This window comes from Nicotiana tabacum, chromosome 9 (genome assembly GCF_000715075.1).
Source record: "Nicotiana tabacum cultivar K326 chromosome 9, ASM71507v2, whole genome shotgun sequence".
In the NCBI taxonomy this organism is placed as follows: Eukaryota; Viridiplantae; Streptophyta; class Magnoliopsida; order Solanales; family Solanaceae; genus Nicotiana; species Nicotiana tabacum.
The window spans coordinates 39,359,393-39,431,481 of NC_134088.1; the positions used below are offsets into that span (position 1 = coordinate 39,359,393).

A 72,089-nucleotide genomic window follows, 5' to 3' on the forward strand; every position below is an offset into this window, starting at 1 on the left:
AACATATTACAAATGAGATAAATGGGAAATAAATGACAAAATAACTGAACTCTTATACAACAACCCAAGGACTGGTAGTACAAGTCATGAGCTTCTAAGACTTAGAATTTACAAAGCTGGTATGAAATAAATACATCATCTATTCGAATTCTACATAAACAAATAGAACAAGAGGCAACTATAACTAGATTGCAGGTATATCTTCAATGCCCACTCCCACCATACATAGCAACATCAGCTCCAAAATCTGCATGCAAGGTGCAGAAGTGTAGTATGAGTACAACTGAACCCATGTACTCAATAAGTAACAAACCTAACCTTAGCTTGAAAGTAGTGACGGGCTCGGAGAAGGTCAATGTCCAACACTAATAGCCAATAACAATTCATGACAGTAAAGGTTTAACTCAAGAAATGAAATGTTCAGGTCGTTCACAGATACGGATAAGTAGACATGCCTTTCAAGTATAACAGTCCAAGTCTTAATCTTACCAATGAAATCAATTAAACATGAGTTTATCAAGAGAACTGTGTTTTCCCATTTACAATATCAGATAAGACTTTTTGTTTATCAATTAGCATGAGGAAAGTACATCTTTATGCATATATGTCAATATGCATGCCAAGTCATCAATTATCATATACCGCCTAGCATGAGTAATATACATCTTTATGCTTACATGTCAAATATACATGTCAAATCATAAATGTCACATTACTGCCTGGCATGAGGAAAAGTGCATCCCTATGCCTATATGCCAAGTATGCATGTTATATGAAAGATTTCACGGTGATATTCCTAGGTACTCTCCCACTCAACATACTCAAGTTGGCTGCTTGAATTGCCCACTTCATCACACACACTATCACTCAGCACTGTACGAGTGCCTGGTACATAAGCCCCTCACCAAAGCACGTGTATCTATATCAACGTGCCTGCGCTTCATTGATGGTATGTCAGACTCCGGAGGGGCGGATCCTGCCCAAGCGCTAATCAAAAGACTATAAGGCCTGTTGTGGCGTGCAGCCCGATCCAAAATAATAAATAAGCCAATAAGGCCTGCTACAGCATGCAGTCTGAGCCGCAATACTAAGAACAGTCACAAGCCAATATGGCCTGCTGCAAGGTGCAACCCGATCCACAATAACACTCACAACAATGTTCTCAGTCCCACCTTAGTCATCAATCTCCAAGTCTAAAGGGCTCACAATCTTGTACCACTTCGCCCAAACAATGATAACATGTCATGTAATAGTGAATGATAAATAGAGACTGAGATATGATATACAAATTATGAGCCATGACAGAGCATACAATTGCAGTTAAAGCAAATAACTCAAAACAACAAAAATAACCTCATTAGGTCTCAACCGAATAAGAACATAGCCTAAACATTACTTCAAGCATGAATCACAACTCAATTACTCTAACAAGTAGGAATTTCATAGATAAAAACAAGACTGGATAGCAACTCAGTACAGAAATCAACCCGGTTCATGTTTACCACGGTGCACGCCCACACGCCCGTCACCTAACATGTGCGTCACCCCAACACAATACAAACAACACGTTTCATAGGGATAAATACCCTCAATTCCAAGTTTAGAAGTGTTAATTACCTCGACCAAGCCAAATCCAACACCGAGCAAGCCAAACAATACTGTAGAAATGCCATCATGCGCGTAGAAATCTCTGAACGGCTCGAAACTAGCAAAAAGCAACTCAAACGCATCAAATAATGCCTAAGAAAACATTCCCAAATGATAAATGTCGAAGCTTTACATATTTACTCAAAGTCAACCAAAAAGTCAATCCCGGGCTCGCACCTCGGAACCCGACAAAACATACAAAATCTAACAACCCATTCAAATCCGACTCTGAATCGACGTTCAAAACTCAAAATTTCAATTTAGGAAAGTTTAGACAAAAACTCCCAATTGTTCTTTTGAAATCTTCAATCAAATGCCAAAAACGAAGATGGAATTATGGGATATAATCAAAACCGAGTAGAAAATACTTACCCCAATCCATGTGGTGAAAATCACCTCCAAAATCTCCCAAATCTGAGCTCCATAGCTCAAAATATGATAAAATGTCTTAAATCTTCGAAAATAGAGTACTTATAATCACTAGACAACAATACCCATCGCAATCAAGGAACTTCCTTCATGATCGCGAAGAACAAAAGCCACTACCACCAAAATGCACTACGCGTTCGCGATGCTGGCCACATGAACACGATGAGCACAAACGTCAAAGTTCCATGAACGCCCTTCTTACGCAAACGCGTTGAAGAATTCTCCAGCTCCTAGCTGCCCAGTCTCAACACTACGCGACTGCGACTATTCATTCGCGAACTCGATGCTCAAGTTCCCACAACTACGCGAACGCGGTCTTCCTGCCGTGAACGTGATGAAGAAAGTGACCAGCTCCAGATTTTACCTTACGCGATGAGAGGCCTTATCTCTTCACTTGTTGCTTTCTTTGCTGCTTTTAGGGTATTTGGAAATCAAGTCCCCATCTTTGCTATCGCGAAGAACAATTGAGGCATCAGAAACCAGCAGAAACTAGCAATGCAATCATGAAGAACATTGGTCTGATATCGATTCGAAACACGCCCGAGCCTTACAGAACCCCGTCCGAACATACCAACATGTCCCAAAACATCACACGGACCTACTCGAGGCCTAAAATCACATATAACAACATCCAAATCATGAATCGCATATCAAATCAAACTTTTGAACTTTCAACTTTCAAAACTCGTGCCGAACCATATCAAATAAACTCGAAATGGCCTCAAATTTTACACATAAGTCCCAAATGACATAACGAAGCTATTCCAATTCCCGGAATAACAATCCAAGCCTGATATCATCAAGGTCAACTCCTGGTCAAACTTATGAACATTCCAAATCTTCAAATTGTCAACTTTAGCAGAATAGTGTCGAAACCTTCTAGAAATATCCAAATGCAAATTCGGGCTTACGCACAAGTCCAAAATTACCATCCGGACCTAACAAAATCATCAAAACTCTTATCCGAGATCAAATAATCTAAAGTCAAACTTGATCAACTCTTCCAACTTAAAGCTTCCTAGTTGAGAATCATTCTTCCGAATCACCTGAAAACCAAAACCGGCGATTCACACAAGTCATAATACATCATATGAAGCTACTCAAGACTTCAAATAGATGAAAGGAATGCAAATGCTCAAAAGGACCGACTAGGTCATTACATTCTCCCTCTTTTAAACATATGTTCGTCCTCGAACGTGCCAAGAGCCATTCCAAAGCTGTCAAATCACTGTGTAACCATACCATGCACATACTCGGGGGTGATCCCACGTCATCCCACTCCATATAAGTCCATCAACTCAACATAACCGAAGATTCTTCCTTCAACTTTAGTCCATAAACCTTGGAACCCAATTTCCAACATTCGGGATTTATTACAAGACCCGAATCTCGCATCTACATGCTGTATAAGTCTGAAAAAATTGTATCAAGCCATAAACATAACCCAATATGTAATCACATGATATACCACATAACTCGCATACTCGTAGCAGTAGTTCTAGATCATAGTAGCTGCTAAAAAAAACAAACCTGGTACCAGTAACAAATCGCGTATCAATTAAAACTCTATTATAAACCTTCGTACACTTCCAATGATGAAAGAAACACATAGAGACTCATAACCACCCATCAAATCAACAAGTTGGTGGGCTCTCTCGCCAAACAAGAACCATAGCCAAATTCTAAGTTGACTTGTGAGATCATCACATCACCAAACATACCTTACTCAATCCTGATAGTGCTCATTCTAGGTTCAATAACCTCATCTCACTTAGTACAAGTTGCTCGACCAACATGCCACACCAATAACACCTAGAACCACATACCATGCAATCCGTGCACAAATAAGCAACAACTCAAATGCACCCAAACATGGAAAATGACTCAAATGAGAGGACCGCCTTGCAAGCTCAACACGTACCACCACAAACGCAATGTCATGAACCCATCATACATAATAGAACCAAGACACACGAATCTATCACAAAGGATCATATCCTAATATACCCTGCTGCAATGTGTGACCCATCCAAATGTCGGTCCATATGAAATACCTCAAGCCACAATGCTCAAAATCAACAACCATATGCAATTCAACATCAAGTACACGAAGTGCATGACCATAACCATGGAGAAGTGATTAACATAATATGCCACCAACCGGAAAGACCATAACCAAGGTGCAGTCAGTCATTCAACACCCTAATAACCATCTCGCTCGAATTTCGCTGCAAGGCCCAAACAGAAACGCATCAAATGTGCAAATAACCAATATATCATAACCCATTGTAGCATAGAAGAGTAACCAATAGAACATATCGGAATACGAACAAGTTCAACTCAACTGAATGACACACCCCTCAACAATAACAATGCTGAGTCAACAAATCTGACCCGGTGTAGAATACACATCCCCATTAGGCCTACCAATGGGCCCCCAAATCAACTTTTGTCATCCACAAATAGATAAATAACCCTCCAAAAGTCCATAATGACCTAACCATAACACATACTATTAGCTTTCTAACTTTTTTTATGCCTTCTTAGTCTGCAACCAAGGAACAATTTGCCTTTGAGAACTCCCAGTCTCCAAATCCCTAGAATACCGGAATCACCGTACCCGATCCCAACTCGACCACTCAAGTGACTGACACATACTTCATACGCAATCATTCCACGAGAAATACTTCCAAAATTCTTCTGTGCCACATAGCAAAAATCTGAACATTAATAGTCGATCAACCAGGCGAGTATCGCAATACCAATGAAGCATTCGTAAGTCAAAATATAGTGTGCCTTCTAAAATGCGCATCATTCTCATGTAATACCCAATAGTAATAGCATCCATATAAACATCTGAGGCCTTCCCTTTAAAACTGAATCGCAACCCTATACTTGCAAACCTCAATCCCACACGACGCACCGCATCTATATCTGAGTCACAAGCAGGAGTACATACTCAATCAGCCAAAAACCTATCACTTGACTCCCATTCAAGAGAAAATTACAACATGCAACATACCCCTCATACTTGTAGATAATATCCATCTCAACCCGTGGCAGAAACCATCGAGAACATTTTGAAACCTATTTGACATTAACCAAGCCATCAGAACTGAATCCCTCTAACTCAACCAAGCCATGCCGGTCTCCAAACCCAAGAGTATTGCCCTCAAAACACTGGTAAAGTCTCACGACATTTTAAGAACCCAAAGAACCGATCATATCCATATCCATGCTAATCCAACCTACCACCAAGCTATTCTACTTCTCTGAGTTCCTTTTGAGTTGCCTTCAATTAACACTTTTCCTTGCCAAAACACCACGATCCTTACCCAAAGCTCACCATAAGGGATCCTAGCATGAAATCACGTCGTCTTAAAACCCATAAGCCACTGTATTCCCTCTTAAGCACCCAAAATGATGCATCCGAGTTACCCACTCCGAAGAGACCTTATGTGAATCTGACATTATTCCTTTAACCTCTCTAATAGTGAAATATATAATCCATAATGATACAGAAATACCACGAGTACCGACACCTTCCAATGCAAATCTCAAATCTTAGCCATATACAAATCCAAAAAATTCTCAAATGCCACATATGAATCTTGAACTCTTTAGAACATTCTCGAGTGTTATCCACCCCATTCCAATCTCAAATGCACCACCCAAAATGAGCCGAACGACCTGTGCCCCATTATCACACCAACGCCTCAAAGAAGTAATCCATACCTCTAAGCGACCGAGTAAATCCCTTTTTCTTAGTACATTACATCCATCACGAACAACAAACCTAAACCATTCCAAGACTTCCATATATCCATAAGGTGTATAACATCATGAACCCAGAAATTTCCTTGCTTAAGTCATCCTTAAAACACACCTCTACAAGTCATAACCAGCCCATAATTATGCCTCAAACCGAAACCAATACAACATATAACCATGCAATCGAATCACCGATAGCAGACTCCCCCACTTGGCCCAAATCCATAGAACAAAATATCCGATAACTCACAATACCCACACTCTATTACTGCCATAATCCTGAACTGAGATTCAACTAAATCCTTCATAAACTCATGCAACACAAATCATAAAATGCTTCAAATCATCTGCTAAGCTCGCATTCATCCTCGTGACAGTCAAGTCAACTTTCTCAATCGACCCAAACTCAATTCGCAACACATATAACCCAGTGGTAGAAAGAACTCACCACACAACATCATAAGGATCATACATCCGTAGACCACCTCGCAGGAGATAACCCACGTACCTAGCCTCAAATTGGAATTTCACTATTCCCTACCATGGCCATAACCATCATGCAATCACTTAATCTCCTCGAGTCTACACACTCAACAAGACAGACGAATCCACTCAAACCCATAACTGGACAACATGAAAGATCCCTCAACACGATCATAACTCGAGACTGTACAACATATCAAGACAAAAATCGAGCATCCAATAGTCCTTTTCACATCCCAAGCAATCCTTCTCGTCACATCAAAGCCATTTGAACACATCCTGCAGTCACCTCATATTCATCATATAGTTATCTAACCACTCACCGAGCCATAAATCTCGCTCCTAAGGATACTACCGGACATATAAGCCCAAAAGCACATGATTACCCAACTGGAACCATCGAGCCCAAGCTACGGTCCAACCCTGGCCTCAAGTCCTCCAGACTGGCCCATCACCAAGACACAGAAAACACGTCTCGCACCTCATCTATGGAATCACAAGCCATCGATGCACAGCTGATGTCGGTCGCTCACATAACATACGAGTGAGTAGAAAGAATTCAAATATGAGTTTATCAAGAAAACTGTGTTTTCCAATTTACAATAGCAGATAAGACTTTTCATTTATCAATTAGCATGAGGAAAGTATATCTCTATGCCTATATGTCAATATGCATGCCAAGTCATCAATTATCATATACCGCCTAGCACGAGGAATATACATCTCTATGCTTACATGTCAAATATACATGTCAAATCGTAAATGTTACATTACCGCCTAGCATGAGGAAAGCTGCATCTCTATGCCTACATGCCAAGTATGCATATCATCTGAATGATTTCATGGTGATATTCCCAAGTACTCTCCCCCTCAGCATACTCAAGTTGGTTGCCTCAATTGCCCACTTTATCACACACACACAATCACTCAGCACTGTACGTGTGCCTGGCTCATAAGCCCTTCACCAAAGCACATATATATTATCACCGTGTCTGTGCTCACTGCTGGCATGTTAGACTTCGGAGGGGCGGATCCTACCCAAGCGCTAATCAAAAGCCTATAAGGCCTATTGTGGCATGTAGCCCGATCCACAATAATAAATAAGCTAATAAGGCCTGTTGTGCCATGCAGCCCGATCGCAATACTAACAACAGTCACAAGACAATATGGCCGGCTGCGGCGTGCAACTCCATCCACAATAACACTCATAACATGGCTCTCAGGCCCACCTCATTCATCAATATCTCAAGTCTCAAGGGCTCACAATCTCGTACCAGACACCCCATAAATCCTTACATTCGAGGACGAATGTTCCTAAGGGGGAGAGGGTGTTACAACCCAAATTCGCATACCATAGATCACGCCGTAAGTTAGTCGACGTAAATCCAAGAAGAGATTATCTTTGAGATGATAAGAAGTTAATCCTATTGGTCTTAAACGATACAAGGGTGTATAAGAGTGGTTAACAAGTATTAGAAGTTAAACGAATCAAGGATGTTGTAACCCGTATTTTCGGGTAACACTAGAGGTGATTAACTGTCCCAAGAGGTCTTGTTTTAATGTATTTGAATCATATAATATCCGCATCATAAGTCTTGAAGTCAAGCGAGTTATGAAACAAAAGTCGATAAAAGTTGTCGCAACTTAGGTTTATAATTTTACTTAAACTTTAGGTCAAATGTTACTGCATTTTTCTCCCAATATGCTTGGAATTATGGGGTGATCTACCTATCAAATTGAAGATCTATGAGTCTAGTTTCCAACTCATTAAACCGTTTGTCGATACGATCTTGGAATAGAGATATATTCGCATTTTCGCGAGAGTGCGCCAAGCTGCTCTCTATGGGGGCCACAAAGGCGGTTTAAGACATATGGACATATATAAGATACCTCAACGCCGTTTTAAGTCATTATTTTTCATTATATTCAGACCTTATAACCCTAAAAACAGTCTCTCAAGGTTCTCTCATGATCCAAGACCCAAACAAAGGGCAAACAACACAAATCAAATGTCAGGAATCCCGTGGCGCTAGTAAGTTTTTTGTTCTTCTTGTTGTTGCTGATTTTTGTGTTGTTCCAGCTCGTGTGGGAGGTTGTTTTAAGTGTTTTATGTTCTGTAAATACACCTTCAAGTTTTTAATATCAACCCTAGGTGATTTCAAGTCTTCTAAAGTAATTCTAGTGCCGAAAAACCCGAATTAATTACTAGTTTCACTTCCTTGTTCTTGTGGCAGAATTGAAGGGTTATTTCGTGGAAAATTAAGGTCAAATTGGAGTTGTTCTTTCTATTTAAAGGTAAGGAACCTCTTACTCTATATATATTTAAGATTATCCAAGTTGCAGCTAAGTCGTTGAATCTAGAACTTGTGAAATATATATCGAAAGGCTTGGTAGTAATGTTGTTGGTTGGTGGACTGTTTTGGAGGCTCAATATGATTATTAATGATGTTGTTTGGGCTGTTTGGTGATTGTATTGACTTGTGGGAAGTTATATAAATAGGGGAGGTGCTGTCCGTTTCATCGTAAAATAGGTTGCGGTCGATACATAATAGTTACGACGCTTAAATGATAATGATAGTGTCATTTGTCTTATTGTAGACTAAGGAGTCGTGACATTTGCATAGCTTGAGGTTGGGCAGTATATACAAGGTATGTGAGGCTATCCCCTTCATTCTTTTGCACGACTCCGATTGTACATAATGTATTGAACGAGCTCCCAAAGATACTCTACTCTTGGAAGCTAGCAGTACTTACATTGCTGCCCTTCTTATGAAACGATTGAGATTGATGTTACTTCTCTTATTCTTATATTATCAATGTTGTTGGTAGTTCCTGATTCTTATAAGATTCTTGATGAAGAGTTAATCCTAATAACGTGTACGAAGGATACCGACTTTATGTCACTCCGACCTTACGTCACTCCGAAAGGTTCAAAATGTGATTCCAATGAGTCCAGCATGCATCATATATATGTATCTATTTTACTCTACCGAGCCGCGCTATAGTCGGCCGGGTATGGCACCTATTGTGCAACCACTGATCAGTTGGGTTTTACCGAGCTCCACGTGGCCGGGTACGATTATACCGAGCCCTATGATGGCCGGGTACGTTTTACCGAGCCTATTACGGCCGGGTACGATATGATGATGGTGATGCCCACAAAGGCGTATGTTTTAAAAGTTTATGTATATATATGTATGTATCATGTATTTCATGTCAGTAGCCCTCAGAGGTACCCAGATGTCACAGGTTGTATATTCTCTATCCCTGTTTACATTACTGTTCTCACTTATGCTTTCCTGCCTCACATACTCAGTACTTTATTTGTACTGACGTCCTTTTTATTTGTGGACGCTGCATGTCGTGCTGCAGGTCCTGATAGACAGGTAGATGCAGCTCCCCCACCACAGTAGGCTGTCCAGTTCAGCGGTTATTGGCGAGATCCCTTCTCCGGATTTGCCGTGGTCTTGGTATGCATTTTTGTTATAGATATTATGGGTATGTCGGGGCCCTGTTCCGGTAATGTTGTAGCACTTATGTTCTTTTAGAGGCTCATAGACAGGTGTCGACTCATGTATGGTTTGGAATGCCTTGTCGGCTGATTTTTGTTGTATAGTCTTTCATGGCAGCATGGTAGCTCGTACCTTATATATAGTTTCTTGTCAGTCTTGTCGTCCCATGTTATGTATGTTCATGACATTATCTTTCATTATTGGATGTTCATGATCCATGTCTACTATTTATATTGATCTTGTCGGCCCTTAAAGATAATAAGGAAGGTTAGATAAAATGTACGTTGGTGCTCGGCAAGTATGGCCTAGGTGCTAGTCATGACCCTCCAGTTGGGTCGTGACAAACTTGGTATCAGAGCAAGTCTGTCCTAGGGGTTGTCTATGAGCCGTGTCTAGTAGAGTTTTGATTATGGATGTGTAGCGCGCCACATTTATAATCAGGAGGCTACATGACATCTAGGGTTGTTACCTTCTTCCTAAATCTAGATCGTGCGTAGAGTTGAGTCGTAAGTGTTCATATCTAATAATCACCTTGTTTTCTTTTAGCGATGCCTGCGACTAGGAAGCAAGCGATTAGTAAACGGCTTGATACAACTGTGGGAGAGGGTAACATTCAGGTGCCTCCAGCCAGAGCAGGCCAAAGTGAGGCTCAGAGTGAGATGCCATCTCATACCTCTCAGTCTCCTCTAGAGGATATTAGGAGGCACCCAGTACATCCAGTTCCTCCATCTGGCACTACAGACCACGATATGCGTAGTGCGGTGCAATTGTTGACTAGCTTGGTAGCTGCTCAGGCTCAGAAGCAGAATACCAGTGCTGCTGATAAATTGGTTAGTGTGAGAGTATGAGATTTTATTAATCTAGACCCTCCAGTGTTTACCGGATCAGACCCCAAGGAGGACCCACAAACATTTATTGATCAGGTTCATCGTACATTGCGGGTTATGCATGCTAGTGATACGGAGGCAGTAGAGTTGGCTTCTTATCGGTTACGGGATTTAGCGGTTTTCTGGTATGATAGTTGGGAGAGATCTAGGGGTCCGAACGCTCCTCCAGCCGTGTGGAAGGAATTTTCTGAGGCCTTTCTTCGTCACTACTTGCCAGTTGAGATACGACGAGCTAGAGCTGATAAGTTCTTGAACCTTCGATAGGGTAATATGAGTGTACGAGAGTATAGTATACAGTTTGATTCTTTAGCAAGGTATGCTCCCCATATGGTGGCCGAGATGAGTGATAGGGTGCATCTGTTCGTGAACGGGTTGGGACCACATCTGATAAATGAGTGCACAACAGCCTCCTTGGTAGAGGGCATGGATATTTCCCGTATTCAGGCTTATGCCCAGACCCTAGAGGATCGTAAGCACCAGCAAAGGGCAGATAGGGAGCAGGATAGGGGCCAGCATAAGAGGGCGAGATTTGCAGGGTATTCTGATGAGTTCAGAGGCAGTATCAGGCCCCAATCTTCGAGGAGTTCGGCGCCACCTATAGCTAGTGCTCCTCCACAGTTTCAGAGGCCTCGGTATGATCGATTTACCTATTCTGGTTCAGGTCAGAGTTCGAGGGCATCAGGCTCACAATTTCATAGAGATACTAGTCAGACGAGACCCCCAACACCTCGTTGTGATCAATGCGGCAAGGCCCACTTTGGACTGTGTCGTCGAGGTTCCGATGCATGCTATTCTTGTGGACAGCAAGGCCATATGATGCGGGATTATCCTAATAGAGGAGGTGGTGGTATGGCTCAGCCGACTGGATCTGTGTCTGGTTCTTCCTCATCAGTTCGACCTCCAGCACAAGGTTTTCAACAGTCGACAGGTCGTGGTAGAGGTAGAGGTTCAGTGTCGAGTTCGAGTGGTGCTCAAAATCGAACCTATGCTCTAGTAGGTCGACAAGATCTCGAGTCATCTCCGGATGTTGTTACAGGTATATTGTCTGTGTTTTCTTATGATGTATATGAGCTAATTGATCCAGGATCTACCTTATCATATGTTACACCCTTTGTGGCTAATAAGTTTGGCATTGAACCTGAATTGATAAGTAAACCACTTGCGGTATCCACTCCGATAGGAGATTCTGTGATTGCTAGAAGGGTATATAAAGGTTGCACTGTGATGATTTGTAGTCGTCAAACCTCGGCAAATTTATTTGAGTTAGAAATGGTTGATTTCGATATGATAATGGGAATGGACTGGTTGGCCTCATGCTATGCAAATGTTGACTGTCGTACGAAGATGGTTAGGTTTCAGTTTCCTGGTGAACCCGCCATTGAATGGAAGGGGAACATTGCTACGCCGAAAGGTAGGTTTATTTCCTATCTTAAGGCAAGGAAGATGATCTCAAAAGGTTACATTTATCATCTTGTTCGCGTTAGGGATGCGGAGGCAAAGCCGCCTACTCTACAATTAATCCCCGTGGTCAATGAATTTCCAGATGTTTTCCCAGATGAACTTCCAGGCCTTCCTCCTGAAAGGGAGATTGAGTTTAGCATTGATGCATTGCCTGACACTCAAGAGATCTCTATCCCTCTATACAGGATGGCCCCGACAGAGTTGCGAGAGTTGAAGGCGCAGTTGAAGGACTTGCTGGATAAGGGTTTCATTAGGCCTAGCACTTCACCTTGGGGTGCGCCAGTCTTGTTCATGCGGAAGAAAGATGGGTCGTTAAGGATATGTATCGATTATCGACAGTTGAATAAGTTTACAATAAAGAACAAGTATCCACTTCCAAGAATTGATGACCTGTTTGACCAACTCCAGGGTGCCAAGTATTTCTCCAAGATTGACTTGCGTTCAAGGTATCATCAGGTGAGGGTTAAGGAGAAGGATATTCCAAAGACGGCCTTCCGGACAAGATATGGGCATTTTGAGTTCTTGGTGATGTCGTTCGGGCTAACAAATGCCCCAGCAGCTTTTATGGATCTTATGAATAGTGTATTCAGGCCCTATCTTGATGTGTTCGTGATCGTATTCATTGATGACATTCTGGTGTATTCTCGTTCGGAGGCGGAACATGCGGGCCACTTGCGGATAGTATTACAGACCCTTCAGGATCATAAGTTATATGCTAAGCTATCTAAATGTGAATTCTGGCTGAACTCAGTAGCATTCCTTGGCCATGTGATATCTGATGAGGGTATTAGTGTCGACACTCAGAAGATCGATGCAGTGAAGAATTGGCCGAGACCTACAACACCGTCAGAAGTCTGCAGCTTCCTGGGGCTAGCAGGATATTATAGGCGGTTTGTAGAAGGGTTTTCCTCTATATCAGCACCATTGACTAAGTTAACACAGAAAGCTACCAAGTTCCAGTGGTCTGATACTTGTGAACATAGTTTTCAGGAGCTAAAGAATCGATTGACATCTGCGCCAGTGCTCACTCTCCCAGAAGGAACAGAAGGTTATGTGGTATATTATGATGCCTCAGGTATAGGTTTGGGGTGCGTATTGATGCAACGTGGGAAGGTGATTGCTTATGCATCAAGACAATTGAAGAAGCATGAAAAGAATTACCCGACTCATGATTTGGAATTGGCTGCAGTAATATATGCTTTGAAGATATGGCAGCACTACTTATACGGCGTCCATGTTGACATCTACACAGATCACAAGAGTTTACAATACATCTTCAAGCAGAAGGAGTTGAATTTGAGGCAGCATAGGTGGCTTGAATTACTGAAAGACTACGATGTCGAGATATTGTACCATCCCGGTAAAGCCAATGTTGTGGCAGACGCTCTCAGCCGTAAGTCAATGGGAAGCTTAATACATATTGAGGCAGGTAGACAAGGGTTGACCAAAGAGCTTCACCAGCTGGCCAATATGAGAATCAGATTGTTGGACTCTGATGACGGAGGTGTTACTGTACAGAATACAGTAGAATCATCTTTGGTAGCCGAGGTAAAAGCACGGCAATATGAAGATCCTACCTTAGTAAGATTGAGAGAGGGAATTCAGCAGTGTAAGATTACAGCTTTCAAGATCGGAGGAGATGGGACACTGAGATACCAGGGCCGATTATGTGTGCCTAGTGTGGCAGGGTTGTGAGAGAAGATTATGATTGAGATTCATCAGTCCCGATATTCTATCCATCCTGGCTCGACAAAGATGTATCATGACGTTAAGGAGCAGTATTGGTGGGATAACATGAAGAAGTCTATTGCGGAATTTGTAGCCCGGTGTCCTAATTGTCAACAAGTAAAGATCGAGCATCAGAAACCTAGTGTATTGATTCAGAATATAGAGATTCCGACCTGGAAATGGGAGGTGATTAATATGGACTTCATTATTGGATTACCTCGCTCTTATCATAAGTTTGACTCCATCTGGGTGATAGTTGATCGACTTACAAAATCTGCCCATTTTCTACCAGTTAAGACAACTTACACGGCTGAAGATTATGCGAAGTTGTATATCAAGGAGATTGTTAGGCTTCATGGTGTGCCGGTATCTATTATATCAGACCGAGGAGCTCAATTTACGGCTAACTTTTGGAGGTCTTTTCAGAAGGGTTTAGGCACACAAGTAAATCTCAGCACTGCATTCCATCCGCAGACTGACGGACAGGCTGAACGTACCATCCAGACGCTTGAAGATATGCTACGAGCAAGTGTTCTAGATTTCAAGGGGAATTGGGATGACCATCTAGCACTTATAGAATTTGCCTACAATAATAGCTACCATTCCAGTATTAAAATGGCCCCGTATGAGGCAATGTACGGGAGGAGATGTAGATCACCAGTTGGATGGTTCGAAGTCGGTGAGACAGAATTATATGGGCCAGATTTGATTCACCAAGCCATTGAGAAGGTGAAAGTGATACAAGAGCGACTGAGGACGGCACAAAGCAGGCAAAAGTCTTATTCCGATGTCCGGCGTCGTGATCTGGAATTTGAGGTTGGTGATTGGGTTTTCCTAAATATCTCGCCGATGAGGGGTGTTATGCGTTTTGGGAAGAAGGGTAAGTTGAGTCCGCGGTATATTGGGCCGTACAAAATTCTTCGACGAATTGGATAGGTTGCTTACGAGTTAGAATTGCCATCTGAATTGGAATTTGTCCACCCGGTATTCCATGTATCTATGTTGAGAAAATGTATTGGAGACCCTTCTCGGGTCGTCCCTATCAAAGATGTACAAGTTACAAAGGATCTATCATATGATGAAGTGCCAGTGGCTATATTAGATCGACAAGTCCGCAAGCTGAGAACAAAGGATGTAGCTTCCGTGAATGTATTATGGAGGAACAAGAATATAGAAGAAATGATATGGGAAGCAGAAGAGGAGATGAAGTCTAAATACCCTTACCTATTCCAGAGTGAAGATAACGAGGATGCCGGGGGAAAGAAGGACGCATTATAAGGTGAAACGGCTCTATGAGGTAAGCAATAGCTTGTGAATACTCTTTTTTTAATACAAAATGGTGATATGCAGATAATGTACATATCCATAATGCTTTGTATAGTCTTGTAAGGCCATAGGTTGGGTTTAACTGCTTGCAAGTTTGGCTAGTGTCCATTTTATGGGGGAAACTCAGCCGGAAATCTCCGTCGGAATCCACGATGAGTTAGACACCCCATAAACCCTTACATTCGAGGACGAATGTTCCTAAGGGGGAGAGGGTGTTACAACCCAAATTCGCATACCATAGATCACGCCGTAAGTTAGTCGACGTAAATCCAAGAAGAGATTATCTTTGAGATGATAAGAAGTTAATCCTATTGGTCTTAAATGATACAAGGGTGTATAAGAGTGGTTAACAAGTATTAGAAGTTAAACGAATCAAGGATGTTGTAACCCGTATTTTCGGGTAACACTAGAGATGATTAACTGTCCCAAGAGGTCTTGTTTTAATGTATTTGAATCATATAATATCCGCATCATAAGTCTTGAAGTCAAGCGAGTTATGAAACAAAAGTCGATAAAAGTTGTCGCAACTTAGGTTTATAATTTTACTTAAACTTTAGGTCAAATGTTACTGCATTTTTCTCTCAATGTGCTTGGAATTATGGGGTGATCTACCTATAAAATTGAAGATCTATGAGTCTAGTTTCCAACGCATTAAACCGTTCATCGATACGATCTCGGAATAGAGAGATATTTGCATTTTTGCGAGAGTGCGCCAAGCTGCTCTCTATGGGGCCCACAAAGGCGGTTTAAGACATATGGACATATATAAGATACCTCAACCCCGTTTTAAGTCATTATTTTTCATTATATTCAGACCTTATAACCCTAAAAACAGTCTCTCAAGGTTCTCTCATGATCCAAGACCCAAACAAAGGGCAAACAACACAAATCAAATGTCGGGAATCCCGTGGCGCTAGTAAGTTTCTTGTTCTTCTTGTTGTTGCTGATTTTTGTGTTGTTCCAGCTCGTGTGGGAGGTTGTTTTAAGTGTTTTATGTTCTGTAAATACACCTTCAAGTTTTTAATATCAACCCTAGGTGATTTCAAGTCTTCTAAAGTAATTCTAGTGCCGAAAAACCCGAATTAATTACTAGTTTCGCTTCCTTGTTCTTGTGGCAGAATTGAAGGGATATTTCGTGGAAAATTAAGGTTAAATTGGAGTTGTTCTTTCTATTTAAAGGTAAGGAACCTTTTACTCTATATATATTTAAGATTATCCAAGTTGCAGCTAAGTCGTTGAAGCTAGAACTTGTGAAATATATATCGAAAGGCTTGGTAGTAATGTTGTTGGTTGGTGGACTGTTTTGGAGGCTCAATATGATTATTAATGATGTTGTTTGGGCTGTTTGGTGATTGTATTGACTTGTGGGAAGTCATATAAATAGGGGAGGTGCTGTCCGTTTTATCGTAAAATAGGTTGCGGTCGATACATAATAGTTACGACGCTTAAACGATAATGATAGTGTCATTTGTCTTATTGTAGACTAAGGAGTCATGACATTTGCATAGCTTGAGGTTAGGCAGTATATACAAGGTATGTGAGGATATCCCCTTCATTCTTTTGCACGACTCTGATTGTACATAATGTATTGAACGAGCTCCAAAAGATACTCTACTCTTGGAAGCTAGCAGTACTTACATTGCTGCCCTTCTTATGAAACGATTGAGATTGATGTTACTTCTCTTATTCTTATATTATCAATGTTGTTGGTAGTTCCTGATTCTTATAAGATTCTTGATGAAGAGTTAATCCTAATAACGTGTACGAAGGATACCGACTTTATGTCACTCCGAAAGGTTCAAAATGTGATTCCAATGAGTCCAGCATGCATTATATATATGTATCTATTTTACTCTACCGAGCCGCGCTATAGTCGGCCGGGTATGGCACCTATTGTGCAACCACTGATCAGTTGGGTTTTACCGAGCTCCACGTGGCCGGGTACGATTATACCGAGCCCTATGATGGCTGGGTACGTTTTACCGAGCCTATTACGACCGGGTACGATATGATGATGGTGATGCCCACAAAGGCGTATGTTTTAAAAGTTTATGTATATATATGTATGTATCATGTATTTCATGTCAGTAGCCCTCAGAGGTACACAGATGTCACAGGTTGTATATTCTCTATCCCTGTTTACATTACTGTTCTCACTTATGCTTTCCTGCCTCACATACTCAGTACTTTATTTATACTGACGTCCTTTTTATTTGTGGACGCTGCATGTCATGCTGCAGGTCCTGATAGACAGGTAGACGCAGCTCCCCACCACAGTAGGCTGTCCAGTTCAGCGGTTATTGGCGAGATCCCTTCTCCGGATTTGCCATGGTCTTGGTATGCATTTTTGTTATAGATATTATGGGTATGTCGGGGCCCTGTTCCGGCAATGTTGTAGCACTTATGTTCCTTTAGAGGCTCATAGACAGGTGTCGACTCATGTATGGTTTGGAATGCCTTGTCGGCTGATTTTTGTTGTATAGTCTTTCATGGCAGCATGGTAGCTCGTACCTTATATATAGTTTCTTGACAGTCTTGTCGTCCCATGTTATGTATGTTCATGACATTATCTTTCATTGTTGGATGTTCATGATCCATGTCTACTATTTATATTGATCTTGTCGGCCCTTAAAGATAATAAGAAAGGTTAGATAAAATGTACGTTGGTGCTCGGCAAGTATGGCCCGGGTGCTAGTCATGACCCTCCAGTTGGGTCGTGACATAAAGTGTAGACAAAAACTCAAATTTTCTTCCTTCGATTAATAAATCAACTCAAAACAACAAAAATAACCTCATTAGGTCTTAACCGAATAAGCACATAGCCTAAACATGATTTCTAGCATGAATCACAACTGAATTACTCTAACAAGTAGGAATTTCACAGATAAAAACAAGACTGGATAGTAACTTAGTACATAATCAACCCGGTTCATATTTACCACGGTGCACGCCCATCACCTAGCTTGTGCGTCACCCCAGCACAACACAAGCAACACGTTTCACAGGGATAAATACCCTCAATTCCAAGTTTCGAAGTGTTACTTACCTCGAACAAGCCAAATCCAATACCGAGCAAGCCAAACAATACTCTAGAAATGCCCACGCGTAAAAATCTCCAAACAGTTCGAAACTCGCTAAAAGCAACTCAAACACATAAAAATAATGCCTAAGGAAACAATCTCAAATGATAAAGGTCGAATCTTTACACATTTACTCAAAGTCAACCAAAAAGTCAAACCCGGGCTCCCACCTCAGACCCCGATAAAACTTATAAATTCCAACAACACATTCAATTATGAGTCCAACCATACTAATTTCACTCAAATCCGACTCCGAATCGATGTTCAAAACTCAAAAAATCACTTTAGGAAAGTTTAGACAAAAACCCCCAATTTCTCTTTTGAAATCATCAATCAAATGCCAAAAACAAATATGGAATCACGTGATATAATCCAAATCGAGTAGAAAATACTTATCCCAATCTATGTGGTGAGAATTGCCTCCAAAATCTCCTAAATCCGAGCTCCATATCTCAGAATATGATAAAATGTCCGAAAACCTTCGAAAATAGAGTACTTATAATCACTGGACATCAATACCGATCGCGATCAAGGAACTTCCATCGCGATCGCGAAGTACAAAAACCACTGCCACCAAAATGCACTACGCGTTCGCGATACTAGCCATGCGAATGCGATGACCACATATGTTAAAGCTCCGCGAATGCGACCTATCTTACGCGTTGAAGAATTCCCCAGCTCCTAGCTGCCCAGTCTCAACACTATGCAACCGCGACTCTTTATTCGCGAACGCGATGTTCAAGTTCCCACAACTATGCGAAGGCGGTCTTCCTTCCGCGAACGCGATGAAGAAAGTTCCCAGCTCCACATTTTACCTTACGCGATCGCGTCCTCATCTTCACAATCGCGAAGAACAATTGAGGCATCAGAAACCAGCAGAAACTAACAATGAAATCATGAAGAAAAATGGTATGATATCGATCCGAAACATGCGGAGCCCCTCAAAACCCCGTCCGAACATACCAACAAGTCCCCAAATATCACACGGACCTACTCGAGGCATCAAATCACACATAACAATATCCAAATCACGAATTGCACCTCAAATCGAACTAAATGAACTTTTGAATTTTTAACTTCCAAAACGCGTGTCGAACCATATCAAATCAACTCGGAATGACCTCAAATTTTGCACATAAGTCCCAAATGACATAACAAAGCTATTTCAATTTCCGGAATCACAATCCGAATCCGATATCATCAAGGTCAACTCCCGGTCAAACATATGAACATTCCAAACCTTTAAATTGCCAACTTTTGCCTAATAGTGTTGAAACCTTCTGGAAACATCCAAATGTAAATCCGAGCATACGCCCAAGGCCAAAATCACCATACGGACCTAACAAAATCATCAAAACACCGATCCGATATCAAATACTCAAAAGTCAAACTTGATCAACTCTTCCAACTTAAAGATTTCTAGTTGAGAATTATTCTTCCGAATCAATCTGAATCGCCTGAAAACCGAAACCGACGATTCACACAAGTCATAATACATCATATGAATCTACTCAAGACTTCAATCAGCTGAACGGAATGCAAATGCTCCAAAATACCGGCTGGGTCGTTACATATGGACGTCATCATACTGATTAGCATGACTCTACTAGACACTTGATCATGACTCGTAGAACCTATGAACCTAGAGATCTGATACCAATTTGTCACCACCCAAAAAATCTCATCAAGTCGTGATGGCACTTAAACCGACCCTCTAGGTAAGCTAAATAATATAAGTTATTATTAAACTGAGAAATCAATAATATATATTTGTTTGAAAGATACATAAACATAAATGAAATCATAAACTACTATAGGTAGCATGAATCTGGTACGCTGGTACGTCTCCAATGTAAAGCTCCGTCTTTACAACTACTCAGCCCCAGAATCTCCACGCAAGGTGTAGGAGTGTAGTATGAGTATAACTGACCCCATGTACTCAATAAGTATCTTGAATAACTTCAGTGAAGTAGTGACAAGGTCTTAAGTTACAAAATACTCACTTTTTATATATTCCTGAATAGAGAATAAACAGAGAAGCAATAACGAGATAAAGAAAACAAATGGCCACATAATGAACGGAACGAGAAAGTAAACAACAAAGGGCCCCAAAATATCATCAAATCACAATCTTACAGCACAACACAGTGGCGAAATATAACAACCAAGAATATCCATAATTCATCCTTTCTGTTGCGGTGTGCAACCCGATCTATATATATATATATATATATATATATATATATATATATATATATATATATATATATATATATATATATATATATATATATATATATATATATATATATATATATATATATATATATATATATATATATATATATATATATATATATATATATATATATATATATATATATATATATATATATATATATATATATATATATATATATATATATATATATATATATATATCTTGTAACCCGATCCACATATATATAAGATCATATGAAACTACAACAACAATCAATCACGGGAAATTTCACAATGTAACACCAGAACACGAACACACGGTATCCAACTAGGAAATACAAACTCAACCAAAGTAAGATGGGCAGTCCGATATCCAAGAGCTAGTATCCCATATATAATGAAAAGTCTTCCACGAAGCATAAACATACAACCGATCTAAAATACACCCAATCCGGCTAAGCAAAAAAGAGTAGGGCATGAAACGAATACAAATGCTTGGCAAGTAAAAACAGGTATCAAATGGAGGCGTTTAATAAGTGAAATCATGTAACAAGTGGATACATGTAGCCAGTAAAGGCATATAGTAAGTAAAGGTATGTAGTAAGTAAAGGCATATAGTAAGTGAAGGCTTGTAGTAAATGAAGGCATGCAACAGGTTAAGGCATCTAACAAGTAAATCATATAAGAATTAAGGGCATGTAACATGTAATAACTAGTAACAAGTAAAGGCATAAATTAGGTAAGGACATGTAGCAGTAGTAACTCAAGTAAAAGCGTGGATGTAACAATAATAGACATGGTGGGGATATAGATAAGATAACCACAGACCAAATAGGAAACATAGAGAGAATCTACAAAAAGAACACATGCGTGAAAGTAACATACAAACATAAGACATAGGTGGGAACCAAGGTATAGTGCATGTATATGTCTAACGAACGAGTAATCATAAAAGAAAATCCCATATTCCTTTCTTTTCGCACGAAAAGAACCAACAGACCAATCTTATTTCAAACCGCACGAAAATACTTTTCGTGCTAACATCATATCAACTGCATGAAAATACCTAACGTGCCAAAGATTTATCTAAGGCCCCAATCATCATCTCTTATTACGGATAAAGAAGCTCAAGTAACATGGCACTAACATGTATAGATATGTGTTTATGATACTACGATCAAGTTAAGTATGTAAACAATCTCAAAAATGGTGCATTAAATCCTTTTAAGATGTCTTACGTTCTAACATGATTTCTAATACAGATAATAAAATTCACCAGTCATAGAATTAAGTGAAACATAAATCGAGGGATCACCAAGTTCAACAAAGCACAAAGAAGCATATAATTCCTCCTCCCGAGCATGGAAACCCTGGCACATGTATATACTCCTGTCAACTCATATATGCATCACCTCCGTATGTAGCAAATAATATCATTTATTCGAAAAGTTTTATCAATAAATCTAAGCAAGACACTTACCTCTTTGCGGAATACAATCAACAATCCAAAAATGGCTTTTCCTTTAGAACAAGCCTCCAAACCAATCGAATCTAGTCAAATATCATTTAAATAATTCAAAACAAGCTTTAGAAACTACCCACGAATGAAAAGGTTTAATTTTTAACTAAATTTAAAAGGTCAAAAAAGTCAATCCTAATCCACGTGATCGAAATTCGAGATTAAGACTATATCCCCATTCACCCTGAGCCCAGATATATGATTTGTTTCGAAATTCGACCTCACTTTGATGTATAAATTTTAATTTTTCAAAATCCCTAAATTAGACCCAAAACCCCCAATTTCTACTTTGAAATTCTTAGATTTGATGATAAAATTTATGAAACAATAATTGAAATTTATTGAAAACAAGATTAAGTTGCTCACCAATGAATTTGGGAAGAAATTCCTCTTCGAAAATCGCCTCTATGATTTTTAGGGTTAAAAAATGATGCAAAATGAGTTAAGTCGCGAAATTTCCAACTTTTACCCAGCTGCAGATGTCACAATTGCGAATTCTTGTTTGCAATTGCGACTATCGCAAAAGCGAATCACTTATCGCATATGCGATCAGTGTCCTAGCTACTCTGTTATCGCAATTGCAACAAAATAGTCACTTTTGCAAAGTCCCCTCTATTGCAAAAGCGAGTATTCCTTCCTTTAGCCTAGCATATGTCGCAAATGACGATGTGTTGATCGCAAATGCGGTCACTGACTTCGCAATTGCGAAGTCCCCCAAGCCATGCCCAATATCGCAAATGCGATCCTGAAATCACAAATGCGAGGATTACATTTGCGAATAGGCTCTCTCAATTGCGAGACCTACTGTTCAGCAACACCAAAAAATGCCTTCAATTATCAAAACCTTGTGCAACCCATCTAAAACTCACCCGAGACCCTTGGGCTCCAATTCGAACATTCACACAAGTGTAATAACATCATACAAACTTGTTCGCTATTTCAAATCATCAAAATAACATCATATATCAAGAATCGCTCATCAAAACTCAAGAATTTCAAATTAAAAACTCATTTTTCAACTTTTCACATAATGCGCTGAAACGGCCTTGGGTCACCCGGGACCCTATCCATACATACGTACAAATTCAAAATCATCATACGAACCTACGGGAATCGTCAAAACACCGATCCGAGATCGTTTACCAAAAACGTTGGCCGTGGTCAACTCTAGTCATTTTTAAAATAAAAGTCACATTTTCTTTAAAAATTCACATTTAATTTTTTTGGAAATCGACATGGACCACGCACGCAAGTCAGAAATATTCAAATAGAGCTATGAAAAGTCTCGAAACACAGAAATGAAAGCTAATACTCAAAACGATCAGTCGGATCGTTACATCGTTCATGCGACTTGACCAATTAACTTCAAACAATAATAAAGTGTCATTAATCATGGGTACGTGTGCGTAGCATGATGTTTTTATATACAATTGCAACACGGGTACGATTCACAGTACTTGTTCAATATAAATTCCATAAATCCGCTAATAAACAATAAAAGTAGTTTTAAAAGTGGATAATGGAAAAATACATAAAATCCCTAAAATATGAAATAATCGGACTAATTAAGTCGAGTTTAAATTGTTAAGCGACTGTGTTTAAACCCAAAACTCGGTGAGTGCCTTACACCTTCTTCCCGGTTAACAGAATTCTTTGTCCGGTCTTCTATGTTCGACCATAAATGGAGTCAAATGAGTTGGGATTTTAAAATTGGTGACTTGGAAAATCGAAATCAAATAATTTCAAGTGACTTCTTAAAAAAAATCAAAATAATCCTTTTTCAAATAATGTCATTTTAATTGAAAAAACTCCTTTGCCCATCTTCGAAAAATAAGGTATGACACCTCGCTCTAGGCAGTGGCTACGCTTCAGCTACAGTTGGTGAGCCTCACTTACTACCTGAGATTGAGTCTAGAATTTTGTTATGTATATAGATGTTTTGGGTAGGTCGGGTCCCTATCCCGACACGTTTACAATTTTAGATTATCCTAGAGATTTCATAGACATATGTTGACGCTTTCAGATATGTATAGATGATATGACTCAGTTTTTAATGAGTTATGTTTTAATCTTTTGTATTTAAATCCTCAATTTCTGTTATATACAGACAGTTCTTTATAGAAGTATGCTGTTATCTTTTCTTTGCAAATGTTCCATGTTCATATAATTTGTTATAAGAGATATGATAAGTCGGTTCACTCGTTCAAGTCAAGGCATCGGGTAACAGTCCGCCTCATCCAGATTTGGGGCGTCATCTCTATGGATCGAGAGTAAAGATAAAAATTAAAGAGGATAAACATAAAATAAATTAAATACTTCAACGACATACTTGGACCTTTTCCCAAATACTAATTATACACAAGTGTTTTACTCTAATCCTAACATTTTATACATCTCTAAATTTTCCTATTCTTGTCTCCAATCCCTTTGCGCTCTTTCAACTTATACTCCCTCTTTCATGAACCTATTTTATTTTTGATCCGTTTCAAAAAGAATGTTCCCTTTCTAAATTTAAAAATAATTTTACTTAAATTTATAATTCTATCCTTAATAAAAAACTTTTATAACCACACAAATACTCTGAACTATTTTTTAACTTATTTAAAATCACAAATTCTAAATATCTTATTTTTTTCTTAAATTTCGTATCTGGTCCAACACGGTCAAAAAAATTAAAACGGAGGGAGAACAAACAGGGAGTAGACGACGCACTGATGAAAGAATGAATATGTACACAAAATAATCAGAAAAGACACGCGTTAAACAATGGGACCAAATGAAATCATTTACTACTCGTCCTTAGTGTCCCCTTCTCCTCCCTCTTGCTTCCCCACATACACGCAATCTTTTTTTACACATTCTCCCTCATCCCATTGTTGTTCTTTATGCCTTCCCTTTTCCTTTATCTTTTTCTCCTTTTGTCTCAAAACTCTTTTTCCTCCTAATAAAGTTTTCGCTTTCTTCGGTCAAGAGACATACAAGAGAAACCGCCCAGTCATTCCATAATATCCTTCCACTTGCTTTCCTCTGCATTATTTGTTTGTTTTCACATTCATGCACTGTACAGACTGCAACACTGCATTAACAAATGAGGAAAAAAAAATAATATGAAAACAGATTATTCTGTTTAGCGCATTCAACTTTAGATCAGAATTAATTTGTCATGTCATTAACATGCATGATAGACGTTAATTCAACTTATCTTCAAGCGATTGTTGACACGAGGATAGATTAGGTTTTCAACTATATTATGTTATAAATACTATCTTTTAGTTTCATAAATCGCGCTAACATTTTCTTTCCTCGAACTATGAGCATAATTAGCGATAATTGATCAGCTTAACTCCAAAATATTCGTGTCTTTTGTTTGTAATCATTTCTTTCGTCGTTCGTATCTGAAGTACTATTTCTAAACTAGAAAGAACGCAATTGCTAGACACATTTATGCCCAAAATCTCATGATTTTGAACTGGATTAAAGTGACGTAGCAAAACTCTGATACTAAGTTAAAAGTCTTAGCATTTGACTTAATGGGATTGTGATGAAGCAATACTTCAGAGATCATTATATTGTACTTAACTTTAATTTTCTTTTCTTTCTATTTAGACAATATTGTCTCCAATCTACAAGTAGTAATCCTCAGTCTCGATCATTCTATATATTAGCTCGACTAATTCATGTAGAAAATTCGCGCTATAAAATAATTGGCAAAGTGTCCGTTGTTTTACTTTCTCTTTCAACGTTAGTCAATGTGAAAAAAACTCTTTAATCTCACCTTAACAAATTAAATAAATATGAACAGAAATTATTATCTTTCAACCATTTAGTATATCCCCACAAGAGAGACGCCTCGGTTCTCGTGCATAGTTATCTCTCTCTCTACCCATCTATCTAACACAGATAATATCTCTATATTAATGTCTTACTCTTTCACATAGATTTAAGCGTGTAATTTCCAGTCAGTTAAATCTTCAATCAGTTCTTGGGAAAACAAAATAACTAGAGCGGGCAGTGTTTAGTAAGCATAGCGCTGTTTTCCAAAGAAAAAAGAAAGTCTTTCACGTTCACCGACGATAATGGATATGGATTCTTCTTCTGAGAACTGGCTTGGCTTCTCACTTTCCAATATCAACAGCAACAACAGTAACGCCAACAACAATAGCAGCATTAACTTGCCTTCTAATAATGCTTCAGAACTTTGCCTCTTCCAAGCTTTCAACTCCAACCCTAATAGTATTATTCCCTACTTCACTCTTCTTTATTTTCGACATCTCTTTCACAAAGATCCTACATGTACCAATAGGTTACATGTAAGATCTCTGTGTATATAGAGATCTTCTAAGAAGCATTTTAGCTGTATAGACATGATATATTGATAGTATATGATTTAACCTATAGTATACACTTAACTATAAAGTGATTCAAGTTTAAATATTGATGGGTCTGACTCATCAACCTTTAGGGTTCTTATTACAGTACTTACTATTAATTGCACTCATGAAACTATAGCTTTTTACTCTATATGCCTATATACCCTATATGTAAAAAAGATTGACAAGTGTTTTAACCTATTTTAGCGATTTAATTACTTTAATTTTCTGGTATATGTAGTTGTCTTTTAAATGATCTGATATCGTTCAGTTTTTTAATTTGTTGTAAAGACTGATCAACAAGTATGGATGTGATTTTGTACGTATAGGTGGAGTGGAAGAAAATGGAAAATGTACTGACGAGCTGAAGACCATAGCCGCTAGTTTTCTACGTAGCTTTTCTGCTGATCAGAATAATTCGCAGAATAAGCAGTTGGCTGTGGTGGCGCTGCCGCCGGCTAAGAAGTCGGTCGAGACCTTTGGACAACGCACCTCTATTTACAGAGGTGTTACTAGGTGAATATATATATATATAATTAAAGACTTACATTAATGGTTTTTATTCTTTTTGGAACTTTTTGGAACTAATTAATGGATTTAGATATACTCTTTATTTTATATGATTTGTGCTTTCTTTTCGGGATGTGCGTAGACATAGATGGACAGGAAGATATGAAGCTCATTTGTGGGATAATAGTTGCAGAAGAGAAGGACAAAGTAGAAAAGGAAGGCAAGGTATGCATTTTAGGTTTCCGGCAACATCCTTTCTGTTGCAAAGCTTATCATTTGAGTGAAGAGTTCTACTAATAAGTTTAATTTCTTCTAAATTTTTTTATTTTTGTAAGTCATCCAAATATCATAGAAGTTAAAGATTTTATTTGTTTCAACATGAAAGTATATGATAAATACTAGTAACATATAATTTTTCTCTTTACCGATGGAAAATTATCTCTAGATTTGAAGTGAATCTTCAAAAACAAAGATTGTAGTATATGATATGATATGCACAATGAGGAATATGGATTAATTTTGTCCCTCTCTCTCTCAATATGGTACCACCAAATGATTGTGGCTCTGGACGATTAAAATCATCATTGCGGAATTTCAGTTTACTTAGGTGAGTACTGAAATCTCCATTATCCAAATTCATTCATTTAGTATTACTGTGTTACAGAAGATTCTTTTTTTGCAATGAATGTGTACGTGTTAAGGCTTAGATTCTCATTGGATTCTTATTTTCTAAAACTTTACATAAGATTTTTTATATCCTTATATTCTTTTACATCTTTCTATGATTAGGTGGTTATGATAAAGAAGAGAAAGCAGCTAGAGCTTATGATCTTGCTGCTCTCAAGTATTGGGGTCCGACCACCACCACTAACTCTCCGGTATTGAAATTTGGAACCAAATTTCAGAAGGGAAAAGAAAGAATTTTCTAATTACTTTCTCTTATTTCCTCTACATTGAGATTTAAGTCGTGATCTATTTCAAGGTATTGAACTATGAGAAGGAGCTGGAAGAAATGAAGAGCATGACAAGGCAGGAATTTGTTGCTTCTCTTAGAAGGTTAGTACTCCAAATTGTTATTGTTATTTCCAGAGAAATCTACGTACTTTTATCTCAGTGAGGAATCTGTTGCATAAGTCAAGGTTTTGTTGTATTTTCTTTTAAATCCTTTTCTTGTCTCATTGAACACAAGAATTGCGTAATCCTATATACCAATCCTATATACTATATTACTTATTTTTTGTTAATGCAGGAAAAGTAGTGGGTTTTCACGGGGAGCCTCCATCTACAGAGGCGTCACAAGGTTCGGAATATTATTTATTTTTTGTTTGTTGTTTTTGTCTGGTTTATGTGTTAAATTAAGGAGCTAATTCAACAAAGGTTTATTTTATTTTAGGCACCACCAACATGGTAGATGGCAAGCAAGAATCGGAAGAGTGGCAGGAAACAAAGATCTCTATCTTGGAACCTTTAGTGAGTTTTATTTTCTTTTTCTTGCCCTCTACAAATTTATACTGAATTTCTAGTCCTCTATTTAGCTCGTCTAGTCAGTAGATCATTCATTGTTTATATTATCTTATCCATTAGTTGTGTTTATTCCACCAAATCCAAAAAACAAAAACAACAAATGTGCACGTCATTAAACAACACTGCCTTACTGCTACTTGATACCTTAGGCGGTGGATGCCCCAAATTATCTGGCTCTGCCTTAAGGTAAGGTTTGGCAATAAATGACATACGTGGCTATTTTTATGTGGTCTCTTGGGCGGCAGCACAATATGAAAGTTTTATTTTTGTTTTTGGCTGGATCTCCTCTGAATTGCGCACGGATTTTGTTGCTGGTATTTGCTAGTGTCTCTACTCTCTGTTTACTCGACCGTCGAGAAAGTGGGGTTGGAATATGTTTTTATAGGACTACCGTAGCTTATGATAGGTACAATAAAATTAAGAGGTTAACTCAAAAGAATTAAATTATCTCTGAAAAACGACTACAAATATTTTTTGTTAAAAAATTAGAATTGCGAACTTGGGAAGGAAGTTAAATTTCTTTACCGTCAATATTAATTCAATCCCGAAACTAATGATTACCTGATAACCCATTTTTAGAGTTGTTTCTATTTTGACACTTTTGGCTCTTATGCCTAGCACGCTTAAAAAAAGGGTATTTTCAGAATCTTCTTCTCTGGTCGAATACCAGCTAACAAGTAGATCAAGTAATTTGTTTCATCAAGAAAAAAAGTACATACATTTAAGTTATACACAAACTGTGTTAATAATCTTTACCTATTAATAATGAATTTTAACCAATATTTTGCTATTACGGTGTCAGATTTTGGATCGCGTATAGCTCTGTTGCAGGTCGACTGTAAACACCGTCTCTTATTGAATATTTCTTGGCGGTATTTTAGCTCAGGCTTTGACTGGCTAAGAGACTTCCAACTTAGCTTGTCCTTGAATTTGTTCAATATGTTTCATTCATTAGAATTTTATTTTTTCGATGGGGAAGGTTGTCAGTGATGATGATGTTTTGCAACAAATTTAATTATGTCTGTCTTTAGACTAATGGTGATGATTTTAATGCAAATAACAGGCACCCAAGAGGAAGCAGCAGAGGCCTATGACATTGCTGCAATCAAATTCAGAGGACTAAACGCAGTGACGAATTTTGACATTAGCCGTTACGACGTTAAAAGTATCGCCAGTAGCAATCTCCCTGTTGGAGGGATGAACAATAAATCAAAAACCTCATCAGAATCTGCTGCTTCTGAAAGTAGTAAAAATGTCCAAGGAAACCGATCAGACGATCGAGATATTTCCTCTGCTACCTCTGCTCCATTAATTTCGTCTCAAGCTCCAAATATGGTCAACCTTGGTTTCGGATTGCCCATCAAGCAAGACGCTTCCGATTTCTGGTCAATCCTCGGATACACTAATGATCAAAACAACGGTAGCAAAAACCCTAGTGCAAATGCAACGTTCTTTCATGGTCCGCCTATTCAAGCACAAGGTACAACACTCTTCAGAATGGATCTCCCTGCTACTACAACCTCTCTGAATGAAGTCAACAGTAATCAAGTCATATTCAATGAAGAAGGGTACTATCACCAGCAGCAGCAAAGTGGTAGTTGTAGCACAATAACTTCAGTTCATGCCACTACTACTACTACTCTTGATGGCTCTAATTTTGGTAATTGGATGCCACCTTCTCTTCATTCATTCCAGACTACTGCAAAGAATCCATTTCAGACCCCAATTTTTGGCATGGAATAATGGAAAATATAAGTGGAGGGAAAATGAATGGACAAGAGAAGAGTTGAAGTGGTGTACTTTTCCCTCTGTGTTTTGAATGGTTTTTTGTCACTTACCAAAGAAGTGGGTTGGTCAAAAAAGGTGGTATTGGTGAAATTTGCTTTTTTGCATGGGTAAGAAAAGTGGGACGTACAATCATTTCACAGCAACTAAAGCAGAGATGGCAGGGTGCTAACTGAATCTTTTTGATTAGTTGTTTAGTTCTTTAGTTCTTTACCTTTTTATTTTTAGTTTTTTCTTTTTGCTTGTTTCACTGACATGAGTTATCTATAACTAGAAAATCCCTTTTGTACATTCCCGTCAGCAACAATTTCATTTCAACCAAATTTCTTCCCCCTCATTCTCCCCTTTGGCGCGCCCGCTTAGTTTCCTTCTGATGGGGGTATGAAATATGAAAATTGACCACATGTATTCTGTCTCATTTTCTTCCGAATGATGGCTAGGTTCAAGTTTTCTCTCTCATTTTTTAGAGCACGTTTGGTTTGATGTATCAGCAAGATAATCACGGTAATAAAACCGTATTACTTTTATTTAACGTTCTTGGTTACCAATTATACTTCTCTTTATGTAGTATGTGCCAAGTATTTTGTACCATATTCCTCATGATGGAAATAATAACGATACCATAATTAACTATACATGGATAAAAATTCCGAAAGAGAAAACTATCCTTCCAAAAGCTTCTAGAGTGTCTGGGAGTTGAAGCCGGTCAGCCATACGGCCATCCCATGGGGTGGTGAAGGGAGAATCCCAAGTATTTTGTACCATATTCCTCATGCACTTGGAAGAAGAAGTAGAAAAAGAAAAATATAGTGATAATTTTATTCGTCGTCGCCGTAGTAAATAGGAGAGAAAATCAAATTAAATTTTTTATTTTTACAAAAATTTTACAAAAAAAAAATAGGAGTAAGCTTGTGACTTCACTAAAAAAATTTCTTTGTAGCCAATCATTTATCTAATATTTATGAATTATGGGCGAACGACGGGAATTGAACCCGCGCTTTTATTTGTATAACACTGCTACTCCAATACGAAAAAATGGGTTAATTGTTTTTTTTTATCGTCCCATTGTTAACCAGTGATCAACTAGCGCGTTATTGAAGGTAGTGTCAGATATAATTCATGCGTCAATGAAATGAAATAGGAAATTCCAACAAAAGTGCTTCAAGGGTATAACTGTGATTTATTTGTTTTAATTTTTTTTGTATATTATGCCAAACGCAAGCAGTAAACATTGTATATTAATCTTTTTATACTATGAACCAAAATACCTGAGAAAAAAAATAATTTTTACCTTACAATTCCTATATTATTAGTTTTCGTATCACAATCTTATATAGCTTGATTTAAATCAAACAACCCCCTTAATGTCAAGTTACTCCATTAAAAATTTTGGGTTTAGAATTTTAAATATTTTCCCGGAATGGCTTTATGAAGATTTCAGTGACTACTTTCTTCTTATCGTGCATTAAAAAAAAAAGTTTTTACTTTCAAGGGAAAGTTTTTCACAAATTTTTGGAGTTTTATAAAAGTATTTTTGCTCCATCAATTTATATGTTTATCCTTTTTTTACTCTCTTCTTGCTACCATTTATGCGGCGTTATATTCTTGGTAGTCCACTTCTTTATATTTGAAAATGTTATAAATATCTTATGCTGGAAGATATCCATTATTAATCCTACTGTTACATGAAGAGGCTTGCAATCAAACAAACAGCTTCCAAGTAGCTCATGTAGGCAGCCTGCAAGTAGCTCATGCAGATAGCTTGCAAGCAGCTCTAAAAAATCCTTGCAGCAGCTTCTGAAAAACTTTGCAGTAGATTCCTCAAGCAAGCAACTTGCAAGTAGCTCATGCAGGTAGTTTACAAGTAGCTCATGTAGGCAACTTACAAGCAACTCCAGAAAAGCTTTGCATAGCTTCCTGAAAAGTCTCGCAACAACTTTCTTATTTCTGTAAATAGGGAGCCAAAATAATTCATGTGTACATCAGTTTGAAGTTGAATAATATATCACTCTCTCTATAGATTTTTCTGCTATTATTTACTTAACTTTATTTTATAACATGTTATCAGCAAGAGACTCTACCATCTCGAGCAAATACTTTTAAAGTATCAAGGTACAAACTATCCTTTTCCTAAATAATGACAAATCTTTTTAAACTTGAATTTGTAGCCCTTGATATATCAGGCAAAATCTACCTGTCTTGGGTGCTTGATGCTGAAATTTATCTTGATACGATGGGTCTGGAAAATACCATCAAAGATAAAACCCAAGCATTAAACCAAGACCTTGCTAAAGCAATGATATTCCCTCACGTCATTACCTTGATAAAGTCTTGAAAATAAAATATCTCTACTATTAAAGATTCACTTATGTTGTGGAATAATTTGAAAGATAGGTATGACCACATGAAGATAGTCTTTTTTTTACAAGCACATTATGATTAGACTCATTTAAGTCTACAATTTTTTAATCTATCAGTGAGTAATTTTGCTATGTCTAAAATTATTTCTCAATTGAAATTATATGGAGATAATCTCACTGAATATGATATGTTGAAGAAAACTTTCTCCACCTTCTATGCCTCGAATATGTTCCTACATTAGCAATATTGAGAGATGGGGTTCAAGAAATATTCTGAACTAATTTCACATCTTCTTGTGGCTGAACAACATTATAAGCTATTAATGAAAAACCATGAGAGTCGACCTACTGGTTCTACTCCATTTCTTAAAGTGAATGAGACAAATTTTCACCAAGCTAAGCGTGGAAAAGGTCGTGCCCCAGTCATGATCATGGCCGTGGTCGGGGAATAAGCTCTAATAGTGGTCGTAATTCACCAAAGAATCACCTTCACCATTAGTAATGGAAAAGGAAGGAATGAAAATATGAAGTAGTGCAAATGACAGAACACGCATACTATAGATGTGGACGAATAAGGCATTGATCACATACATGTCGTACACCAAAGCACCTGGTTGAGCTCTATCAAGCCTCCCTAAAGAAGACAGAAAAATGCTGAAGCAAATATTATTTCCAAAGATAATATTGACTTCATGCATTTAGATGTAATTAATTTCTTGTCACGACTCAAAATCCCACCTCAAGTACCGTAATGGCACCTAGTCCCTAGAACTAGGTAAGCCTAATATAGGATGGGTTATTAACAAATTAAACCATTTAACCATTAAATATAAACTAGTAAATGACATACATAGCTAAAAATGATCAGTAGTTATACATTTTTCCAAAACTGTATGGAGTTATAAGCTCTAACAGAGTCATAAGCTCTACTGAGTTTAATAGAAATATCTAATTACAATACTGTTCTAGAATGAAGGTAAACAGTAGTAAAGAAAGACAACAGAAGATGACTCTAAGGGCTGTGAGCGGATTGGCAGGTATACCTTGAAGTCTCATCAGCAACTCAAACAACTATCTAACGTCCGACATGCTCCGAAGTATCTCGATCTGCACAAAATTGTGCAGAAGCATAGTATGAGTATACCACAGTGGTACCTAGTAAGTATCAAGACTAACCTCAGTAGAGTAGTGACGAAGTTCAAGTCAAGACACTCACAAATTCAATAATTTATGCTGTTGAATATTAATATAAAGCTAACAATAGTAAAGTAAAGTAAATAAATAGCAATGAAGGTAATCATGTGATAAAGCAGCAAAGTAATTAAAGCACCACTAGAATACAAGTGAAAGCAAATAAGGGAAAAACAACGACAGTTCTATTTATCAAAACGTTCCGACATAAGATTTACAACAAGAATCACCCCGAGGTACCACAACTCCTAATCTCAAATCACGAGTCTCAAATCGTGAATCATATACACATGGCACCTCGTGCCCACATTATCAATCACAACCGCACGGATAACTCATGTGCCAGTATCGTAATCCGCTCGGTGTGGCCACAAACTCAATATCTCAATCCGCCCGGCATGGTCACATGCTCATTATCCCAAACCGCCCGGCGTGGTCATGGGATACCAGTCCAACCATATCGCAGAGAAAGAAAATACACAAGAATACATATACATGTTCAATGAGCATCATGTTTCATACTCCTAGAATAGTATAAATGGCACGTTATGCATGTGCAAGGGTACTATCACAGCTCAAATCAACAAGTAATATCAGAGACATCAAGTAGCACATTGAAAACAACACATCAAATCACGTATTATGCATGACAGACACAAGGAAGTCACACCACCACAAGAATATCACCAATAATATGCCTCCAGGCCATCACATATCATCCCCACATAGCCCCTTGTCTCGCCGCGTGCGCAACAATAAAGTAAATGCCCGTCTTGTCTCGCACACACACACACACACACACACACACACACACACACACACACACACACACACACACACACACACACACACACACACACACACACATATATATATATATATATATATATATATATATATATATATATATATATATATATATGTGCAATATCAATAATAACAATAGCACGACAGAACCTCGTGCAAATACCCCTACAATCCTCTCAACAAGTCCACATGTGCCCAAAATCACAACAACATAATATATCAACTCGCACCACACGTTACCATATGCCACAACATTGCCAATACAACATTATCACTATCACAACAACGCATAGCCAACAACTCAACAACAATATATACAAGAGTCTCAACAATAACACAATGAAATGGAAGAATAAACTCAACAATGAAAAGATATTTCATGTATTAACCACTTTAATTAAATGCATATAAATAACCTAAGAATTTAAATCGGTCAAATACCACATATAAGCCCGCGCACACACTCGACACCTCATGCACACGTCTTCCACCTAATTAAAATAATGCAATTAGACCAAATCCTATAGGGTAGTTTTTCCACATAAGGTTAGGCAAAATACTTACCTTAAAAGCCCTCAATCAATACTCTAAAAATGCTTTTTCTCTAAAATTCACCTCTGCTTGGCGCAAATCTAACCAAAATCGACTTAATAATATTAAATAATACAAGAGAAACCAATTTTAATAAATAAAGTTAAGATCTTTACACAATTTCTCAAAAGTCAACAAAAGTCAACCCCGTACTCGCCCGACCAAACTCGAGTCCATATATGTGTTTTGTTTTCAACTTCGAGTCCACTTCGACTCTCAAATATCAAATTTTCATTTTTCAAAACATAGTCAAAATCCCCTAATAATTCTCTTAGATTCTCATGATTTAGATATTAAATCTCATAACAATCATGTAATATAATCAAAAGTGGATTAAAATCACTTATCCAATAGTTTGGTATAAAATTCTCATCTCAAAATCGTCTCCCACCGAGTCCAGGGTTCTAAAATGTGATAAATAAAGCTAACTCCCGAAATTCCAAATTATATGCCCAGCTGCAAAAGTCGTATTTACGACATATGGTTTGCAAATGTGACCACCGCAAATGCGACCCATTGTTCGCAAAAGTGAACACTGCCAAACCCACCCGGAAGTCGCAAAAGCGACAAACGCCTCGCAAATGCGAAGCTAGGCCTATCACAAAAGCGACGAATGAGCTCGCAAATGCGAACTGGCCACCGCCCAGCTATAGTCGCAAATGTAAATAAGGCTTCGCAAAAGCGATGTTGCAAATGCCGCACCCTTATCGCAAATGCGAAAATGGGCAATATACCAGACCTCTCAAATGCGGTGCCTACCTCTCAAATGCGAGGTCCGCAAATGCAAAATTTGCGAGACATGAGGCACCAGCAAGATCCAGTAGAACTGAAACTGCCCGAAACACTTCGAAACGCGTCTGAAACTCACCCGAACCCATGAGGCTCCACACCAAACATCCATACAAGTACATAAACATCATAGGAACTCGCTCCGCAATAAAAACACCAAGATAACATCCGGAACCACTAATCAGACACCAAAATACATGAAAATGATAATGAAACTCAAGAATTGCTAGAAACACAACTACACATTCGATTCCTATAAAACCAACTCGGAATGACACAAATTTTGCATACAAGTCACAATTGACAAAACAGAACTATTCCAAGTCCCGAAACTAAAATCCGAACCCGATAGCCATAAAGTCAAACCATGGTCAAACTTAAAAAAATTCTAAACCTTAAAATTGCCAACTATCGCCAAAAAGTGCCAAATCAACCTAGGAACCTCCGAATCCAATTCCGGTCATACGCCTGAGTCCAAAATCACCATTCTGACCTAATGAAACCATCGAAACACTGATCCGAGATCAATTACATAAAAGTCAAACTTAGTCAACTCTTCCAACTCAAAGCTTCTAAAATAGGAATCATTCTTCCAAATCAATCCCGAACCGCTCGAGATCCAAAACTGACAATACACGCAAGTCACGTCACATAATATGAAGCCTCTCAAGATCTCAAACCACCGAACATAATGCTAAATCTTAAAATAACCGATAGGACCGTTACATTCTCCCCCTCTTAAACAAAAGTTTCTTCCTCGAACGTGTAAGAGTTGCTCCAAAGCCATAAAATCACTGTATAAACTCACCATACACATACACACGGGTGATCTCATGTCGCCCCAATCTACATAAGCCCGAAAACATCATCTCGACTGAAGATTATTCCTTTCACCCATAACGATAAGCCTTAGAACCGAATTTCATCATCCAAGCATCCTCAAAGACCCGATTCTCACATAAACACAATATATCAAACCCGGTACCGATAAATAGACTCATAACAACTAGAACCTTATTCCAAACCTTCAGAAGACTAATAATGACATAAAAAATATGTGAAACTAATAACTACTCACCCGACTGATAAGCCACACCAAACGCCACACCAAACGCCACTTGGGCACATAAATCGCAATCCGAGCCCAAAAAGCACAACTTGAACATGACAAAATATGGAAAGAGAAACACATGAGAGAACTATCAAGCAAGTCCAACATGTACAACTCCCCATCGGTACCATACTATGAATTCATCCCACAAGGAAGAAGGAAAACACACGCAACAACCATAACGAATCTCATCCTAACTTAACTGCACCACGGCCTGTAGCCCATCCCAAACATACCAATGCACACGAAAACACAAGGATCCCATCCTCAACTCGTATTCACAAGTATTATAAACATCCCATCAACCAAAAACCTTTCACTAAATCACTCTCGTAGAGCAAAACCACAAATCACAAGTCGTAGCCAAACCATCCAGAAATAAAATCAAAACCTATCGTATTAAGTAACAAAAAGTCCACCCTAGTATTATAACCCTTAATAGTGAACAAACCAAAATGATAGACACGGACTACCACAGTAGAATCCCTCAACGGTTGCAAACATATAAACAAAGTACATGAATCATGAAACATATCCATATATGAAGTAAGGTAGGATGACCCTTACCAATAAATAGGACCAGATCAAAATAAAACGAATGCATCTCTATAACAAACTGGAACCATACTTGTAGTGACATCATCTAGTGCAACGACCTCAGCCCTACTAGGGAAAGAATAACAACGGGACGGACCTCCCCCTCTAGGACACCCTCGACCCGACTGTCCCCCATCTCTAGCGGGTTGTGTAGGTGTAGTAGTAACCGGAGTGAAACCCATAGCCTGAGTACTCCGCTGTGGTACACTCGCCCGGAGTTTGGGATAATCTCTCACCATGTGCTTGGTATCCCCACACTCAAAACAACTTCTCTGATGACGTAGATATGGGAGCTTTCCAAAACGAGTGCTTTGGGACCCATGGATAACTGAAGCACCACGTGAACATGAAGTGCAGACTGAACTGGCTGACCCACAAAACCTCTACCATGACGCGCCCTGCCTCCAAAATAAGGATCAGTATATCCTCTTGGTCCATGAGGATTCTTAGCCTCCCTATCCTCCTTCTCTAGATCATGGATGCGCTCCATCCAACTGGAAATCTCCACAACCTGTTAAAATGAAGTATCAATCTCCAACTGCCGTGCCATCCCAGTCTGAGACCATAACTGAGCCCTTCGATAAATCCGTGGACTCTCTCTTTAACAGTAGAAACCAAAGTAGGTGCATGACGAGATAACTCACTGAACCTCATAGCGTACTAAGACACAATCATAGTCGCCAAGCGCAACTACTCGAACTCTGTGCGCCACGCATCCTTTAGGTTCTTTGTAACGAATTACCTCAAAAACAAATTAGAAAACTGAGTCCAAGTAAGTGGCGCTGCGCCAACTGGCCTACTCTCATCATAAGCCTACCACCACCTATATGTTGACCCGGTCAGCTAGAAAGTAGTAAGATCAAACCCGCTCACTTCAACTATGTCCATAGTGTGCAGAATACGGTGACACTGATCTAGAAAACCCTGCGCATCCTTAAAAGTTGTTCCACTAAAAGTATGAGGACCATACTTCTTGAACCTCTCTAACCTCATCTGCTCCACCTCGGACGCCGATGGCCTAACCACAGACTGAACCGTGACCACGGGCTGTATCGGTATAACACCCGGAATCTGACCAACATGAGCCCGCTGCTCTGGAGTATGGGCGGCTGGAGTCTGAGCTCCTCCCCTTCCTGAGAAGTAGTTGGTGCAATTGGAATCAATCACGCCTGAGAAAATGTACCAAACATGCTCAAGCAATTTTCCAAAGTCTCTTAAAGTCTAGGGGTAGCAACAGGCGCCTCCGATGCCTGCTCTCCAATCAGAGTTGAAACACCCTGAAAAATTTTTGAAGTATTTAAGGGTACAACCCCATATAATTTCGCAAATGAATTTAAGGTTTCGTGGTGCCGGAGTAGGTATACGTGTTTAAGGATTTTAGAAATTCTTCGCGGCGATCTTGCGAGCCGTGGCTCGGACCTTTTGTGTTGAACAATGCACCAGAAAGTAAAGGAAAATATTTGGCGGAAAAGCGTATTTATGCGGTCCATTATGCGACCGCATAATCACTCCGTGGGCCGCATAATGGCCGCAGAAGTGAAGCAGGAGAGGTTTAGTCTGGGAGCAATTATGCGGTCGACTATGCGACCGCATAACTGTTCTGCAGTGCATTATATGACTGCATGACAGTTATGCGGATCGCATAGTGACCGCAGACACAGACAAATATTTTGGTCATTTTGGACACCAATTATGCAACCGATATGAGGTCCGCATAACCATTATGCGGTCGCATATGCGAACGCAGAACCTGTTCCGGAGCTCCATTTTTGGGTTTTTGAAACCCGACCCTACTTCGTTAAATACACGCTTTGGGCCATTTTTGAGCAAAAATCTGATGTTTTAGAGAGAAGGGAGAGTGTTTTAGAGAGATAGAAAACTCTAGGCTAATTATTCATCAAGTATTGCTCAAATCTTGGAAGATTAACAAGAAAAACGCACAAGTTCTTCATCTAAGAGGTAAGGTTCCATACCATAGTTTTCAATTTCGAATTTGGGTAGAAGATGGTTGATTAGGAGTATGATTCTTGGGTATGAGAGTATTATCTATACTTGCATGTACCAATAAGATTTGTGGGAAGATTGTTGAGATTAAATAAGTAAGGATTGAGTTGTGTAATGAAGGAAATCTTGTAGAAGAACCTTGTGGTTAAATTTGCACACCTAGTGTTTGATAAAATGCTCAAATAAGCTGAGACCATGAATATCTTCCTAATTATGGTTCAATTTTGTTATGTCTCAAAATATATTGGGATTGCTAGAATTTTCGGAACGTTGTACTAATTTAAGGAAAGCTCAATTGGGGTATGTTGGCTAAACTTTCTCTCTTGGAATCGAACTCCATAATGTTCCCGTGAGTTTCAAAGTATGGGTTGCGTATTAAAATGTTATGGCTTTGAATCGTATTTCAAATGAAAGCTAGTATGCCAGATTGTGTGAGAAAATCCCAATATTCTTAGGACTCTTAATTGCTCATATGTGTACCTAAAGTCTTGATTGGAAATGTATTATTGTTGATAACCTATAAAGATGGTTGGAAGTGAAATCAGTGAATTGGGGCTATAAAATGTGGCCAACGTGCCAATAGTGAAAGTTATACTTGTGGACAATGGTGCCAAGGAAATGAAATAATATGAGAAAGATTATGAAATGAGCTTTGACTCAACTATTCCAAAATTGACTTCGATAATATAATTGGCTAAAATCTTATAAACTCAAGTGATGCCCATATGTGGCTGTTTTAGCTAATGTTATGCTTTGTAAGTATTTTTCAATGTATTTTGCGTTCTTACATATTCGTGAGTGGAAATTATGTATGATTTTAATTTGTGCTTTGATTTCCAATCATTTTACTCCATTTATTGGAAAGAAATCGATTGTGTTTAAAGCCTTCATTACTAATGAACTTAAAGTTGTGATTTTCGGAATATTCTACTTGTTGATAATTATGATGATGATCTATGAAAGGGAAGAAATGAAAGTGTGGAATATGAAATACGGCCATTGCGCCATGAATAAAGAATCATATGTATGGCCAAGAGAGCCAATGAAATAATAATGTTGTAAGTGGTTGAAAGTACGGATTAGGTGATATGTGGTGTGAAAGGTTATGAGATGTACGTATTTGTACTTTTGTTTCCAATGTGTTATGAAACCCTATGGACGGTCTATGAAACGCATAGGTATATTGTGTTATGAAATCCTGTGGACGGGCTATGAAACGCATAGGTATATTGTGATAGGAAATCCTGTGGACGGTCTATGAAATGAATAGGTATATTGTGATAGGAAATCCTGTGGACGGTCTATGAAACATATAGGTATATTGTGTTATGAAATCCTGTGGACGGTCTATGAAATGCATAGGTATATTGTGTTATGAAATCCTGTGGACGGTCTATGAAACGCATAGGTATATTATGATAGGAAATCATGTGAACGGTCTATGAAATGCATAGGTTTATTGTGTTATGAAATCTTGTGGACGGTCTATGAAATGCATAGGTGCATTGTGTATGAGAAGTATAGGTGTACGGTATGAATAAATACTATGGACGGTCTATGAAACACATAAATGTATAATATGATATGTGAACACTATGGACGGTCTATGAAACGCATAAGTGTATAATATGATATGTGAACACTAAGGACGGTCTAGTGAGACACATTATTAATGCAGACAATAGGTGCCTCTTTCGTTGTCCTTGTTTGTACAGGTTGTTTCAATTACATTATATTATGTGTTCCACGTATAGATCATATAGGCATTCTATTTTGAAAGAGGATATCTAGCTATACATACTAGTGTTATTCGACAGTACTAACGTCCCTTTTGCCGGGTGCGCTGCATCTTTAATGGATGCAGGTGGTTCTACAACTGGTGGCATTGATCAGTGATGCAGTACACTCTTTTCAGCTGATTCGGTGAGCCCCACTTTATTTCGGGGTCATGTATCTTTTATTTCTCATGTACTTTGTGGTTGAGGTATAGCCGGGGCCTTGCTGCCGGCATTTTCATATTACTCTTCCATTCCCATTAGGCAGGTTGTGGGTGGTATTTGATGTTGGGAATTAGATTAGAAGTGTTGGTATTTGGCAACATGTTTTTCATTAAATCTATAAACTCGTACTATTTTGAAAATATTGAATGATGTTGTTAATGGGAATAAAATGGAAGAGGGTTAATGAAATCTTTTCAGTATTTGATTAACGGAGTATATCTCCTCTTTATTCAGGGATGAATTTGGGTAGAATGAAATCTAATAGGCTTGATCAGCCGGGTTTACTCGGTTGAGCGCCGGTCGCGCTCCTCGATTTTAGGACGTGACAAGAGCTACTGGTGGCTCCTCAGCTGCTGCTCTGGCAGAAGCTTTAGTTGTAACATGTGCTCCTCCTCGGCCTCTGCCTTGACCTCTACCCCGTCCTCTAGCAACACCAGCCCTGGGGCAACATCGTCAGTAACTGCAGCTCGTGCCTTCACCATCTGTAAGAGAATAGAAGAACAAAGGCTCAAACTCCAAAATCATAAATCAACACGATAGGATAAAAGAAGTGAAATTTTTCCTAAGAGTTCCGTAGCCTCTCGAAGATAAGTACAGAAGTCCATGTACGGATTTGCAAGACTCTACTAAACTTGCTTGTGACTCGTAGCACTTATGAACCTAGATCTCTGATATCAACTTGTCATGACCCAAAATCACACCTCAAGGATCGTGATGGAACCTTATCCCTAGGACTAGTTAAACCTAACATATGATGAGTTATTAATACATTTAAATCAGTTAACCATTAAATATACACCAACAAATGACATACATAGCTAAAAACGATCAATAGTTATACATTTTTCCAAAACCGGTAGTACAGAGTCATAAACTCTACTGAGTTTACTAGAAATATCCAATTACAACATTGTTCTGGAATGAAGGTAAACAGTAATAAAGAAAGACAACAGAAGGTGACTCCGAGGTCTGCGAGCAGAATGGCAGGTATACCTTGAAGTCTCCTCAGTAACTCAAACAACTATCTAACATCCGACACGCTCCAAAGTAGCTGGATCTGCACAAAAATGTGCAAAAGCGTAGTATGAGTACACCACAACGGTACCCAATAAGTATCAAGACTAACCTCGGTGCAGTAGTAATGAGGTTCAAGTCAAGACACTCACTGTTTCAATAACTTGTGCATAATATCAATATAAAGATAACAACGAAAAAGCAAAGTAAATAAATGGCAACGAAGGGTAATCATGTGATAAAGCAACAAAATAATCAAAGCACAGATAGAATCCAAGTGAAAGTAAATAAGGGAAAAACAACGATAGTTCTATTCATTAAAACATTCTAACACAAGATTTACAACAAGAATAATCCCGAGGTACCGCACCTCCTAATCTCAAATCACGAGTCATATACACATGACACCTTGTGCCCACATTATCAATCATAACCGCACGGACAACTCATGTGCCAATATCACAATCCGCCCAGCGTGGTCACGAGCTACCAGTCCAACCATATCGCAGAGAAAGAAAATACATAAGAATACATGTACATGTTCAATGAACATCAAGTTTTATTCTATTGGACTAGTATAAATGACATGTTATGGTGTATGCATATGCAAGTGAACTATCACAGCTCAAATCAACAAGTAATATCAAAGATACCGAGTAGCATATTGGAAACAACACAACAAATCACATAATATGCATGACACATACAAGGAAGTCACACCACCACACGAATATCATCAATAATATGCCCCCAAGCCATCACATATCATCCCCACATAGCCCCCTTGTCTCGCCGCGTGTGCAACAATAAAGTAAATGCCTGCCTTGTCTTGCCACATGCGCAAACCCTATATATATACATATATATATATATATATATAGAGAGAGAGAGAGAGAGAGAGAGACCGCCTTGTCTTCGCCATATGCGCAATATCAATAATAACAATTACACGATAGAACCTCGTACAAACACCCCAACAATCCTCTCAATAAATCCACATGTGCCAAAAATCACAACAACACAACATATCAATTCGCACCATACGTGCCCATATGCCACAACATTGCCAAAACAACAATATCAATATCACAACAATGCGTAGCCCACAGCTCAACAACAATGTATACAAGAGTCTTAACAACTATACAATGAAATGGAAGAATAAACTCAACAATGAAAAGATATTCCATGTAATAACCACTTTAATTAAATGCATATGAAAAATCTAAGAGTCTAAACCGGTCAAATACAACATATAAGCTCATGCACACACTCGTCACCTCATGTATACGTCTTCCATATAATTCAAATAATGTAATTAGCCCAAATCATACGTGGTAGTTCCCCTCCACAAGGTTAGGCAAGATACTTACCTCAAAAGCCCTTAATCACACTCTAAAAATGCTTTTTCTCTAAAATTCACCTCCACTCGGCTCAAATCTAACCAAAATCGACGTAATAATATCAAATAATGCAAGAGAAATAAATTTCAATAAATAAAGTTAAGATCTTTACACAATTTTCCAAAAGTAAAAAAAGTCATCCCCTGACCCGCCCGGTCAAAACCCTAGTCGAAGGGTATATCTTTACTACCTAGAATCCCATGACTCCATATATGTGTTTTGTTTTCAAGTCCGAGTCCAATTCGACTCTCAAATCTCAAATTTTTATTTTTCAAAATATAGTCAAAATCCCCCAAAACTTCTCTTAGATTCTCATGATTTAGATGTTAGATCTCATAAACAATCATGTAATATAATCAAAAGTAGATAAAAATCACTTACTCAATAGTTTGGTATGAAAATTTATACTCAAAATCACATCCCACCGAGTCTAGAGTTCCAAAATGTGATAAATGAAGCTATGTCCCGAAATCCCAAATTATATGCCAAGCTACAGAAGTCGCATTTGCAACCTTGGGTTCGCAAAAGCGACCACCGCAAATGCGACCCATTGTTCGCAAAAGAGAACACTACCAAACCCACCCAGAAGTCGCAAAAGCGACAAAATCCTCTCAAATGTGAAGCTGGGCCTATCACAAAAGCGATGAATGAGCTCGCAAATGCAAACTGGACACCGCCCAACCACAGTCGAAAATGCGACTAAGTCTTCACAAAAGTGATGACGCAAATGCGGAGCCCTTACCACAAATGCAAAATGGACAATATACCAGACCTCACAAATGAACTCACCAAACATGCACACAAGTACCTACACGTCATATGAACTCGCTCGTGTGATCAAAACACCAAGATAACATCCGAAACCACGAATCATACACCAAAACACATGAAAGTAATAATGAAACTCAAGAATTGCTAGAAACACAACCACTCGTCCGATTCCTATCAAACCAACTCGGAATGACACCAAGTTTTGCATACAAGAAAATTTTGAAAAAACGTACCTATTCCAAGTTTCAAAACCAAAATACAAACCCGATAGCCATAATTTCAAACCATGGTCAAACTTAACAAAATCCTAAACCTTCAAATTGCCTAGATTCGCCAAAAAGTGCCAAATCAACCTAGGAACCTCCGAATCAAATTCCGTTCATATGCTTAAGTCCAAAATCACCATCCAGACCTAATGAAACCATCAAAACTCCAATCCGAGATCAACTACACAAAAATCAAACTTAGTCAACTCTTCCAACTCAAAGCTTCTAAATGGGAAACATTCTTCCAAATCAATCCCGAACTACTCGAGAACCTATACAAACAATACACCCAAGTCACATCACATAATATGAAGCCACTAAAGATCTCAAACCATCTAACGGAATTCTAAAGCTCAAAACGAGCGGTCGGGTTGTTATATTCTTCCCATCTTAAACAAATGTTCGTCCTCGAACGTGCCAAGAGTCGCTCCAAAGACATCAAATGACTATATAAACTCACCATACACACACATACATGGGTGATCCCACATCACCCCAATCCACATAATCCCGACAACACTATCTCGACTAAAGATTATTCCTTTCACCCATACCGATAAGCCTTATATCCAAATTTCAAAATCCAAGCATCCCCTAAAGACCCGATTCTCACATAAACACACTGTATCAACCTCAACCAGATGCAACAACTCATGCATACATCCACAAGGTATAACCAAACGCCGTAACACATCGCCCATATACCCATAGCAATAACTCTGACCACAACAACTATCTATTATCAAACCCGGTATCGGTAAATAACCTCATAACAACTAGAACCTTATTCCAAACCTTCACAATACTAATAATGATATAAGAAACATTTGAAACTCATAAATAATCACCCGAACAACAAGCCATACTAGACGCCACTTGGGCACATACATCGTAATTTGAGCCCAACAAGCATGACCATAAAGCAAGTCCAATAGGTACAACTCCCCAATGGTGCCATACTATGAATCCATCCTACAAGGAAGATGCAAAACACATGTAACAAACATTACAAATCTCATCCTAACTTAACTCCTCTGCAGCTTGCAGCCCGGACCAAACATACCGATCCACACAAAAATATGAGGATCCCATCCTCAACTCAAATTCACAAGTAAGATAAATATCCCATCAACCGAAAACCTTTTACTAACTTACTCCCAGAGAACAAAACCACAACATGTAACAAACTTCCCATACCTGTACAGCACACCAAATAATAAGTCGTAGCCAGACCATTCAGAAATCACGTCAAAACCTATCGTATTAAGTAATAGAAAGTCCACCGTAGTATTATAACCCTCAATAGTGAACAAACCAGAATGATAGACACTGTCTACCACAGTAGAATCCCCCAATAGGTTCTGACACATAAATATAGTACAAGAATCACGAAACATATCCAAATATAAAGTAAGGTGGGATGACTCTTACCAATAAATAGGACTAGATCAAAATAAAACTAATGTATCTCTATAACAAACCATAACTATACCAATAGTGACATCATCTAGTGTAGCGGCCTCAACCGTACCGGGGAAATCATAACAATGGGTTGGGCCTCCCACTTTAGGACGCCCTCTACCCGCATATCCCCCATCTCTAGTTGGCTATGAAAGAGAAGTAGCGACGATAGCGGAACCCATCGCCTAAGTACTTCGTTGTGGTACACCCGCCCGGAGTCTGGGACAATCTCTTACCATGTGCCTAGTATTCCCACACTCAAAACAACCTATTTGCTAATGTGGCTATAGGAGCTATCTGTAACGAGTGGTTGGGACCCATGGATAACTGTAGAACCATGTGAATCCTGAAGTGCAGACTGAATTGGATCACCCACAAAACCTCTACCATGAAACGCCCTACACCCAAAACAGGGATCAGTAGATCCTCCAGTCCACGAGGCTTCTTATCCTCCCTCCTCCCTCTATAGACCGCGTATGCGATCCATCCTCCTGGAGATCTCCACAACTTGCTGAAATAAAGTATCAGTCTCTAACTCCCGTGCCATCCCCAGTATGATACCAAAACTGAGCCCCTCGATAAATCCGTGGACTCTCTCTAATAGTAGAAACCAAAGCAGGTGCATGCTGAGATAACTCACTGAACCTCATAACGTACTCAGACACGATCATAGTCCCCTGTCTCAACTGCACGAACTCTGTGCGCCACGCATCTTTGAGGGTCTGTGGAACAAACTCCTACAAAAACAAGTCAATCCCGCTCACCTCAACTATTTCCATAGTGTGCAGAATATGGTGACACTGATCTAGAAAACCTTGTGCATTATCAGAAACCGCGCCGTTGAAAATAGGAGGATCATACTTCTTGAACCTCTCTAACCTCTTCTACTCCATCTCTAACGATGCTGGCCAGACCTCAGGCTAAACTGCGACCACTGGTTCTACCGGCATAACACCCGGAACCTGACCAACATGAGCTGGCTACTCTACAGTATGGGCGGTGGGAGTCCGAGCTCCTCCCCCAGCCTGAGAAGTAGCTGGTGCAATCGGAATCAATACCGCATGAGCCAATGTACCAAACATGCTCAGGAAATGTTCTAAAGTCTCAGAAGTCCAGGGTAGCAACAGGCACCTCCGATGCCTGCTCCCCACCTGGAGCTACTGGTGGCTCCTCAGCGGCTTCTCTAGCAGGTGCTATAGCTATAGTACGTGCTCCTCCTCGGTCTCTACCTTGACCTCTACCCCGACCTTTAGCAATACCGGCCCTGGGGCAACATCGTCAATAACTGCATCTCGTGCCCTCACCATCTGTGACAGAATAGAAGAACAAAGGCTCAAACACCGAGATCACAAATCCGCATGATATGAGTGAAAGAAGTTAAATTTTTCATACGAGTTCTGTAGCCTCTCGAAGATAAGTATAGACGTTCCGTACCAATACGCAAAACTCTACTAAACTTGCTTATGACTCGTAGCACCTATGAACCTAGAGATTTGATATCATGACCCAAAATCCCACCTCAAGGATGGTGATGGCACTTAGTACCTAGGACTAGGAAAGCCTAACATATGATGAGTTATTAATAGATTTAAACCATTTAACCATTGAATATAATCTAGTAAATGACATATATAGCTAAAAATGATCAATAGTTATTCTTTTTCCGTAAACTGGTAGTACAGAGTGAGTTTACTAGAAATATCTAATTACAACATTATTCTAAAATAAAGGTAAATAGTAGTAAAGAAAGACAATAAAAGGTGACTCCAAGGCATGCGAGCAAAATGGCAGGTATACCTTGAAGTCTTCTTAGCAACTCAAACAACTATCCAACGTCAGACACGCTTTGAAGTACCTGGATCTGCACAAAAATGTGCGATAGTGTAGAATGAATACACTATAGCGGTACCCAATAAGTATCAAGACTAACCTCGATGGAGTAGTAACGAGGTTCAAGTCAAGATACTCACTAATCCAATAACATGTACATAATATCAATATAAATCTAACAACAGAAAAGCAAAGTAAATAAATAGCAACAAAGGGTAATCATGTGATAAAGCGGCAAAATAATCAAAGCACACATAGAATACAAGTGAAAGAAAATAAGGGAAAAACGATAGTTCTATTAATTAAAACATTTCGAAACAAGATTTACAACAAAATCAACTCGAGGTACCACATATCCTAATCTCAAATCACGAGTCCCAATTAACGAATCATATACACATGATGCCTCATGCCCACATTATCAATCACAACCGCACAGACAACTCACATGCTAATATCACAATCCGCCTGACGTGGTCACATGCTCAATATCCTAATCTGTCCGACATGGTCACATGCTCATTATCCTAAACCGCCCGGCATGGTAACGGGCTACTAGTCCAACCATATCATAGAGAAAGCATATACACAAGAATACATGTACAAGTTCAATAAACAACAAGTTTCATACACCTGAACTTGTATAAATGACATGTTACAGTGTATGCATGTGCAAGTGTACTATCATACCTCGAATAAACAAGTAATATCAGAGATACCGAGTAGCACATTGGAAACAACACAACTAATAGCGTAACATGCATAACACACACAAGGAAGTCACACCACCACATGAATATCATCAATAATATGCCCATGCCATCACATATTATCCCCACATAGCCCTATTGTCTCTCTGCACGGGCAACAATAAAGGAAATGCTCTCCTTGTCTCACCACACGCGCATCAAATAATTATCTCACCTTGTCTCGCCACATGCGCAAACCCTATATATAGCCCACCTTATCTTGCTGTGTGTGGAATATCAATAATAACAATATCATGACAGAACCTCATGTAAACACCCCAACAATCCTCTCAACAAGTCCACACATGCCCAAAATCACAACAACACAACATATCAACTCACACCACACGTGCCTATATGCCATAATATTTCCAAAACAACAATACCAATATCACAACAACGCATAGCCCATGGCTCAACATAAATGTATACAAGAGTGTCAACAACAACACAATGAAACGAAAGAATAAACTCAACAATGAAAATATATTCCATGTAATAACCACTTCTAATAATGCTCATAAATAACCTAAGAGTCTAAACCAGTCAAATACCACATATAAGCCCGTGCACACACTCGTCACCTCATGTACATGTCTTTCACATAATTTCAATAATGCAATTAGAACAAATCCTATGGGTAGTTCCCTCACACAAGGTTAGGCTATTGTTGAGGCTGTCAGGGTTTGAAAATGTGATCCCTAGTCCGCAATTGTGAAGGTTCGTAAATGTGAACCCTGTGTCGCAAATGCGACATCTGCAACTAGACAAAAGGGTCGGGAGTCGGGATTTTCAACATATTCTCTCATTTTAGAACCCTAGACTCGATAGGAGACAATTTGGAAAGGGTAAGTGATTCTAATCAATTTTTAACTATATTTCATCAATATATCTTAGATATGAATCAAAGTGGAAATTTGTGAAACTTTGTCAAGATTTTGAAAAATAAGAATATACATTTTGAGGGTCGATTTGGACTTTGATTTTGAAACTAACCACATATATGAAATCGTGGGGTTATAGGTAGTCGAAATCTACCCTTGGACCCGGTTTTGATCGGGCAGGCCCCGGGTTGACTTTTGTTGACTTTTTGGAAAAAGTGTAAAGATCATCGCTTTATCTATTATAATTGTTTTCCCCTGCATTGTTTGATGATATTAAATCAATTTTGGTTAGATTTGAGCCGTGTGGCGGTGAATTTTAGGGGAAAAGCTATTTAGGAGTGTTGAGTTGGCCTAGCTGAGGTAAGTATATTTCTTAATTTTGTGTGGGGGAACTACCCCTTAGGATTTGGGATTGATTTTGTTATTTATGGTATATGAAATTCGCGTACGCAAGGTGACAAGTCGGTACACGGGTTGTATGTGGTATTTGGCCAGTTTAGGCTACTTACACTCTTTCCATGCCTTAATTGAATTTTCATATCATGTTGTAAATTCTCATAGTCAATCTACTCTTACTTGTGTTAGTCAATCCTTACATGCCTTATTTGACTTTGTTAACACTTGTTCTATATCTTACTTGATACTTTGTTGTTATGTTTTAGTTGAAATTGTTGCCTCTTTCATTGTTACATGTTATCCCTTCCATTGTTGACTTATGCTTAATTGAAGTCATTGCCACATGTTATCTCTTCCATTGTTGATTTATCCTTACTTGAAGTCATTGTTACAAATTACCTCTTCCATTGTTGACTTATCCTTATTTGAAGTCCTCGTTACATGTTATCTATCACATTGTGATTTATTCTTGTTTGATATTGTGGTTACACATTATCTCTCTCATTGATGAGTTATTGGTGTTGAATTGTGAAAGCCGTTATCACATTGAGACAAAATGGTTAATTGTTGAGATATCTTCCTTGTTGAGAAATTTACATTCGTTGTTATTGTTGATATTCTTGTAGACATTGTGGCTGAGCCATGGGCTATTATTGTGGAAACATTGATATTGTTGATTATTGGCAAGTTGCGGCATATAGGCACTTGTGGTGCGAGTTGTTATTGTAATGTAATATCGACGCGCATGCGGCGGTATACAGATAGGGGTTAATATGCATGCGGTAGCATAAGGTGGGACTTATATTCATGTTGCTAGTAAGGGAATTACTTGAAGCCACACAACATTATAAGGTGGGCTAAAGTGCGTGTAGCTATTTCGGAAAGAATGTTTGCAAAACGATTTAAATGTAAGGCTCATGAGGTAGTATAAGGAAAGATTATGATTGAAATTGAGAAATGTGAATACGAGGCGATACCTCGGTTGTGATTCTTGTTGTATATGAGGCTCTACCTTGGTTGTGATTCTTGTTGTATACGAGGCGGTAACTCGGTTGTGATTCTTATTGTATACGAGGCGGTACCTTAGTTGTGATTCTTGTTGTGCATCTCATGTTGAAAAGAGTTATTGGTGAAACACTTCTTGTTGTGTTATTCTTCATTGTCTTAGGAGTTTTTGTCCGCATTTGACTGTTGTGGTTCTCCTTAATTTCTTCCTTTATGTTATCTCTATGCTTACAATTCTATCATTAATCTATGTTATTAACTTGTTTCGTAGCATTTATTTCTCCATTCTCTATTACTTCTCGTTATAATGCTTTCATTCAGTTTATTATGTCCTAGTAGGTGTCTTGACATGGTCCCGTCACTACTCTACAGACATTAGGCTTGATACTTACTAGGTACCGTTATGGTGTATTCATACTACACTTCTGCATATCTTTTTGTGCAGATCCAGGTACATCTGCTCGTGCTATACATTAGTGTTTGGTTGTAGCCGTCATCCAGAGACTTCAAGGTATATATGCTCAGTGTCCGCAGGCCTCAGAGTCACCTTCCGTTATCCTTATAGTATTATTGTTTCCTTTATTAGATAGTGTTGTAGTAGGTGTTTTGGAACATTCTGTAGAAGCTTACGACTCAGTCTCAATGGTTTTTGGGAGCATTGCAGCTATGTTATAGTTATCGAGGTATTTATGAGAATTGTTAGTTTATATCATGTTTTAACTTTTACTTCTGTCATAATCTCTCATTGTTAGGCTTACCTAGTCTTAGAGACTTGGTGCCATCACGACATCCTAAGGAGGGGAAATTGGGGTCATGATAGCAGTCCTAGTAAAAAAATAGATCATTTAATCGGTGATGGATTTGTAGAAATTTGAATATTTTGTTTTTTATTGTTTGTATTATCTAGTATGGTCATGTCAATATAATTATTATACATAAAGACAAGTCATATTTTACTTTAGTAATCTGGTTAATATGGTCATGAGTCTTGTAAAATAAAGTACAAATCATGTTTTGGTAATGATATTTACTACTATGTTTACTTTGTTTATATCATTTCATTTTGAAGAATAAATGAATATTCCTTAAATTTTGTTTGAATCAAATATCTATCAGGAAGATATCCATGTGATTAATAGTGGAATTAATAGTGGAATGACTCATGCCATATTAAAGATAAAAAATATTTTTCTCATTTGCTTATGAAAAAGGCAAACATTGCTACAATTTCAGGTAGTATAATTTTAATTGAAGGATCTAGAAGAGCCACAATTTTTACCTAAGGGAACAAAACTTATTATTGACTATGCATTTTTCTCTTTAAAGTCCCAAAAAAACTTATTGAGTTTTAAAGATATCCACCGTATCATGTTGAGATAATAGATGATATGAATGCTGAATATTTTTGTATTACAAATAATGCCTTTGGCAGAAGTATAATATAGAAAATTACTAACTTTATGTTCTGGCTTATACTGTACAAAGATTAGTACAGTTGAAGTATACGCTATAATAAACTAGAAATTTACTGATTCAAATATTTTGTGCTTTGGTATGGCTGATTGGGCCATCGTGGATTGATAATAATGAAACAAATCATTAAAGAACCTTAAGATTCTTACAAATGATAAATTTTCTTGTGATGCTAGTTATCAAGGAAAAATGATAACTAGACCATCATAAATAAAAGTTGGCATTGAATTCCTAGCCTTTTTACAACGTATACATAGGAATATATGTTATTTTATTCACCCACTCAGTGGTTGTTTAGATATTTTATAGTCCTCATAGATGTATCTTTAAGATGGTCTCATATATGCCTACTATCATCTTGTAACATGGAGTTTGCGAAGCAATTGGCACAAATAATTTGATTAAAGGCACAATTCTCAGATTATCCAATGAAAGCTATTCGCCTTGATAAGGCTAAAAATTTCTCATCCCAAGCTTTGATGGCTATTGTTTATCAGTTGGGATAAAAGTTGAATATCCCATAGCTAATATTCATCCTCAAAATGACCTTGCAGAATCATTTAATAAATGCTTGCAATTGATAGCAAGATCACTATTTATGAAATTAAAGTTTCCCACTACTGTTTGGGATCATACTATCTTGCATGCATCATCACTTGTTCATATTAGATCGACACGTTATAATAAATATTTCTCGTCACAATTAGTTTTGGGTCATGAATAAAATCTTTTTAATCAATGAGTTTATGTATGTATTATATAAATACAGTAGCACCATAACAATGCACTAAGATTATAACGACCCGGTCGATCATTTTGAGTATTGTAGCCCTGTTCTCCCATTTATTACTAATTTTGTGTTCATTTATTATTATGTGACTCGCCAGGGTGGTTGGTTTAGTTCCGAGGGGTGTTTCGGAATGAGTTGGGACACTTAGTTCCAAGGTTGGAAGCCTAAGTTGGAAGAGTTAACCGGATGTTAACTTATGTGTAAATGACTCTGGAATGGAGTTTTGATGGTTCCAATAGCCCTGTATGGTGATTTTGGACTTAGGAGTGTGTCCAAATCTTGATTTGGAGGTCCGTAGATGATTTTGTCTTGAATTGACAAAAGCTGGAAAAGTTGAAGTTTGGAGAGTTGAGAAGTTTGACGGAGAGTTGTCTTTGTGGTTACTGGGCTTGGAGTTTCTTTTCGGAAATTAGAATAGGTCTGTTGTGTCATTTATATCTTGTGTGCAAAATTTGAGGTCAATCAGAGTTAATTTAGTATGTTTCGGCATTGGTTTTTGAAGTTGGTAATTCGAAAGTTCATTAGGCTTGAATTGGGGTGCATTTCATGTTTACGATGGTTTTTTGGGTGATTTGAGGCCTAATTTAAGTTCGTATGATGTTTTAGGATAGGTTGGTATGTTTGGATGGGGTCCCGGTGGCCTTGGGAGTGATTCAGGTTGAAATCGGAATGAATTGTGGACTTAAGGAGTTACTAAACTGCCCCAATTCTTGTGCACTTGCACCTACGGTGGGAATGGCCGCAGATGCGGCACCACAGGTGCGGCCTCATGAGTGCAGGTGCGGAAGTGAGCGGGGGAATTGTGATCGCAGAAGCGAGAAATGTCTCCGCAGAAGCTAGGTCGCATCTGCGATGAAGTGAAGCGCATGAGCAGGCATGGTCGCAAGTGCGATGTTTTCTCCGCAAGCACGCGTGCTTAGATGTGGGTGAACCTCCGAAGAAGCGGAGTGACGGGACTTGAGTGGCATGTGAAGGTGCACTTCTTTTTCCACTAGAGCGGTTCCGCAAAAGCAAACCTCCTGGTCGCGGAAGCGAAAATCACTTGGCAGATAAGGAGTGTTCGAGGGTTAATTTCTAACTCAGATTTGGCTATTATACATGAATCCATAATTATTTTTATCATTTAATTAGTGATTTGAGTTGATAAATTTGCGAAAGAATTGTGAAACTTCATAGACTTAATTTTGGGGATTGGAAAGGCGATTTGAGGTCGGATTTGAATAATATTTGTATGGTTGGACTTACCATTAATTGGGTTTTCGGGTTTCTGTAAATTTTGTTGGATTCCCAGACGTGATCTCGGGGTTAACTTTTGGGTTGACTTTTTGACTTTGGTTAAAGATCTTAGCTTTACAATTTAGAATAAATTTCTATAGCTTTTATTGATAGTATTACGTTATGTTTGGCTAGATTCGAGTCTTCCGGAGGTCGATACGCGTGGGAAGGGCTTGCTAGTGGAGTGATTTGATTTGTTTAAGGTAACTATCTTATCTAAACTCGATTGAGGTACTAGTTTCCTGAATTGTTGTGATATCTATGTGATATTGGGTGCGCACATGAGTGGGGATGAACCCATGTACGGGCACCGAGATAATTCATTCATGTTTGGGTTGTGCTCGGGATTTTATAAGCCTAGAATTTGACTGTTAAACCATAAGCTATGATGCTTCGCACATTTGTGATATTGTTGTGAACTATTTGAGCCATGTTTGAGGCTATATAGGGGATTAGTCCCGGATGAACTGATAAGTGTTATTCTTTGATGAAATTGTTGGTTTGAGTTATGATAGTATACTTGCACATGCCTACACTTTAGCATGTTGCTAATACCATTCCAGGATCATGAGATTTGATATTCACTCATTTCATATATGTATACTTATTTATTAGCTCCTGTGTGATATGATTGGACGGGGGGATTGTGACCACGCCAGGCAGATTGTGTTGTTGTGCCTATGACCATATCGGGCGATTTGTGTTGTTGGCACATGAGTTGTCAGTATGGATCTAGATATCGATGTTATTAGCACATGAGTTGTCCGTGTGGGTTCAATTATTAGCATGTGAGTTGTCCGTACAACGTGTGGATAAGGATCCTCCCCCCTAGGGCCACCCTCTCATGTTTCTCTCTTGATGGTGTACACGCGGATATTGGCAATACTGATAAGTGATTTGGAACGGATATGGAAAACTGAGGGAATCTGGCTAGTGTTTTGTTGGATTTTGCATTTCATCTTTACTTGCAATTTTCTTGATCATTTATATTATTTAACTGCATATCACCTCTATATGCCAAGATATTGTCTGAGTAGGATATTTGAGAAATTGTACACATACACACACATATGTTTTCTTACTAAACTTGATGATTTGATTTCAATATTGTTCTGTACCAGTTTAAAGGATGAAACTTCACAGGTGATAGCTGGTATCATTAATAATTTGTGCTTCTTTTACCTCTTTTACCTTGCCGTATTTATTTACGATACTTATTGAGTACATTGGGTCGGTTGTACTCATACTACACTCTGCACTTAACTGTGTAGATCCAGGTATGGGGACCATTGCTTGTTTCTTGTTGGACTATCTGCTAGAGGCGAGGTACAACTGCATCCTTGGTCATAGTTTGACTTGTCTTTTCCTTTCATACTGTTGTTAAATTACAGACAATGTATTTATTATTCAGTTTCAGACTTGTATTCCGTTATAGAAGCTCATGACACCGTATATACCAGTTTTGGGGGAATTTGCTTTGTACTACCAGTTTTTATTGTATTGAGACCTCAGATTTATGCCATTTCTATGAATTTCGTTATTCTGCTGCCTTAATTATTATGTTTCGGTTTGCCTTGTCGGTGTGTTAGGCGTCATCACGACGGGTTGGGATTTTGGGTCATGACAAGTTGGTATCAAAGCCCTAGGTTAATAGGTATTATGAGTCACAAGCAGGTTTAGTAGAGTCTTGTGGTTCGGTACGAAGACGTCTGTACTTATCTTCGATAGGCTATCGAACTGTTAGGAAAACTTCACTTTCTTGTATTCTTGTCGTGCCGATTTGTTGATTCTGGAAACTAAACTTCTATTATTCTATTCTATCACAGATGGTGAGGACACGTGCTACCGGATCGGATGGACGACTACTAGTACAACTAGATAGGGTCGCGAGAGGCCGGGGCCGTAGTTGAGGCCGAGGTGCAGCTCGTACAGCAGCTAGAGCGGATCCTGTGGAGCCACCAGTTACTCCATCTCAGGAGCAGATACAAGATGTGGTTGAGCCGGTAGGACCAGCTCAGGTACCAGTTGTGCCCATTTTGATTTAAGGGCTTCAGGAGGCTCTGCCCTAGATATTGATAGTATGTACTAACCTTGCTCAGGCAGTTTTAGTTCTAACTACACCATCCACTTCTCAGGATGGGGAGGTGCTCAGACTCCCTCCGCCCGTACTCCGAAGCAGGTGGTTTAGGGACTTCAGACACCAGGGGTACTACCAGCCCAGCCAGTTTTAGCAGCTCAAGCCCCGGTGGACCCAGCGATGAGTGATGAGGAGAAAAAGAGGCTAGAGTGATTTGGGAGACTCATGCCTCCATCATTCAGTGGGGCTGAGTCGGAGGATGCTCAATACTTCTTAAACCGATGCAAGCAATTTCTTCGCACGATGGGTATTCTGGAAATATGTGGAGTCTTATTTACTACTTTTCAGCTGTCTCAGGAAGTCTTCAGAAGGTGTGAGGCCTATGAGTTAAGCAGGACAGTCGGTGTTGCACCACTTATGTGGCGTGAGTTCTCCGTTCTCTTATTGGAGAAGTTTTTTCCACAAACCCGTAGGGAGGAGCTGCGCAAGCAGTTTGAGCAGCTACGCTAGGAGGGTATGTCCGTGACCCACTATGAGATGAGATTTTTAGAGTTAGCTCGTCACGCGATATGGTTGGTTCCCATAGAAAGGGAGAGGATTAAGAGGTTCATTGATGGCCTCAACTATGGACTACGTTTCATAATGACTAGGGAGATTACATCAAGTTCTAGGTTCGACGAGGTGGTAGATATTGCCTGGCGTCTTGAGCAGGTTCGTAGTCAAGAGCGTGAACAGAGGGAGGCCAAGAGGCCTCGTGGTTCGGGTGGTTTCAGCGGTGTTTCTTCAGGAGAACAGTCCCATCACAACAAGGGTCATTCTTATAGGCTCGCTCAGATGGCTCATCTGTTTCATCATGGTGCATCAGTTAGCCGTGGTTCATACAATGATCGTTCAGGTTAGTCATCATTCAGTGCATTATCAGGGCATAGTTCTTACCATGCTTCATCTTCCCAGGTTTCTACAGGCAGTTCCTCGGGTTATCAGGGGTAGTAACTCCGTCAGAGAGAGGTTATTTCGAGTGTGGGGACTTGAGTCATCTCAAGAGGGATTGCCTAGATTGTTGGGTGGGGTTCCACAACAGAGTTCTCGACCGATGATACCAGCACCAATAGCTACACCACCCGCTCAGCCAGCTTGGGGTGGGGCTCAGGCAGCTAGAGGTTGCCCTAGAGGGGGATAGGCTCGATGCTACGCTTTCCCTCCCATGCTAGAGTCCGTTACTTCAGACGCAGTGATCACAAGTGTTGTCTTAATATGCCACAGAGATGCTTCCACATTATTTGACCTAGGTTCCACTTATTCATATGTGTCATCATATTTTACTCGTTATCTGGATATGCCTCGTGAGTCCTTAGTTTCGCCTGTTCATGTGTCTACGCTGGTGGACGATTCTATTCTTGTGTACAATGTGTATCGGTTGTGTGATGTGAATATTGGAGTATTGGAGAGAGTTGATCTCTTGTTGTTTATTATGGTTGATTTTGATGTGATTCTAGGCATGGATTGGTTGTCCCCATGTCATGCTATTATGGATTGTCACGCTAAGACCGTGACGTTGGCGATGCCGGGGTTACCTAGGATCGAGTGGAGGGGTTTTCTAGACTATGTTCCCAGTAGGGTGATTTCATATTTGGAGGCCCAACAGATGGTTGGGAAGGGGTGTTTGTCATATTTGGTTTTTTTGCGAGGGATGTTGGTGCTGATGCTCCTGTTATTGATTTTGTTCCGGTGGTACGAGACTTTCCGGATGTGTTTCTAACAAGTTTGCCGGGCATGTCTCCGGACATGGATATGGATTTTGGTATTGACGTTTTGCCGGGCACTCAGCCCAGTTCTATTCCTCCATATCATATGGCACCAGTAGAGTTGAAGGAATTGAAAGAGAAACTTCAAGAGCTTCTTGATAAGGGGTTCATTAGGCCTAATATGTCGCCTTGGGGTTCACCGATTCTGTTTGTGAAAAAGAAGGATGGTATTATACGGATGTGCATCGACTATAGGCAGTTGAATAAAGTTACAATTAAGAACAAATATCCTTTGTTGTGCATTGATGACTTATTTGACCAGCTTTAGGGAGCTAGAGTGTTCTCTAAGATTGATTTGAGGTCTGGTTATCACCGGTTGAAGATTCAGGACTCGGATATTCTGAGGACGGCATTCAGGACCCGCTATGGTCACTATGAGTTCATTGTGATGTCCTTTAGGCATGCACAACATGTGAGGATTGTACTACAGACGTTGAGGGAGAAGAAGCTTTATGCTAAGTTCTCCAAGTGTATGTTTTGGCTCAATTCGGTGGCGTTCTTGGGGCACGTGGTGTGTAGTGAGGGGATCAAGGTGGATCCGAAGTAGATTGAGGCGGTTCAGAGTTTGCCCTGACCATCTTCAGCTATGGATATTTGGAGTTTTCTCGGCTTGACCAAATATTATCGTCGCTTCATGGAGTGTTTCTCATCCATTGCAGCGCCTTTAACCAGGTTGACCTAGAAGTGTGCTCCATTCAGGTGGTCGATGATTGTTAGGAGAGCTTTTAGAAGCTCAAGATTGCATTGACCATAACTCCAGTTCTATTTTTAACTTCAGCATCGGGTTCTTATACAGTGTATTGTGATGCCTCTCAGATTGGTATTGGGTGTGTCTTGATGCAGGAGGGTAGAGTGATTGCTTATTCTTCATGCTAGTTGAAGCCTTATGAGAAGAACTACTCTGTTCATGATTTGGAGTTGGCAGCCATCATTTATGCATTAAAGATTTGGAGGCATTATCTATACGACGTGTCTTGTGTGGTATTTACAGTTCATCGGAGTCTTCATCAGTTGTTCAAGTAAAATGATCTAAATTTGAGGTAGTGGAGATGGTTGGAGCTATTAAAGGACTATGATATTACCATTTTGTATCATCTTGGGAAGGCCAATGTGGTGGCCGATGCCTTGAGTAGGAAGGTGGTAGGGTAGCCTTGCATTTATTCCTGTTGGTATGAGACTGCTTGCTTAGATGTTCAGGCCTTGGCCAATCAGTTCGTGAGGTTGGATGTGTCAGATCCTAGCCGGGTTCTAGCTTGCGTTGTTTCCCAACCTTCTTTATATGGCCGCATCAGAGAGCGTTAGTATGATGATACCCATTTCCTTGTCCTTAAGGACAGGGTTCAGCATGGTGATGCCAAGGAGGTTTTTATTGGGGATGATGGGGTGTTGCGGATGTAGGGTTAGATTTGTTTACCCAATGTGGATGGGCTACGTGAGTTGATTCTTGAGGAGGCCCACAGTTTGCTGTATTCCATTCATTCGGGTGCCGCAAAGATGTATCAGGACTTGAGGAAGCACTATTGGTGGAGGAGAATAAAGAAAGACATAGTGGAGTTTGTAGCTCGATGCTTGAATTATCAGTAGGTGAAGTACGAGCATTAGAGGCCGGGCGGTTTGCTTCATAGGCTTTAGATTCTAGAGTGGAAATGGGAGCGTATCACCATGGACTTCGTAGTTGGGCTTCCACGGACCTTGAAGAAGTTTGATGCTATTTGGGTGATTGTGGACCGGTTGACCAAGTCTGCACATTTCATTCCAGTTGGGACTACCTATTGTTTGGAGCAGAATGCTGAGATCTATATCCGTGAGGTTGTTTGCCTTCACGGTGTGCCCATGTCCATCAATTCAGATCAGTGCACGCAGTTCACATCGTAGTTTTGGAGAGTAGTGCAGCGAGAGTTAGGCACACGAGTTGAGTTGAGTACAACATTCCACCCTCAGGCAGACGGACAGTCCAAGCTCACCAATCAGATATTGGAGGATATGCTACGCGCTTGTGTCTTGGATTTTGGGGGTTCTTAGGATCAGTTTCTACCGCTTGTAGAATTTGCCTAAAACAAATACCGATCGAGCATTCAGATGGACCCGTGTGGGGCCTTGTATGGGAGAGAATGTCGGTCTCTAGTTGGTTGGTTCGAGCTGGGATAGGCTAGGCTACTGGGTACTCACTTAGTTCAGGATGCATTGGAAAAGGTTAAGTTGATTCAGGATCGGCTTCGCATGACATAGTCTAGACAGAAGAGTTATGCTGATCGGAAGGTTCGTGATGCTACTTACATGGTGGAGGAGAAGGTACTACTTAGAGTTTCCCCTGTGAAGGGTGTTATGAGGTTCGGAAAGAAGGGCAAGTTGAGCCCTCAGTATATTGGCCCTTTTGAGGTGCTTGAGAGGATTGGAGAGGTGCCCTACAAGCTTGTATTGCCACCTAGTCTACCGAGTGTTCATCAGTGTTTCATGTTTCCATGCTCTAAAAATATTTCGGTGATCCGTCTCATGTTTTGGACTTCGGCACTGTTCAGTTAGATGGGGATTTGACCTATGATGTGGAGCCGGTGGCAATTTTGGATCGGCAGGTTTGAAAGTTGAGGTCCAAGAATATAGCTTTAGTGAAGGTGCAGTGGAGAGGCCAGCCAATCAGGGAGACCAAGCGGGAGATGCAGAGCAGATATCCATACCTATTTGAGACTCCAGGTATGATTCTAGACCTGTTCGAGGATGAATATTTGCTTAAGAGAGGGAGAATGTAACGATCCGACTGGTCGTTTTGAGTATTGTAGCCTCGTTCATCATTTATTTGCTCATTATGTGTTCATTTGTTGTTATGTGTCTTGCCGGGGTGGTTGGTTTAGTTTCGTGGGTGTTTCGAAATGAGTTGGGACACTTAGTCCCAAGGCACGAAGCCTAAGTTGGAAGAGTTGACCATGCTGACTTTTGCGTAAATGACTTCGGAATAGAGTTTTTATGGTTCTGATAGCTCCGTATGGTGATTTTGGACTTAGGAGTGTGTCTGAATGTTGACTTGGAGGTTCGTAGATGATTTTGGCTTCAATTGGCGAAAGTTGGAAAAGTTAAAGTTTGATCGAGAGTTGACTTTGTGGTTACCGGGCTCGGATTTTGGTTCTGGAAGTTGGAATAAGTCTGTTGTGTCATTTATGACTTGTGTGAAAAATTTGAGGTCAACCGGAGTTGATTTGGTATGTTTCGGCATTGGTTATGGAAGTTGGCAATACAAAAGTTCATAAGGGTAGAATTGGGATGAGATTCATGTTTTTGATGTTGTTTGGGATGATTTGAAGCCTCAACTAAGTTTGTATGATGTATTAGGATGGGTTGGAATGTTTTGATGGGGTCCCAGGGGCGTCAGGAGTGATTCAGATTGAAATCGTAATGAATTGTGGACTTAAGGAGTTACTGAACTTCCCCAGTTCTGGTGCGCTTTCACCTGCGGTGGGAATGGCCGCCGATGCGGCGCCGCAGGTGCGGCCTCATGAGCGCAGGTACGTATGTCAGCGGGGGCACTAGGATCGTAGAAGCGGGAAATGTCTCCGCAGAAGCGAGGTCGCATCTGATATGAAGTCAAGCGCAAGAGCGGGCATGAACGAAGGTGCTATGGTTTCTCCACACGCACGCGTGCGCTAATGCGGGTAAACCTTCATAAAAGTGGAGGGGCGATACTTGAGTGGGATGCGCATGTGTGCTCCTTTTTCCAAAGGAGTGGTTCCGCAGAAGCAGACCTCTTGCTCACGGAAGCGAAAATCGCTGGGCAGATAAGGGGTGTTCAAGGGTTAAGTTCATTCTTTATCTTTTAGACCTAAAGAGCTCGGTTTATGGCATGGGCCAGGGGGTTGACTTTTGGGTTGACTTTTTGACTTTGGTTAAATCTTAGCTATATCATTTAGAATCAATTCCTATAGCTTTTATTGATAGTATTACATTAGTTTTGGCTAGATTCGAGTCTTTCGGAGGTCGATACGCATGGGAAGGGATTCCTAGTGATGTGATTTGATTTTTTTGAGTTAAGTATCTTATCTAAACTCGGTTGAGGCACTAGTTTCCTGAATTGTTATGATATCTACGTGCTATTGGGTGCGCATATGTGTGGGGATGAACCCATGTGCAGGCACCAAGATTATTCATTCATGTTTGGGTTGTGCTCGGGATCTTATAAGCCTAGAATTTGACTGTTAAACCTTAAGCTATGATGCTTCACACATTTGGGATTTTGTTGTGAACTATTTGAGCCATGGTTGAGGCTACATAAGGGCTTAGTCTCGGTATGAACTGATTAATGTTATTCTTTGATGAAATTGCTGGTTTGAGTTATGATAGTACACTTGCATATGCCTACACTTTAGCATGTCCTTTATACCAGTCCGGGAGCATGGGAATTAATATTCACTTGTTTCATACATGTATACTTGTTTATTTGCTCCTGTGTGATATGATTGGACTAGGTGCCTGTGACCACGCCGTGTGGATTTTGTTGTTATTCCTATGACCATACCGGGCGATTTGTGTTGTTGGCACATGAGTTGTCCGTGCGTATCCAATTATCGATGTTATTAGCACGCGAGTTATCCGTGCACCACATGAGTTGTCCGTGCGGGTTCTATTATTACCACGTGAGTTGTCCGTGCAGTGTGTGGATACGGATCCATCCCCCTAGGGTCACCCTCTCATGTTTCTCTCTTGATGGTGCACAAATACTGATTAGTGATTTAGAACAGATATTGAAATGTGAGGAAATCTAGCTAGTGTTTTTTTAGATTTTGCATTTCATCTTTACTTGCAATTTACTTGTTCATTTATCTGATATAACTGCATATCACCTCCTAATTCCAAGATATTGTCTTTGGAGGGTATTTGAGAAATTGTACACATACACACATAGATGTTTTCTTACTAAACATGATGATTTGATTTCAATATTGTTCTGTACCGGTTTAAAGGATGAAACTTCACCGGTGATAGCTAGTATCATTTATAATTTGTGCTTCTTTTACCTTGCCGTATTTATTTACGATACTTATTGAGTACATTGAGTCAGTTGTACTCATACTACACTATGTAATTAATTGTGTAGATCTAGGTATGGGGACCAGTTATCAACAGTACCACCAGCTAAGGCCGCTTGAGGCTGGGGCCGGGGTAGTGGCTGAGGTGCATCACGTACAGCAGCTAGAGCAGCACCTGTTGCTCCAGCTCAGGAGTAGATAATAGATGCAGTTGAGCCGGTGGGACTAGCTCAGGCACTAGCTCTGTCCATTGTGTTTTTAGGCCTTCAGGAAGCTCTAACCTAGATATTGACAGTATGCACTATCCTTGCTCAAGCGGTTTCAGTTCTGATCGCACCGGCCACTTCTCAAGCCGGGGGAAATGCTAAGACTCCCACCGCCCGTACTCTAGAGCAGGTGGTTCAGGGACTTCAGACACCAGGGGAACTACCAGCCTAACCAATTGAATTGGCTCAGGCCCCGGTGGGTCTACCGATGAGTGATTAGGAGCAGAAGAGGCTAGAACGGCTTGGGAGGCTCAGGCTTCCATCATTCAGTGGGGCTAAGTTAGGGAATGCTCATGACTTCTTAGATCGGTGCCAACGAATTCTTCGCACGATGGGTATTCTGGAGACTTGTGGAGTCTCATTTACTACTTTTGAGCTGTCTGGGGCAGACTTCAGATGGTAAGAGTCTTATGAGTTGAGCAAGCCAGCCGATGCTGCACTACTTACATGGCATGAGTTCTCCGTTCTCTTCTTGGGGAAGTTTGTTCCATAGACCAACAGAGAGGAGCTGCGTAGGCAGTTTGAGCAACTACACTAGGAGGGTATGTCTGTGACCCAGTATGAGATGAGGTTTTTAGAGTTAGCTCGTCATGCGATATGGTTGGTTCTGATACAGAGGGAGAGGATTAGGTGGTTCATTAAAAGCCTCAACTATGGACTATGTTTCGTCATGAATTAGGAGATTACATAAGGTTCTAGGTTCGACGAGGTAGTTGATATTGCCAGGAGGCTTGAGAAGGTTCGTAGTCAGGAGCGTGAGGAGAGGGAGGTCAAGAGGCCTCATGCTTCAGGTAGTTTCAACGATGTTTCTTCTAAATGACAGTCCCATCTTAGCAGGGGTCATCCTTATAGACCCGCTCAGATGGCTTGTCCGGTTCATCATGGTGCATCAAATAGCCATGGTTCCTACAATACTTATTCGGGTCAGTCACCATTCAGTGCATTACCAGTGCCGAGTTCTTACCATGCTTCGTCTTTCCAAGTTTCTACAGGCAGTTCAGGTTATTAGGGGTAGCAGCTCCATTAGAGGAGAGGTTGTTTCGAGTGCGAGGACTTGAGTCTTCTCAAGAGGGATTGCCCTAGATTATTGAGTGGGATTCCACAAGTGAGTTCTCGGCCGATGATACCAGTACCAGCAGCTACATCACCCGCTCAACAAGCTCGGGGTGGGTCCCTGGCAGCTAGAGGTCTCCCTAGAGGGGGAGACCGATCAAGTGGGGGAAATGCTCGATGCTACGCTTTCCCTGCCAGGCCAGATTCAGTGTCTTCAGAAGCAGTGATCACATGTATTGTGTCAATATGCCACAGGGATGCTTCCACTTTATTTGACCCAGGTTCCACTTATTCATATGTGTCATCGTATTTTGCTCGTTATCTGGATATTCCCCATAAGTCCTTAGTTTTGCCTGTTCATGTGTCTATGCCGGTGGGCGATTCTATTCTTGTGTACCATGTGTATAGGTCGTGTGTGGTGAATATTGGAGGATTGGAGAGAGTTGATCTCTTGTTGTTTAGTATGGTTAATTTTGACGTGATTCTGGCCATTGTTTGGTTGTCTCCATGTCATGCTATTATGGATTATCACGCTAAGACCGTGACGTTGGCGATGCCGGGGTTACCTATGATCGAGTGGATGGGTTCTCTAGACTATGTTCCTAGTAGGGTGATTTCGTATCTGAAGGCCCAATGGATGGTTGGGAATGGGTGTTTGTCATATTTGACTTTTGTAAGGGATGTTGGTGCTGATGTTCTTACCATTGATTCTGTTCCGGTGGTGCGAGACTTTCCATATGTGTTTCATGCAGATCTTCCGGGCATGTTGCCCGATAGGGATATTGATTTTGGTATTGACTTGGTGCTAGACACTCAGCCCATTTCTATTCCTCTATATCGTATGGCACCAACAAAGTTGAAGGAATTGAAAGAGCATCTTCATGAGCTTCTTGATAAGGGGTTCATTAGGCCTGGTGTATCGCCTTGGGGTGCACCGGTTCTATTTGTGAACAAGAAAGATGGTACTATGCGGATGTGCATCAACAATAGGCAGTTGAACAAAGTTGTAATTAAGAACAAGTATCCTTTGCCGTGTATTGATGACTTATTTGACCAGCTTCAGGGAGCTAGAGTGTTCTCTAAGATTGATTTGAGGTCTGGGTATCAATAGTTGACAATTCGGGACTCGGATATTCTGAAAACGACATTTAGGACCTGCTATGGTCACTATGAGTTCCTTGTGATGTCCTTTGGCCTGACCAATGCCCCAACAACATTCATGCGTCTGATGAACAGTGTATTCCAGCGATATTTTGGTTTGTTCGTCATAATCTTTATTGATGATATCCTGGTGTACTCACGTAGCCAGGAGGGGCATGCATAACATGTGATGATTTTACTACAGACGTTGCGGGAGAAGAAGCTTTATGCTAAGTTCTCCAAGTGTGAGTTTGGCGCAGTTCGGTGGCGTTCTTCGGGCACGTGGTGTGTAGTGAGGGGATCAAGATGGATCCGAAGAAGATTGAGGCGGTTCAGAGTTTGCCTAGACCATCTTCAGCTATGGAGATTCAAAGTTTTCTCATCTTGGCCAGATATAATCGTCGATACGTGGAGGGTTTCGTGTCCATTGCAGCACCTATGACCAGGTTGACCTAGAAGGGTGCTCTATTCAGGTGGTCAGATGAGTGTGAGGATAGCTTTCAGAAGCTCAAGACTGCCTTGACCACAACTCCACTTCTAGTTTTTTCTTTAACATCAGTTTCTTATATAGTGTATTGTGATGCTTCTCGGATTGGTATTGGGCGTGTCTTGATGCAGGAGGGTAGAGTGATTGCTTATGCTTCACGCCAGTTGAAGCCTCATGAGAAAACTACCCCGTTCATGATTAGGAGTTGGCAGGCATCGTTCATGCATTAAAGATTTTGGAGGCATTATCTCTACGGCGTGTCTTATTAGGTATTTAAAGTTCATCGAAGTCTTCGGCACTTGTTAAAGTAAAAAGGATCTAAAAATGAGGCAGTGGAGATGGTTGGAGCTGCTATACGACTATGATATTACAATTTTGTATCATCCTGACAAGGCTGATATGGTGGCCGATGCCTTGAGTAGGAAGGCGGTGAGTATGGGTAGCCTTGCATTTATTCCTGTTGGTGAGAGACCGCTTGCTTCAGATGTTCAGTCCTTGGCCAATCAGTTCGTGAGGTTGGATGTTTTCGACCCTAGTCGGGTTCTATCTTGCATTGTTTCCCGGTCTTCTTTATATGGCCGCATCCAAGAGCATCAGTATGACGACCCCCATTTTCTTGTCCTTAAGGACACGGGTCAGCACAGTGATGCCAAAGAGGTTTCTATTGGGGATGATGGGGTGTTGCGGATGCAGGGTCATATTTGTGTACCCAATATGGATGGGCTACGTGAGTTGGTTCGTGAGGAGGCCCACAAATATGTATCAGTACTTAAGGCAACATTATTGGTGGAGGAGAATGAAGAAAGAAATAATGGAGTTTGTAGCTCTGTGCTTGAATTGTCAGCAGGTGAAGTATGAGCACCAGAGGCCGGACGGTTTGCTTCAGAGGCTTGAGCTTCTGGAGTGGAAATGGGAGCATATCACCATGGACTTCATAGTTGGGCTTCCACGGTCATTGATGAAGTTTGATACTATTTGGGTGAATATGGACCGGTTGACCAAGTCTGCACATTTCATTCCAGTAGGGACTACCTATTCTTCGGAGCAGTTGGCTGAGATCTATATCTCTGCAATTGTTCGCCTTCACGGTGTGCCCATGTCCATCATTTCAGATCAGTGCTCGCATTTCACATCACCATTTTGGAGAGTAGTGCATCGAGAGTTAGGCACATGTGTTGAGTTGTGTACAACTTCCACCCTTAGATGGACGGGCAGTCCGAGCGCACCATTCAAATATTGGAGGATATGCAACATGCTTGTGTTACAGATTTTGGGGGTTCTTAGGATCAGTTTCTACCGCTTGCAGAGTTTGCCAACAATAACAGCTACCAATCGAGCATTCAGATGGCCCCGTATGAGGCCTTATATGGGAGACGATGTCGGTCTCTAGTTGGTTGGTTTGAGCCAGGAGAGGCTAGGCTATTGGGTACTGACTTGGTTCAGGATGCATTGGAAAATGTTAAGTTGATTTAGGATTGGCTTCGCACGGCACAGTCTAGACAGAAGAGTTACGCTGATCGGAAGGTTCATGATATTGCTTACATGGTGAGGGAAAAGGTACTGCTTAGAGTTTCCCCTATGGAGGGTGTTATGAGGTTCAGAAGAAGAGAAAGTTGATACCTCGGTATATTGGCCCTTTGAGGTGCTTGAGAGGATCGGAGAGGTGGACTACAAGTTTGCATTGCCACCTAGTCTGCCGAGTGTTCATCAAGTGTTTCATGTTTCCATGCTTCGGAAGTATTTTGGTGATCCGTCTCATGTTTTGGTCTTTGGCACTGTTCAGTTAGATGGGATTTGACATATGATATGGAGCCGGTGTTATTTTGGATCAACAGGTTTGAAAGTTGAGGTCAAAGAATATAGCATTAGTGAAGGTGCAGCGGAGAGGCCCTCCAGTTGCGGAGACCGAGCAGGAGATGCGGAGCAGATATCCATACCTATTTGAGACTCCAGGTATTATTCTAGACCCATTCGAGGATGAACGTTTGCTTAAGAGGGGGAGAATATAACGACCCGACCGATCGTTTTGAGTATTGTAGCGTCGTTCCCCCATTTATTGCTCATTCTGTGTTTATTTGTTGTTATGTGACTTGCCGGGGGTGGATGGTTTAGTTCCGCGGGTGTTTTAGAATGAGTTGAGACACTTATTCCCAAGGTAGGAAGCCTAAGTTGGAAGAGTTGACCAGATGTTGATTTATGTGTAAATCACTCCGCAATGGAGTTTTGATGGTTCCGGTAGCTCTGTATGGTGATTTTGGACTTAGGAGTGTGTCTGGATGTTTATTTGGAGGTCCGTAAATGATTTTGTCTTGAATTGGCGAATGTTGGAAAAGTTAAAGTTTGACTGAGAGTTGACTTTGTTGTTCTCGGGCTCGGATTTTGGTTCTTGAATTTGGAATAGGTCTGTTGTGTCATTTATGACTTGTGTGCAACATTTGAGGTCAATCAGAGTTGATTTGGTATGTTTCGACATTGGTTTTGAAATTTGGCAATTTGAAATTTCATTTGGCTTGAATTGGGGTGATTTGAGGCCTCGACTAAGTTTGTATAATGTTTTAGGATGGGTTTCTATGTTTGGATGGGGTCCTGGGTGCCTCGAGAGTGATTCAGATTGAAATCAGAACGAATTGTGGACTTAAAGAGTTGCTGAACTGCCCTAGTTTTGGTGCGCTCGCACATTTTGTGGGAATGGCTGCAGACGCGGCACTAAGGTGAAGCCTCATGAGCGTAGGTGCGGAAGTGAGCAGGGGAACTGTGATCATAGAAGCGAGAAATGTCTCCGCAAAAGCGAGGTTGCATCTGCGATGAAGTGAAGCACAGGAGCGGGGATGGTCGTAGGTGTGACTTTTTCTCCGCAGGCGCGTGTGCGCAGATGCGGGTGAACCTCTGCAGAAGTGGAAGGGCGGGACTTGAGTGGGATGCGAAGGTACGCTCCATTTTCCGTAGGAGCGGTTCCGCAGAAGCGGACCTCCTGGTCGAGGAAGCGAAAATCGCTGGGCAGATAAGGGGTGTTGGAGGGTTAAGTTCATTCTTCATCTTTTAGACTAGAGAACTCGGTTTGTGGCGATTGTTCGAGGGATTTTCAAGGAAATCATCGGGGTAAGTGATTCTAACTCGGATTTGGAAATTATACAAGAATCAATCATTTTTATCATTTAATTAGTGATTTAAGTTGGAAAATTTGGGAAAGAACTGTGAAACTTCATACACCAAATTTTGGGGATTTGAAATGCGATTTGAGGTCGGATTTAAATAATTTTTGAATGGTTGGACTCGCCATTGAATGGGTATTTAGGTTTTTGTAAATTTTGTTGGATTCCGAGACGTGGGCCCGGGATTTACTTTTGGGTTGACTTTTTGACTTTGGTTACAGATCTTAGCTTTATCATTTGGAATCAATTCCTATAGCTTTTATTGATAGTATTACGTTACTTTTGGCTAGAGTCGAGTCTTCTAGAGGTTGATACGCATGGGAAGGGCTTGCTTGCAGAGTGATTTGATTTGTTTAAGGTAAGTATCTTATCTAAACTCGGTTGAGGCACTAGTTGCTTGAATTTTTATGATAGCTATATGCTATTGTGTTCACATGCGTGGGGATGAACCCATGTGCGGGCACCAGGATTATTCATTCATGTTTGGGTTGTGCTCGGGCTCTTATAAGCCTAGAATTTGATTGTTAAACCTTAAGATATGATGCTTCGCACATTTGTGACATTGTTGTGAACTATTTGAGCCATGTTTGAGGCTACATAAGGGCTTAGTCCCGGGATGAACTGATAAATGTTGTTCTTTGATGAAATTTTCGGTTTGAGTTATCACAGTACACTTGCACATGCCTACACTTTAGCATGTCATTTATACCAGTCCAGGAGCATGAGATTTGATATTCACTCGTTTCATACATGTACACTTATTTATTTGCTCCTGTGATATGATTGGACCGGGTGTCTGTGACCACGCCAGACGTATTGTGTTGTTGTGCCTGTGACTATACCAAGTAGTTTGTGTTGTTGGCACACGAGTTGTCCGTGTTGGAAAAGTGAGGGAATCTGGCCAGTGTTTTGTTGGATTTTGCATTTCATCTGTACTTGCAATTTCCTTGATCATTTATCTGATTTAATTGCATATCACCTCTATATGCCAAGATATTGTCTGAGCAGGGTATTTGAGAAATTGTAGACATACACACACGAATGTTTTCTTACTAAACTTGATGAATTGATTTCAATATTGTTCTGTACCGGTTTAAAGGATGAAACTTCACAAGTGATAGCTAGTATCACTAATAATTTGTGCTTTTTTTTACCTTGACGTGTTTATTTAAGATACTTATTGAGTGCATTGGATCGGTTGTACTCATAAGACACTCTGCACTTAATTGTGCCGATCCAGTTGTAGGGACTAGTTACCAGCAATAGGTTTCTTCTTGGACTATCTGCTAGAGGCGAGGAAGAGCTGCATTCTTGGTCACAGTTTCACTTGTCTTTTCCTTTCATACTGTTGTTATAGTTCAGACATTATATTTATTGTTCAGTTTCAGACTTGTATTCCGTTATAGAAGCTCATGACTCCATATTAACCAGTTTTGGGGGAGTTTTCTTTGTATTGGCTATTTTTATTGTATTGAGACCTCAGGTTTATGCTATTTCTATGAATTTCGCTATTCTGTTGCCTTCGTTATCATGTTTCGGTTTGCCTAGCTAGTGTATTAGGCTCCATCACGACGGGTTGGGATTTTGGGTCGTGACAAAGATGAGCCCTTAAAGAAGGTTAGGAATATTTGTTGGGTTTGAATCACCCTCTATTATTCTTCACCTTAAACCATTAACGGGTAATTTATTCATTGCTCAAAATTTTTGATTTGATGAAACAAATGTTGCCATAATTAGGATACCATTGATCCACGTGCCTCTATATGTGATTACAGTCCAGAAGATCTTCCATTTGCAAAAATTGCAAATCAGATGCCAACACATTTATTAATTTGAAAAGGATAACTAAGTCACATATCCCTAAACAAAATGTGTCCATCCGGATTGATGTCCCAACATGACTATCTGCTAGTGCTATAACTAATGAATCTCTAAAAGGAAACCCGTGACTTAAGTGAATGAGAAAATATTAATAAGTTTTACTGGTGATGGGATAGATTTAAATCGATCGAAGATAGTGGTGGATAATATTTTTGCTTATAATTTTCAATTAACTTTATTCAAGATAGTGTGGA

The 72,089-nt window shown here is 39.8% G+C and overlaps 1 protein-coding gene across 2 annotated transcripts; it reads left to right on the plus strand.

Annotated features, from left to right (window-relative positions):
• The first annotated feature begins 25,890 nt into the window (after positions 1–25,890).
• Positions 25,891–30,800, plus strand: LOC107806119 (AP2-like ethylene-responsive transcription factor AIL5). 2 transcript variants are annotated; one of them, XM_016630227.2, is made up of 9 exons: positions 25,891–26,296; positions 26,763–26,949; positions 27,086–27,168; positions 27,542–27,550; positions 27,733–27,821; positions 27,926–27,999; positions 28,193–28,243; positions 28,337–28,413; positions 29,531–30,800. In XM_016630227.2, exons 1-9 carry the CDS (start codon positions 26,140–26,142, stop codon positions 30,208–30,210), a joined length of 1,407 nt encoding a protein of 468 aa, XP_016485713.2. In that variant the 5' UTR covers positions 25,891–26,139; the 3' UTR covers positions 30,211–30,800. The 2 variants fall into 2 exon arrangements, with proteins under 2 accessions (XP_016485713.2, XP_016485715.2); XM_016630229.2 differs by lacking the exon at positions 27,542–27,550.
• Positions 30,801–72,089: the final 41,289 nt, after the last annotated feature.

Excerpts from the sequence above, each read along its gene's own strand:
- LOC107806119 (XM_016630227.2), top strand. The coding sequence starts at position 26,140 with ATGGATATGGATTCTTCTTCTGAGAACTGGCTTGGCTTCTCACTTTCC. Across the intron at positions 26,297-26,762 it reads TTTCAACTCCAACCCTAATA|GTGGAGTGGAAGAAAATGGA; the intron begins GTATTATTCCCT and ends TTGTACGTATAG. Across the intron at positions 27,822-27,925 it reads CCACCACCACTAACTCTCCG|GTATTGAACTATGAGAAGGA; the intron begins GTATTGAAATTT and ends ATCTATTTCAAG.